This window comes from Citrus sinensis, chromosome 4 (assembly GCF_022201045.2).
Source record: "Citrus sinensis cultivar Valencia sweet orange chromosome 4, DVS_A1.0, whole genome shotgun sequence".
NCBI lineage: Eukaryota > Viridiplantae > Streptophyta > Magnoliopsida > Sapindales > Rutaceae > Citrus > Citrus sinensis.
The window spans coordinates 13,730,831-13,802,919 of NC_068559.1; the positions used below are offsets into that span (position 1 = coordinate 13,730,831).

Sequence of the window (72,089 nt, forward strand, 5' to 3'; positions counted from 1 at the left end):
CATACACAACTGTGACCCACTGTCACCAAGACTCTTAAATGTGATTTTTTTTTACAAGCACTCACAAATTAGTTTTTGAGAAGTATCACAATGGCAGCTACTCTAAATAGACAATTCAAGAACATTTGTGTGATTTCTGGATTTACCTATGGCAAACATAAAGAGTTCGTTGAGGCAGCCATCGATCTTGGTCGAAGTATAGCAGAGAGAAAATTACACTTGGTGTATGGAGGAGGTAACCGAGGGTTATCAAAAATGGTCTCTGAAGCAGCTTTTGTCAGAGGAAGTCAAGTGTTAGGCATCATCTCAAGAGTCCTAAAACCATTGGATAGTTCGTCTGACTCATCAACTGGAGAAGAGTTAGTCGTCTCAGGTATGCAAGAAAGAATAAATGAAATGCTTAATCATGCTGATGCTTTTATTTTCCTTCCAGGAGATCTTGCTACACTAGAGGCACTTATCACACTAGCATCTTAGGCCCATCTGCACATTCACCAGAAACCTATCAATTTGTTAAATGTCAATAATTTTTATGATGACTTTATCGCATTTCTTAACCATGCAATAAAAAAACTATTTCGTTCCTTCCAATGCCAAAAAGCTTTTTATTTGTGCTCACACTGCTAATGAGCTACTTGATATGTTACAAGCTTATAGACCGGAGCCAGACCCTTGGACCTTTGTGTTGAAGCGTCCAAATAATGACGGTAACAGTAGCCCCAGTAAGAAGTACAAATTAGATTTAACTCTCCGCTTGTAAATATTTTCTTTTGTGTTACACCACCCAGGTAATGTCTTCTAAACTCTACTTCTTTCCTTTCAAATATTGAGGACAATGTTTCATTCTGGTTGGGGGGAGGGAATAGTCGACAATTATGGAATCTTGGTTAAGTTTTTACTGATTTTTTGTTGTAGAAACTAACTGTTGCTAATTTTTTGTGTTGAAGATGGATGAATATGGAGTGTAGTTACTCTAGAAACGCATCTTCATCGTTTGAAAAAAAAATTCAAAAAAGAAATCAAAAAAAAATTTAGGCATTTTCTTTTTCTTTATTAAGTTTTGATGTTCATTTTTCTTCTTCTTTTTAATTTCTCCTTTATAAATATATTCAAATATTTGAGTCAAAGATGGTCGAATATAGAGTGTAGTGCCTCTAGAAATGCATCTTCTTTGTTAAAAATAAATATTTCTTTTTCTAATTAATTTTTCTACATCATTTTCACATTTCTGCATGTATATTTTCCTTTCATGTTTAGAATAGGTTGGGGGGTAGAATGTTGTTTAAAAAAAATTGTGTTATTTGTTTTAACATTGGATGACATGATTAATTTCAAATTTTAGTATTTGTATTATCTTTGGCCTTAAGTGATATTACGCTATGTTTGCTACTTTACATGTTGATGTCGGAGACAAATATGAGTTGCTTGAAGGAATGAACATGTCATAAATAAATGTCAAGTGAGTTTTTGAGCCTATCATTTTTCTTAGAGAGTAACCATTTTGCCCATTCTTTATACAGCTTAGCAGTTTATTATTTTATATACAACCTCTAGATTTCTTTTGAGTTAACCCTTAAAAAAAATTGTAAAATAAAAAAAAAGAAAAAGAAAAAAATGTGTGTTGCTACATTGGGAGGCCCATCTAACTAGTAGATATGGATGATTATTTAGAGCCCTAAAAGATGATGGAAAGGCTATCTTTGATCTGTTTGAGTCTTTCTAGCCATCCCTTTTATTAAATATCCATAGTTACCCATTTTCAGCCTTTTAAAAAAAAAACATTTTCTTTGTCAACTTATCATCTTGACCCACTCGGATTTAGAGTATTACTCGATGTTTTATAAGTTCCATCACCTATTTATGTTTGAGAAAATGTAAATAATTATTTTGTTCAGTGAAGTTATGCCAAATAAAAGCAAAAAAAAAAAACAAAACAAAAGTTGTTGTTTCAAAAGAATAAAAATAACAACAATAGGTGAAATACACCTTGCAACTTCAAAAAAAAAAAAATCTCTACATTTTTCTCAAACATACATTTTGTTTTTCTTATTTCCCTTTTATATTAGCCATGTCCCTAGCCTACGTTACGTCCTAATAAAAGTCCTTCTTGATTTTAGGGAGCTATAGTTTGAAGTAGAAGCTAGTTATATGGGCTAAAAAGATGTAGTGGTGCATAATAATAAAAGAAAAAGAGATAAATAAAATGGGTTGACTAGCATTTTTGTTTGACTTGAGATCGTATTATTTCTAAGCTGAGGGCATATTTCTTTCATCTTGGTGAGAGCATGTGATATCACTTCTTTATTATTTTCTCTCAATTACCATTCATTGGAGTGACTATTTTTATTGGATTTAATTTCTTTGTGAGAGTGTCACTACTTTCAGTGAGATTTTGGGGTTTGACATGTCATTCTTGAAAGTAGCTATAACAAAGTCTACTGGGCTGATTCATGTGGATGGTTGACGTGGGTGATGTTTCTTTAGACTGGAGATAATGCTTATACTTTTATTTGATTTCTATCATTAATCTGATTGAATAAACAAGAGTGTTTCTATTAACAAAAAAATCATTTTGGATTTGAATTTCGTTTTCGCTTTATTTGCTAGGGACTAGCAATAAGCTGGTTGGGAGGTGTGTTGAGTGTTAGAAAATGTATATTTATAAAGGAGAAAATCATCATTTTATATTTCAAGTTTTACTAACAACCCTTACTTTTATGTATTTAAGCTTCTTGCATTTTAATTATGTGTGTTTGATTTTAATTAAGTATTTTATGTATTTTAGGGCATCATGGTCGTTTCACAATAAACAAGAGATCAGACGGCAAAACGGACATTACTTTTGAACTCAGGACGGTCGAAAACCTTAGGAGGAGCATAAAAGGAAAAATGGCACTATTCACATGTATGATACTATTCACGTGTACAGTACTGTCTACGTTACTGTTCATAACACTGTTCACATAGACGGATCGATGATGTGGCATTGACTGATGAGGTGTCACAATCCTGTTGGGCTAAAATTCTTATGTACTGTTGATGGTGACATGGCAGCATATCAGTGGACGAAAAATCTCGCGTACGGTACATGCATCACACAGGATTATTTTTAACCAAACCGCGTCACTGTTCAACCCGGGTCAAACCGTGTTACTGTTCATCCGCGTGGTCAAACCGCGTACTGTTGACTGATGACGTGGCGCAATCCTGAGCGTCCAAACTGTTTTTAATCCGATGGCCATGATTTACTCCATGTATCTATAAAAAGGGGGTCTCTCCCCCCTAATTTGATATCTCTGAATCTATTTTTGGGATCCATTTTCTATAATTCCTTCTCCATCTTGTATTTTCTACGTATTTTAATAAATTTTCATTTTACCCCTAGTTAAATTATGAGTAACTAATTTTTTTTCAAGCTTGGGTTGAAGGTGAAGTCTCAACATGTGTCATGGGCTTAATTTGGTAAATTTATTTTCTCTTCCCCTCTAGTTTTTGTGGATGTTTTGACTTCTCGTCGACAAATAATAATAATCTTGTTTAGTACCGCCTTGGTTTCACCGGCTCCCTAATACAAGGTATTATTATTTGGCACGGTAAGCCCTTAGCACCATATTGATTAAAGCGTGGTTCATGAGATGTGGATTCCCCCCTCATGATTTAATTGACATTAATAAAGATTATTTAGCCCATGATGCATGTTGATACGGATCCAGATACCCAAGTACGTCATCTCAATAGATTTCTCTTCAATTTATTCTCGCCATTTCAATTCCAATTTTAAAATTTATTCTCGCCATTTCAATTCCAATTTTAAGATAATCTAAGTCACTTTCACCACAAATCCAACCACCCTCATACAAAATTAATTCTACATATAATTAAAATCCACCTCCTCATGGGATCGACACTCGTCTCCATTAATCTATTCTACAATAGATTCGTGCACTTGCGAGTTCAATAAAATTTGCACAACAGTAAGCACAAACTATATTGCACTCTGAGCACTGTGTAACTAAGCATGAACTATACTGTCTTCTGACCAATTTGCAAGTAAGTAAGAATTATATTGTCTTCTAAACAATGTGCAAGTAAGCACGATTTATATTATCCTTTGAATAATGTGCAAGTTAGCACAAACTATACTATCCTTTGAGCACTATGCAAGTAAGAACGAACTATACTGTCATCTGAACAGTGTGCAAGTAAGCACGAACTATATACTGCCCTCTGAATAGTGAACAAGTAAGCACGATCTATACTGTCCTTTGAACAGTATGCAAGTGTGCACGAATTATACTACCCTCTAAGCAATATGCAAGTATGCACAAACTATATCGTCCTTTGAGTGATTCATGGATAATTACAAGTTATTGCCATTTGAGCATAAATGTGGGTAATCACGAGTTACTATTGTCTAGCCAATGTGCAAATAATCGTGAATTATTGTCATCTAAGCAAAAATACAAATAATCACAAATTATTGTCATCTGAGCAGATGTGCAAATGAACGCTTCTAATCACATCTAAACAATAGTGCAAGTAAGCAAGAATTATTGTCATCAAAGTAATGTGCCAATTAGGCACGAATTATCACCATCCGAATAAAATATCAAGTATGAATTATCACTATCAGAATAACATGCCAATTTGGCATGAGTTATCGCTATCTGAATAATGTGCAAATTAAGCACGAATTATCCCCATAAAATAATATGCTGACAAGGCGCAAATTATTGCAATAAAAAAAGTGTTGATTAATCATTATCATCATCATCATAATAACTTGCAGATTAAGCTCAAATTCTCACCTTCAAAAAAATGTGTCAACTAGGCACGAATTATTGCAATTAAAATAACATGCTAATTAAGCACAAGTTATCACCATTAAAATGATGTGCATATTATGAATGAATTTTCATCATTAGAATAATGTGTGGATTAATCATGAATTATCATTATTAGAATAATGTCACAACTAAGGATAAATTATCACCATCAAAATAACTTGCCGACTAAGTATAAAATATTGCCATCAAAATAACATGCAAATGAAGCACAAATTATCACCATCAGAACAAAGTGTAGATAACATGAATTATCACCATCGAAACAAAGTGTATTCAAGCATCAATGGCTACCAGTTGCAAAAAAGTACATTCAAGTATGTATAATTACTATATATGCAAATGTACATTCTAGCATGAAAGATTGCCACTTATGCAGTTTTAGGCGGATGATTTCCACCTCTCTAGAAAAGATGCATATATAAGCTACCTCAAGTGGTCATACAATGATGCTATGTAGAAAGTATGATTTGGTACATATTACCATATGTTGTAACCATTTAATTGTGCCACCAGACAGGCAAAAATTATCTAGGGAATTTAACTTGTCTCAAACATGACCGGTGCAAGTATAATAGAAGAGGTAGGTACGACGAATGTCATCTTAAATTATTGCCATTTGAGCAATAGTGCAAGTAAGTAAGAATTATCACCATCTAAACAATGGTATGAGTAAATATAAATTATCACCAGCTGAACAAAAGTGCACGTAAGCATGAATTATTACCATATGCATAACAATGCAAATAAGCATGAATTAGTAACATCTGAGCGAAATGTGTGTAACAAGACAACAAAAGATGTTGTGGGTGAGTTCAAATTATCTCTTATTTGCAGGGAGTTATTTGCCGTATAGGACCACCCATTGTAGGAATGTTGCAACAATATGCAGCTAATTAAGGCAAATACCAATGGTGCCAATAGATATGAATAATTGCCCCAAAGATGAAAAGCATATAGTTAGTGTTTTTGAAAATCAATGGATTTTTGCTCGCATGAAGAAATGGATCAAGCAAATATGATTATGGATACCAGTAAAGCAAACTTAAGCCTAAATTTTTTTTTTTGCTAAAATAGCAAATCACTAAGTTTGAAATAAGATATAGTGTAAGTTGAGTGTAGGAAACATCATATATAGAAGATGAAAAACAAAACCAATGTCATGCAGAAAGTTAATACCCCACAACAAAAGTCAATATAGAAGAACATTAATATTAGAAGTTCAAAACATCGTTATCATAAGCTTGAGACATCAACAAACAAAGAATGATTTGTCCTAATCATTCTTTAGGATATCATTAGGATGAATAGCGGCCAATGGAGGAATATTCAAAGAAAACTCATCTCTCTCCTCAATCGTTCTTCCACCAGCACATTCACGAACAAAGCAAACAAAAGAATAATGCAAACTGGCTCCTCTTATTGTCCTGCCAGCTTTTCATAACCAATTCTAATTATTTCGTCAATTGAAGGCAAGTCAAAATAGTCAATTTGAGGAGCTTCAAAGTAATAATCATCTACAAATTTCAAATTCCACTTAGGATAATGATTTTTCATCACCTTTTTACAATCATTAACCCTAGAAAAAAAACTCTTTTTATTTCACTTATCTAAATTTGCTAGTATGGAGATAAGTCTTTATATACGTTTGATAGCTGACTGTAAGTTGTTTCCTTAAATGAGAAAGCTCCTCATCTTTATTTTTAATCACTTCATTGTTGATTTTATGCTCCAAGTTCATATTTTAACTAGGACACCTCACTCGTAACTTTTCTCTATTTGGCTTTGGCTTTAGAATATTCACCCCCTAAACCACAATATAAGTTGTATACTTGAATCATGTTCATTGTAGCCTGTAACATACAAATGGAAAGCCTCACTAACATGAAGTATTAAGAAGGATGACAAGAGGGCTTAAATATAAATTGTGAAGACTAACCTTATATGCATTACTTATAAAGGCAGTGAATAGAGCATCAAGATCAAATTTTCTCAAACAAAAACACTCTTGATGTGAAAATGATCTTTTTAAAGAAAAGAATTAGCTAGATCATGCTCAATTTCGCTATGTTGAAGACTCTAGTTGGCCAAGTCCTTGAACAAAAGCATGGAAGTGCACTTAGGAGAGCCAAGGCTAGTAGGCAAATGCATTTTCTCCCAGTTTGTTGACCATTATGAGGGGTAGATTGTGTGAAGGGTGCTTTAGAAGATTAAGATAGAGCTGAGGAAGAATAGCCATGCGCTTTCAAAGAGTAGAATCATTAGGAGGGAAGAATGCTAGCCTCTTCTTTTTCTTAGTATCCATCTGAGATCTAGCAACAGCACACCCAATAATGGCAATTAGATATGAAAATTGCCATGAAAATGAGAGGGTAAAATGTAAAAGGAAAAACAAACTCACCGAAAAGGATAGGGCCAAATTCTTAAAAGGAAGTTCTACTGAATAAGGAAACTACATCCAATTGTGAGATACGCATATGAGTACGCTCGATCTTGATGAGCAATTCGAGACAACATAGTAACAGAAGACAAGGAAGGCAGACAAACATCCTAGAGTTTAAAATGAAATGTGAACAAGATCATCATCAGTGGGGTCATTAGAACACCAATTTTCAGAAGTGAAAAACCAAGAATTCTTTCAGCCCTTAATTTAACTAAGGAAGTCATGGGGAATAATTGAGCAATGCAAGCCCAATCAACCAAGTAATACAAAATACTTCTTTACCCCTCTAATTTAATTTGGTATAACCTTTCAAACTTATTGAAAAAAAAAATCGAATTCAATTCCCAAACGTTCTACAATACGTAGTGACCAAAGAAGGCCTTATAAATCATGGGTTTAAGCTAAGCAAAAGCAATATTAAGGGACCTTAGCAAAGAATGAACAAAGAGACACAAGGGTAACCTAACTCCCATTTTGAACATGGATAAGTACAAAACCACTGAGCTATCAGGAGGATCTATCATACTCTTGTTAGGGTGTGGTATTCTAAGCCATACGGAGTCGGGAATATGAAAAAGCTTTCCTCAATTTGTTAATTATATACAAAGTTTCCTTGATTCACAGTGAGCAATTGAAAATCTGTCTGAAGGGACATCTTGTTTGTCATCATCAACAATTTTGATTTTAGCCGCAGAAAAGAGAGAAACAGAAGAAGAACGACATGTGAAGCTTATGGTGACCTGTTTATAGGACCTTTGCTTTTACTAGATTCACCATGCCTAACTCCAGATGGATCCATAAAGAACGCAATGCATATTCAAGAGATAAAGAAATGAAAGAAGAGAAGCATACCTAAGTAAAGGCAAAGACTTAAGCCTAGTGCTGTAAGGAAAAGAGATAATAAAGCTTAAATTTAAGCACATATCTCGAGCATAGGGTTTAAATTTTGAATTTTATACCTAGACAGGTATGCATTTATTCCTTAGTTCATAACATGAGATTTTTAAATTTTAAGAGCTCATTTCATGAACTGGAGGATGTGTTGATAGAGAAATTTATTAACACACAACCTCAAAGGGTAAAGTCATATGGGAAATAAGCATACTTTGAAGGTAGAAATAAAGACCACTAGATGAGCAGTGAGGATTCTTTGAGGGAGGAAATAAGGAATCTTAGATCGAGATTATGAATTAGTCAAAACCACTAGACCAACAAGGTAAAAATATTGGGATAAGGCTTAATAATGGAAGAACAATTGAAGAAACCGGCTACAAAACTACCAAGCACACAAAAGAGAGGCACAACCCCACTTTTAAAACTACCAACCTCTTAACATACATGAGATAGAGTCATAACCGCCACACATCACACCATTCCCATGAAAGAAGAAGTCTCCTACAAGTCAACAATTCCCTACATTCACCAAAGTAAGGGGATCCACTCACCTAAATAAGTGGTACAATATAAATACTCAATTACTCTCTCAAAGAGAGGTAAATCCACTAAAATTTCAATGTTTTATAATTCAACATGAATTCTCCAATCACTGACTCAAGCATAAGAGTGGGATTACAGGAAAATCCCTTTTTAGGTAGAGATGGGCAAATAATCTGATTTAATTCGACCTAACCCAACCAGATCTAAAAAGATTTAGGTTTAGATCAGATCAATTACTTGCCTAATCCAATCCGATTAAGCTTAATCAACTAATTTATTTATATTATGACTACTACTCTCTTACACCACTCAGCACTAAACTCACACAACACACACACAGAGTATAAACACTAACCAAACATAGATTGAAGATGTCAGACGCAGACGACAGCATGACAACACAGACGACACAACAACTAGCAGTCACTGATACAACTATGCAATGCCAAGTCATCACAATTCCACAATGCGCCAACACGATCTGCTTCCTCTATTGGCCACCGTGACCACTGTGCAGGTTTGCTCCATCTCTACCAACAACCATGATCGCCAACCCTCACTTCTTATTATGCCTTTTTCTTAAGATCTTAGATTCTCTCACTATCCCATCTAGGTTTTCTCTCTTTGGTAATTTTTCTCCTCAAAATCTTTGATTTTTCATGTTTCTTCATTAAAAAGTGATTTTTTTTAATTCATTTGATACCAAGTTTATTAACTTTTTTTTTGCTTTGTTTTTAAGAATCTTGGGTTCTAGGTTAACTAATATTTTATCGATGAAAGAATTATGTTATTGGATTAGATCTAGAATTGCCCCTTTGTTCTTTTATATTGATAATAATATCTAAGCTTTGCTCTTTTTTTTCTTTATATGTTCACAAGGTACTCTCTTTGTTTTATCTGCACTATGAGTTTTTATATTGGACGATCATTTTTTTATCACTCTATTGAGTTCTATGTTATTTGAAATTCAAGGAAAGTCAATATTGAATTGTATTAGTTAAATCCACTACACAGTTTGATTTCTAAATAATAAGACTTTGATTTTTCTTTTTATATGATAAGATGATCATGTGGATGTTTGCATTTATGCCTTTTTTATTAGTGGAATGTTTGTACCTATATATGTGATTTTGTATCTAACCCTAACCCAAACGATCAAAATTCAATTTGAATTTTTAATCTGATCCAATTTAATCTAAATACATTCGGGATAGATCCAATCTGATCCAGTCCAAAAGTCAGGTTGTGTTCAAGGGACCTTTTTCTTAACTTGATTAACCTGAAATATGACCGGGTTGATCCGTATATGATTTTGCCCACCCCTATTTTCTAGACCAAGTTCACTATTTTTTAATTTGTTATTGTGTGTACAGATATACCTCCATTTGTTACACTTAGTTTGACCTAGGCAGAAAAAACATTAGGTATCAATAAGATTTCTCCTTCTCGTCAATCATCTAATGTCTGGATAGAGTGTGACTCTATACTCACCATTCTTCATCACAATGGTCCTATTTCTCCTCATTGACCTTTGATAAATCGTTGGAAGTAGGGCAGGGTATTCAGTTCAGATCAGTTCGGTTGTATAGGTAAAAACGAAATGGTTTAGGTTTACATGCACTGAACGATTAGTGTTTAGTTCAGCTCTAAAACTGACTGAAAGCACAAATCGGTCGATTCATGCAATTAAAAAGACAGAGAGAGAGAGAATCTTCCTTAATTATTAAATCCCTGAAATTCTAATTTCTAAACACTAAATCCCTAACTCTCTAAGCACAACCCCTCTTTCTTAGCAACACGAAGCCCACAAAACAACAGCCGAGCACGGCAGCGCCAGGCCACCAGTAGCCCCTCTGTCTTTCTCACACTCACTATCACTCTCTTTGTCTTTGGTCATCATCTCACCCTCCAGTCTTAGTTGTTGCCGTCGCTGCCTCGTTTAGCTATTACTATCACGCTGACCGCTGGAGAAAGTGAGTTGGATTTCATTTCTTTTATTTTTCATTAATTTTAGCTAGAATTAAATTAGTCAAATTAATTGAAATGTGATTAATATTGTAATTATTTAATTTAATTAATTTAGCAACAAACATTTTAGTTTTTTTCTTCCATTAAGCACTCACAGTATTTATTTGATTTGATTTCTGTCATGGTGTATTATTGGTGTTGTTGCAATGTTGAAGATGAAATTGGATGTGGATAATTCTTGATGCTAACAAATTTTGCATAGATAATGAAATTTTGTTTGTTAGTTTAAAACAATGCTGGATTGGTAATTAATGTTAAATTTGTTGCATTTTGCCAATTTGCTTGGGAGTTTTATTTTTTACAGAGTTGTTAATTGTTGTTTTTTTTTTGGAGGCTTTTTTGTTATGTTCTTAGTAGCTTAAAAACAACTAGTTTGATGATTTTTTGACACCCACCTAGAGCTCAAAAACACTTCTACGGTAAAGATGTGATTGTGCAAACTATAAATGTTGTTCACATATCCAGAAAAGTTTTTTTTTTCTTTTGCGGATTCAATTGGAAATTAATAACAACAACTTTAGTATTCCATGCACAAAATGTGATGTTGATGCATAATAACTCAGTAATCATTCATGAACTGACATAATAGATAATTTTGTTGTTGCTGATGAAATTTTATCAATTGGATAATTGTTGCTAACAAATTTTGTAATGTTGCTGATGAAATTTTGTTTGTTAGTTTAAAACAGTATTGGATTGGAAATTAGTGTTAAATTTGTTGCATTTTGCCAATTTTCTTGGGAGTTTTAGTTTTTATAGAGTTGTAATTGGGTTCTTTTTTTTTTGTTATTTTCTTAGGGTCAGTTTGGGAATGCTGTGACTTTTAAAATAATTGTTGTTAACTGTGCTGTAGAAATAATCAGTTGTGAAGAGAATCAGTTAAATGTTTGATAAATTTTATTTTCAGAAATACTGTGAATTTTGAAAGCAATTATAGACGTTTGGTAAATTTTACTATTAAATAGTTGAGAGAAAACAAATGATTAAATGTACATATAATATTTTTAATTGTGTATTATAATAATTTTGACTAAAATAAAATTTATAATAAATTGATTTCATTTTTATTTTATCTTAAAACAATTGATAATTAAATTCATAATATAGTGAAATAGATTTAATAATAATTCGACCAACAAATTGATATTAATAAATTTATATTGATGAATTATAATAAAAATTTATTAAACATTGATTTTGTTTCTAATTTGAATAAGGATAATTTTGGGTTTACGTAATAATTTTAAGAATATTTATGAAATTTTATTAAGGGATAAAATTGATTCTCAAAATTAAAATCTAAAAGCTACTCCTTCCCTACTTTTCAAAATCAGCCGTAAGAGTGATTGATTTTGACAAAAGTAATTTTGATTTTTTTTTATCAAACACTAAAATTAACTTTTAAATTTTCAAAATCACTTTTAAAACTCCCAAAAACAATCCCAAACGGACCCTTAATAGCTTAAAAATCACTAGTTTGATGATTTTTTGACACCCACCCACGAAAACATTTCGACAATAAACATGTGAATGTGCAAACTATAATGTTGTTCACATATCCAGAAAGTCTTTTTTCTTTTGCGGATTCGATTGGAAATTAATAACAACTTTAGTATTCCATGTGCAAAATGTGACTTATGACTTTTATATACTAACAGGTCCAAACTGAAATTAAATTGAATCGAACAAAAATTTAGACCGAAATATACTAGTAGTTCCAAACCAAAATTGAATTGAACCAAAAGTTAGGTTCTAAATTTCATTCGGCTTCGATTCACATTATTTAGACTAGAACAAAACCGAACCAGGAACGCCCACTCCTAATTGGAAGAAGTGTCTGATTTGACTTTGATGAAGCACATGAAAGTGCGATTTACCAACATTCTCAGAGAAGATAATGGTGCTGCGGATAAATTGGCTAACGTGGGAGTTGTGGAATCTGAGTTAGTTGATGGCCTGATCCTCCTGCTAGTATTTCACCTTTCATTTTTTAAGATGCTGATTGCTCAAGGTCTTCCTAGCCATAGGTTCACGAGTGTGTTGTTGTATTTGTATTGTTACATGCACATTTTATTTCCTTAGTAATTATTGATTAGGTTGCTCTTTTTTTTTTTTGGTTATATATTTTATTTTTTTTAGTTTTTTAAGGGGGTAAGGGTTCATTACATTCCTCATTTAGGTGCCATCTTCTTCTTTTTTTTATTAACAAAATTTCTCTTTTACCGAAACTGAATGACACAAAATTGGTGAGACTTAAATTAGGATTCAATTATAAGAATCTCTAATGTTAAGTCATATTTTTAAATTTTATAATTGAACATACTTTGACACTCGCAAAAAAAAAAAAAAGTATTGTACGATTATTTTTATTTTCTAAATTCACCATCGTGATCGGATTCTGTTTCCAATTTTTAGAGCCCTAGGAACAGGTTTTATAAATTGAGTAATTTTGGATCTAAAATTTTGATGATGCACATGGAAATTTTATTTATAATGATAATTATCATTACGTAGATTCGGGATGATGATTTCAATGATATAAAATTTTAGTTCAAACAGTAAGATTATGGCGGCTACCAACAAATTGTTAACGGCAGTTTCTCATCTACAGTTGGAGCATTTCTAGCTAACTAATATTAATAATATATCATTATAAATCTGCTTAATATTTTAACTTATAATAAAAAGTAACGAAACATAAATTAATGCAAACTCGCGAAAACCATTGGACTTAATGTAGCAAATGCCGCATTCATTTTGAAAATAAAGAGCCATTTTAAAGCAGGCACATAATAAGCCAAACATGAGACTGCATTATTTTATTCTATCCAGGCTCAAGTTCTATAGTGTGTCAATTGTCAAGGACACCCTAGAAGCCTAGCAATTGTTAAGTTATTAACCAACGAATGTTCTAAAAAAAAAATAAATATAATAACTTTAATGGTGAGTTTGACATACCGTATTATTTGCATTATATTTTATTAACTATGTTGTATTATGGTGCATTACATTAGGGTATATTGCATTAAGTTACAACACAATACCATATTTGGATTAGCACTATTTTATCTTAAAATTAAAATTAAGTTAATTTCATTTAAACTTATTAATATTTTAATGTTATATTATGAATTTTTTAAATTACTTATTAAATAATTATATATATATATATATTAATTTTTATATTATAAAAATAATTTAATAATATACTGTCATCAAATAACAATACTATTACCTAATGTTATAATATAATATAATTTATTTTTATATACTATTTATAATAATATAAATGATAATGTAATATAAATTATATTATATTATTATAAAATATAATACATTATAAATTATGTTATATTATAATACAATATAATATTAATTTTTAAATTTAATTGTGAACTAATTTGTATTTATCAATTTTGAATATAATTTTTAATTTAAATTTATTTTTAGATTTATTATTTTAGTAAATAATAAATAATTAAATAATTAAAATAATTTTTACCTATGTAAAGTAAAAGAAGTAAAATGAATATATGTAATAAAAGTAAAATAATGTATTATCATATATTTATTAAATATTTAGGTTTATTAATGTAATATGTTTTATATAATTATTTGATTAAATTTTATTTAAATATAAATATAAATTAATATTCAATAAATATAACTTTATTACATATTATTAGATAATAAAAGTAAAATGATTAAAATATAAAATATAAATAATATTTTAATGCAATACAGTCTAAGCCCTACCTCTCACAGAATTATTTTAAGCACCTTTCAAGACGTTATCCACCTTTTTAATGCAGTGTAATACAACTAAAAATTGCAGCTGAACATGCGTTAGTATAAGAATAATGTTTTAACAAAATATAATGCAGTTTAATACAAGCTACCAAACACATCCCAAATGCCTATTACATAATTGGTTATAGTTTCAAATCATTAAAAAAAAAAAAAAAACACGGGATCTTACCTGTTTTAATCCAATCCGTGTTTGGCTATGTTAGGATAAAACTAAGAGTGGAGATATTAGCTCTTCAAAATCCTTATAAAACCCCTCTATTAAATATACCCATTAAAATTATACAAATATATATATATATATTTTTTATAAGAAAATTATACAAATATTACAATACTTCTAAGGTAGTGTTTACTTTCTGGAGTGAGAGTGTGGAGTGTGGATTCCTTCCACTCCAGTGTTTACTTACCTTAAGAAAGGAGGGAGTGGGAGTGGGAGTGGGAATCCGTGAGTCCCACTCAAATTTGGAGTGGGGAGTGGGATTCCCACTCCCATGGGGGGAGGTGGGAGTGGGAATCCACTCCCCCCTCTTCCCATTTTATCCTTATAAAAATAAATAAATAATATTTAATAAAATAAATAATATCATATTTAATAAAATAAATAATATCATATTTATTAAAAATAATAATTATATCATATTTATTTTATTAAATTTAATAAAATAAAAATAAATAAATATTATATTTAAATTAATAATATTAAACATTAATTTTAATAAATATTAATTATTTATTTAATTAATAATAATAAATATTTTATTCTAAAAAATATTAATTTTGTACTATATTATCAATAATAATATTTCATTTGTGTTGCTATTCTTAATAATTTTTATTCACATAATTTAAATTAACATTAATAAAAAATTATGATTTACATAATTAAGAATATTAGTAATTATTGTTAATTTATAAATATAATAAAATATTTATTTTATTTTTCAAATATATTTTTTATTAATTTTTTAATTACAAATTATAATTCTGTACATAAGGATAAAATTATAATTTAAAACAATTTACTCCCAATCCAAGACAAAGTAAACAAATAATTAGGATTTTGATTGACAATCCATACTTTCATTTAGTCTAAGTAAACACCCTACTCCCACTCCCACTCCACACTCCTAATCCAAGGATTCTCACTCCTCAGAATTCCCACTCCAATCCAAAAAGTAAACGCAGTATAAATGCACTCTTTTTTAATGCCAAACCTTCATTTTTATTTCTTATCAGGGATTCTTTTATGATACCATAATTTTTTTATAACATCAATATTGTTTTAATTGTGTACCATTATATTTAATAAATGGTATATAATATTTTTATTTAAAAGAAAAATAAATAATATAAAATTCATTTTAACCGGTTTGTTAACTATTTAAGGGGGTGAACTTCTGTAAAACAATTGTGACCACCCTTAGAGTTAGAAATAATTTCCCTTGAATATCATATTTTATTTAAAAATCATTTTCAATCCTCCTTTAAATTTGTAATGTCATAATCTTTTTTGAATAAAAGTTTCAAAATCTAGTATTATTACCTATAAGATATAATACCGAGTAGGTTATCTGACACAGGTCAAATTAATAAGTAGCATTTGTAAAATTTATTATGATATAACACCAGTAAATGACATAACAAAGTACTTATATTTAAGTGAATATCATAATTACATCAATAAACTCATGAATGAGATTGCTTGTTACCTAAAAAATACTTGATCGTATGCATGTTTTAATAAATTTTAATATCGCATATCAAAATACTCGTTATTTTATATAATTGATAAATAAGTATATATTATTTTTAATACCCATTTAGGATATCTATTCCATGAATTTATTGTTTATCTTACGATTAATATTCTTACATGATAGGAAATTTAAGTTTTACAAGCCTATATATTTTAATTTTATTTTTGAATATCACTTCGTTAATTTCATAAAAGTTAAATCTACCATATGTTCCTAATTAGTGTGAATCATGAAAGATTATTTTATTGATATCTTTTGATTATAATTACAAAATTTTATGTTACTAAGAATCATTACTTTTATTATGGTAATTAATACTGACAATAAATGAAATATTACTCTAATAATATTTACATGTAAATAAAAATATTTTTATAGTTTTATTTACATGGTAAGAAATTATCCAGACCTTATAAAATTTAAGTTTCACAAGACTGTTTTCATTTATTTTTTAATATCACTTTGTTAATTTCATAAAAGTTAAATATAAGATATATTCCTAATTAGTTTTTGTTTATGAATCATTAAAGATTATTTTATTGTTATCCTTTGATTGTAAAATCGTAAAATTTTTATGTTACTAAGAATCATTACTCTTATTACAATAATTAATGGTGACAATAAATAAAATATTATGTCCAATAATATTTAATAGATAAAATGAGAAAAAAATCATTGTATGCTTTTGTACTTCCATTATAAAAACATGCTTTGGGATATTTTAACATAAAATTTTGACACAAAATTTCACCCATCAATCTCTCACAGTCCAATGGTCAATATTGAAAGTTAAACCAACATTTCATAATATTATATCCTCCACCATTGAATTGTATGAAATTGATAGTTTAATTTTGTGTTAAAAACCTAAATCAAAATATTTCTCATTATGTAGTTATATATACATACATTTTTTTCAATAATAATTATCGAATAAAATATTTATCATTTCTTGTAACTCATATAGTATCATTAAAAAAATATAAAAAATATTTTTTAACAATGCCTTCTATTTTCATTATTGTTTAAATATTAATGGTTTTGTTGTTAAATTCATAAAATATAAATTATTATAAGACTTTATGTGGTATCTTTATAAAAAGTATTATTGAAATAACATCACTTGTTAATCACATTTATTTTAATGCTATTATTTATATTTTTAATACTAAATGTAAAATTAAAAAAATATAAAATTGTAAGTGATATAATTAATGCATAATAATTTTAATTCCAAAATTATTTTTATTTTTTTTCTTTTTTTGGTGACTTAAAATATTTATCAATTGATTAGATAAAAAATTATTTAAAGTATGAAGAAATATCACAACTTGCAAATTACTTGTAACATAATTATCTATCCATTAAAATAAAATTAAGGGTGAAGATTCTAATATTAAATCCAATGATCCCATTATTGAATGAGGGATATTTATCCAACATAATATACAATCTCTTTTATCGATTAATTAAAAATAAAAAAAATCTACATTTACTTACAACCTGAATAATACCTATTATTATTTAAATAATTAACTTTTTATGGACTATATCAAATGAGTTGCATATATTAAAAGATTAAAATCCAAGAGTTCATAACAATTCCATTTTCAAATCTGTAAAAACGCATACAACATTGTAGAGAAATTCTTCTTATTAAACATACGAATGTGTCTCTTTTTTTAAAAATTCAGGAGTAACTACAAATAATTCTCACATATTTGAATAGTATTCTCCAAATAGTAATGGAATTTAACTAATTAATTCTCTTAATTTTAAATCCTCTCTTTTTTTATCATTAATAAACTTTTCATTGTACTATAAAATATCTTTCTTTTTAAAAATCAAAACTTATCGTTCCTTAAAGAATCTTGAAGCTAATTCATTAGAGTTCTTAATAAAACTTGGTAGTGTCGTTAAGGTGCACCAAATTTAAAACCTTACCACTAATATAAATAATTAGTACAGAGTGAGTAAGGATCGATCCCACAGAGACTATGCTAGTTATATTTATTATTAACTCCAAAGCAAGATTTAAAATAAAATAATAGTAATAATAATAATAATATAAATTAATCTAACTAAAGAAAATGCCAATTAAAAATAAAAAGGGGGGTTTATGAATTTTTAACTAAATAGTAAGAAATAAAGAAATTAAAATTACGAACAAGAAAAAAAACTCTAATTAAAGGAGAAAGAAATAATAATGACGAAAACTTTGGTTAAAGGATCATTCGCCACCACCAAACATGCACATAATATATCAATTCTATTATCAATTTATATTGAAATTATCAACCGTAGACAACAATAAGCTCTGTTAGTCTCAATTTTTCCTTAGTGTGTTGTTAGACAAAACAAGCTCTTCACCTAATCTCTAACCATTAAATAATTTAAAACAAGCTCTTTAAATTTAAGATAATGGAAGCATTAAACAAAGAAAGATATTAGGTTGATCTAGGCAATAAACACACAAGCTCGGATTATTTAACCTAGGTTATGTTCTTCAATTGAAATCACTAATTCCAACTTGCTACTAATGATTAAAATATCAAAACAATTACGGATCAAGAATTTTAATCTAGCAATAATATTTATTCAAGTCCTATTTAATTGGCCACTTAAATAAAACAAGAATAAACCATGAACATTAATTATAGAAGAACATAAACAATCTCAATTAAATAAATTGAATGATAGAATTTAAATTTAATTGCATATCATGTTTAGGGTTTTGAATTCACCCTTAACCAAATAAAAATCTAGCCTAACATAATTGAATTGACAAAACCAATCATGGAGATTAATTCAAACGGCTGCCTTTTTTCTTTAATTGAATTCCTTCTGGCGTCTTCCTTGTTTTTTTTCCTTCTTGCGGCTGCAATCTCAAATTCTCTTGCTCCAATTGCGTCTGCCCTCCTCTGTTTCCATCCAGGGGCTGTTGGCTTTTTCTTTTTTCTTTTCCTTGCCTCTGCCCTCTTTTATATTGTGCCTTAAATCCTCACATGAAAAGGATTAAAGACAAAAGTCAAGCCCCCACTTTTCTTTGGATTCACGTGCAAGGCAATTTTCCCTTTTTGTTTCACTTTGCTTTCCATAATTCAATGCAATGCACGTGACTTATTTAATTAATAAGCCAATAAAAATTTGGCCAAAGCCCATCACAAGAAGTGTTTGCCTTATTAATTAAATTATTTCCAATGCTAATTCTTCTCATCTTCACGTATGAACTTCAATTAGGCATTGGCTGCTTTGATTTTCTTCCATTTTAACTCCCATTACTTTCTTTAAATTTCTAATTAGTTTCTTCTTTAAGCTCTCCTTACTTGAATATTCTGATTTAATTCCTCTTTATTCCCAAAATGCACATAAAATAACAAAATATAAAAATTAACATAATAAAATATAATTTAATAAATTAAAAATTAACTAAAATAACTAGAATATTTAAGACCAAAACAAAAAAAAGATAGAGAAATTAATAGCAAAATATATGGAAAATATGCACTTATCAAAACTAAATGTGATATTCTAGTTTTTAACTTCGTTTACAATGTGATGGTTTTAATTAAAGAACTCTTGTAAGGATTTTGTTAATAATATCCCTCTTGCACTGTCCATTTCTCTCTCTAACCTACTGTTCTGTATTTTTATTCTTTCTAAATTTCACTTTAACTTCTACTTTATACTAAGGTGGTGTTTGTTTTTTTGTCTGAAATCTGAATAAATATAAATTAGTCTAAATTCTAAATAGAGCTGAATGTCTTAATCTGAATAATATGTTTGTTTTTGTCTAAATTTCTAAAAATAAATATTATTTTTTTTAACTTAAAAAATCTAAAAACTAATATTTTTACATTTATGCCCTTACAAATTATAAATGTTAAACAAATAATAAACATCCCAAAGAATATAAATAAGATAATAAATTATCATAACATAAATTATATTCAATTGAATACAACTCTTTAATATTCTATGTTATATATGTTAATCAATGTTATTATAGTTTATGATGTTTTTATATAAAAAATTATGAAGATAAATAATGCTAATTTGAAGAAAATAAAAAGATAAAAATAATAATAGTCTACCTCTATATATTATCACTAGTTATATAAAGATGGGTGATAATGCTAGTTATTAATTTTATTTAGGTAAGGAAGGAAGTTAATTAATTAGATCGAGATATTTTGGAGAATATCTTTTAATGATATCATTCAGACTTTTTAAATTAAGCAAAAGTCTAAACAAATTAGCTTAATAAAATAATGACTTAATAACTGAAAATGTTTATTAAGTTGAAAAAACAAACAAACTTAATGATTTAACTGATTAAAATTAAGTCAATTAAATCATTAAGTTAAAAAAAAAAATGGCCATCCAAAAATTTTGGCTCTTTCGATTTTGGAGTGGCTCTTTAAAACTGAAATTTTGTTTGTTCTACAGCTTCAATGGATACTTTTCTTTAAAAAAAAAAGATGATTGTATCAAAAAAAAAAACGATGATAAAGGCAGAATGTTCCTTCATGTGTGTAATTGAATAATAAGGGTATTATTGTATATTTATAGTTATTTATAGTTATAAATGAGGGGTTTTATTATGATGGATCTCTCTCTTTAAACTCACTATTTAGTACCCAAATAAGGGCTAAACTTATTTAGCCACCTTTTAAAGGAAGGTAATTTCAAGTTTGGATCAACCTAATCGAATTTTAAATGACTCAAGAGTTACTAAATATTTTATTGAAACAAAATTTTAACTTTTGATTGGATCTGAATTCAAAATATTTGAAATCAAAAAGCTAGTAATAGTTGATTGAGCAAAATAGTAATTTTTAGGGAAGTGTCTTCCTACTACTATTATATACCCCAATTACTTAATTTCACTCCTTATTAACAATTAGTAAACTAGTGGGTCTTAACCTAGTTCCTCACAAGTGTGAGGGAAGTGGTTTGAATCCGCACATAAATATTGTGAGAATTTAATTTAAATTTCCTTCTCATCTCCTAAGTGAAGGTTGAAGTCCCTCGAATATTAAAGAGGATTAAAATTTAGATTGTGCTATATAAAAATTGATATAAACTAATTCCAGTTATTATGTGATTATAAATATCCGTTATAATATCATATAATATGTTATATCTTGAGCAATAATCTCATGAATAATAAAAAAAAAACACACAGTGAGGTTATGAGTTTAAGTCCCTTAGGAGACTCTTACAAGTAGTGCACCAGAGATGAGAGGGAAGGTTGATTTGACTCGAATCCTGGACTGAATCTTTCATCCTACACCATTTAATGAAGTAACATGAGACGTTTTGATTTGCAAAAGTTAGGACTCATATTCCTTCAATATTTGCGAGAATAGAGATCTGAACTGTGCTAGAATAAAATTAGACCTAGGTGATGTTAATAGATGTCTCATGTAAACATGAATAGACTTCTAATTGAGTAATACATATCAGTTCTTAAAGAAAAAGAAAAAAAAACAATTTTTTGTTCGTGGTCTTGTCGCAGCCAAATAGTTAGTATCTCTTCCCGAGTAATGGAAGCTTTATTTTCCTCTCAAAAAAAAAATTAATGATAATACAACAATCTTTGAATGTTGAATGTTGTAGTAGTAGTAGTACTAGTAGTAATAACAATAATAATAATAACAATAATAATAATTATGATTATTAATCCAAATTGTATGAACTCCAGTTAAAAAAATCGCCATTAACAATTTGTAAAGCTGGAAACTCAGCTCATTAAAATAGCACTAGCACATTTCAAATTACAGAGTCAATCTTCTAACTGGGAGATGATACTGACGAAAACTTGATAGCCTTGGCACATATCAGAAAGAAGACAGTACTCGTTGTCAGCATGGTACGTCGCCATTAAACCTGCATTTATAAGTACAAAATTGAAAAAAAAAAAAGGAAAAAAGGAATAAGATATTCATGATTGAATTTGTCATAAATATTTTATCTTCCAAGAAGCAGTCACTTGAACCCCCTAAGTCAGCAAGTCTGTTGATTAATATTCTATGCATATATATGGTTAATAAGATTTCAGTTGCCCAAAATCTTGGATACTACAATCAAGGAGACCCTAAACTATATTGCCGCCGCCACCGCCCATTTAATCTTCTGAACAGCCTGCAGAGTCTGGAGGGAGTTAATTGTATCCACAAGTCCAAAATAGAAAAGGATTTTCAGTTGCTATTCAACATTATACGAAGGAACAGAATTAAATGATTGCTAGGAAGAAATACTTACCAAAGCAAACTGATTCCAATTACTTTTGTTTACTTTTGACTAGTTCATTTCTTGTTAATTATCCAGAAAGCACTAAATTTGTTCAGAAATAATAATGTAGCTGCCATGCTAACTGTAAATAAGCAATTTCATTTTGTGCAAGTAACTCGTTGTAATCATATATGGCCATCCAGAATCCTTTTGAGTGCTCCAAACGATTAGTTTCTCACTATATCATTGATACTCCCTGACTAACAATACAAGTCACCTCATTTGTTGTCAAGCTCTAAATTCTGATAACATGTCTTAAGTTTCGAAGGATAAAATTAGAGCGAAGCAAGATGAAAGAACATGACTATCCAGAATAGCGTAGCCACTATGACTCCAATTCTATTAGCTGAGGTGAAAATCATATTACCATAACAAAACTATGATCAACCAGGTTTTCTGAATTAAGGTCTTATAAACAGAATGAAAACTTGTAAATTGTAGTGGTGGCATACCATAGCCTGCAGTTTGCACATCAAAACCTTCATCCTGCCACCAAATACAAGAAGTAAAAGTTAAGAGATATCAGCTAAACAAATGCAGATCTAGGAACGTCAGACATAGAAAATAACATATATCTCACTTGAAGCTCTCGAATGAGAGGCAACGTCCCTGTGATTGAGTAAGGATTTACATGCCCAACTACCTCTTCAGTTGCCTTACACAAGACATGAAAGCCACGAGAATCAAGATTACAAGCAACTCCATTAGTCGCCTCATCAAAAGTCAATGTAAGGCTGCCCAAAGAAGACCATAAAACTGCTTCAAGTATCATAGCAGAAGACAAACAATGGAGATATATAACTAAGCATAACTAGTATACCAAAAGTGTAACTTCTATAACATGGTCATCTGAAGTCTGGATATAACCGCAGCTAAACTCTTATTTAATACAGAAAACAGGTTAGAGATAAATTTATATATGCTCAAATAGAATATACATTTCAATCTCCCAAATTTTATTTTATGTCTTTGCCACCTTAAAGGAAATATCCTAAAATCATCCCTGCCTAAGGTGAGGTAATGAAGAGAGAGGACATGCCTTCCCCTGATGTTTTCATCAGGTAGAACATATTTTGAAACTGGACCTCGTGTATCCAGCTTCTCTATGTTCTCGTTTATGTCATCCACATATTCTTGTAGTTTCTTCATCACATCAGTCACACTGCAACAGAGCATCAAAACATTGAATGTGAGAAACAACCAACTGGTTAATTGTGTACAAACAAAATTTTTTAGGTTTTTCAGAAGTAAATAACTTGAAAAACAAAATACAAAAATGCAAGAACAGGAGGGTACTGACTCACTTGTAGAACGGAGTTAACCTGCACGAAGAGAGAAGAATAGAAAAGATTCAAAGTGAGACATAATTTACATCATTTTGTTTTGGACTATAAGAAATCTGACAGAAAAATTATGACCTGACATCCCCTGAAACTGTACATTCACCAGGAATCTGATTGATCCCACCTCCAGGATCTGAGACAAAGAAGCTTATTCAGAAATAAAAGCATAGCTTCTTTTTCAAAATAATTTAGAACATTAGATCAAAACTTACAACTCCATTGGGTTGGTTTCATTGTTGATGGTGTTTCAAATCCATAGACCTGCTCCTTTGGATGAGGTGGAAAGTCTTTGTAAAACCGTGTCTGGATTACTTTAAGTGCTTCCATGGCTAGCTCCAAAGGATTTATTGCCTGGTGATATTCAATGACAACATAAGGTTAGCATATAAACTTCAGCTTGTGTCATTTCAGATTTTATATTGTGATACAAATTTTCTTAGACATTTTCTTAGCATATAATATCTCCTCCTATGAATTAACTTTATTTATATATTACACAACTATAACACATGTTAACACTATGCCTCGTATTAATGTGACTGAACCAGCTAAACAGTATCATGTTCTGTATGATGCTTATGAAGTGTTACACCTTTATCTTGAAACATAACAGTCCATAAGAATCTAGCAAACGATGAGAGCACAAGCCAAGAACTGTCCTCAAACTTGAGCAAAAAACTCTAAATTAATACTTCTAAAAAAATATAAACCAAACCCCACAACATACCTGATGCAATTGGGGTCCTCAATTCTTCACAAATTGAACCAACTAGTACGTATTAATATGTTTCAAGATAAATTCTTCCCAAATGTCTTTGCAGTCAATTTTATGTACACAACCCCCCAGACTGAGAAGGAAAGTGCTTCCCAACTACTGTAATAGTTATTTGTTTTTGTCATGCCTATTCGTCATAAGCAACATCCCACAGTTCATGAACACTTATTCAGGCATTTGGGAAGAAAATGAAATACACTTGAGAAATGTTAGTAGCACTTGTAGTGCTTATTAAGGAAAGTTGCATTGCATTTCATAAAGCACATTGAGTGCTTTCTAGTGTAGAACAGAGCAGCACTTGAAAATATAAAAATTAAAATATGTAAATGCTTTCTAAAATACTTCTAAAAAAATATAAATTGTAATTTCTGTAAATTAATAATTTATAATTCTTATATTTTCTATTTTCTTTACGTTCTATTTTAGAAATTGAAAGTTTTACCAGGACAGTCAACTACTGTCAGAAGCCATTGACCAAAGTTGACTAGCATTTACCACCATTGACCGCATTGACCAGTGTTCACAACATATAATGATGGTCAACGCTGTCAATGGTGCTGTTGGGATTTGCACTTACAATTTTTTGTACTAACTAAAATATATGATTATGGAAAATTTAGCAAAAAATAAAAGAATTACAAAGAAAACCACCATACATTGTATTAAAAGCAAATTAAAAAGCTTTTCACAATTGATTGCCAAAACACTTGTGCTTTATTTAAAACCACTAATAACATAAGCACTACAGGGTGAAGCGCTCTATGAAAATAACTCACAAGCTGATGCTTACAACAAAAACCAAAACCACCAAGCAAGTCTAATGAAATGATTTATAATTTTGTGGAACAAATTATTGAACTTCCTCTAATAGAAACCTGTGAGAAGAAAATCTGAAAAGAGGATTTAAGATTATACCTTATGAGGTAAACCACTGTGAAAAAGCTTTCCAGTCACATGAAGTTTCCAAGGTATCATACCACCAGTACCAATGCAAGGTTGTTTATCTGCTGTGTCAATCCAGTAACTGGGGACAGAAAATTACATGAAACAATCAAGCTTTGGTTTCTTATCCTAACAAGAAAACAACAAATTTATCAAACTCCAAAACCGATCAAAGATATACATCATGTATATTACTTTTTCTACTATATCAAAAAGGCCAACTACTTACAGAGGACCTCCCTTCAGCTTATTAAGTAGCCCATCTTTCACAAGTGCATCCACGCCAACCCCTGTTATGGCAGAGTTCTCTTCACTAGCTATGAAGACCGCAATCACAGTTGACTTCAATTTGAGTTTTGTCTCCCCCAACTTCCTCATTAGTTCAGTCACAAGGGCAACATGTCCCAAACAATCAGTTGTGCCACGGCCACGAAGTTTTTCCCCGTCAATGCTCAATGAAAAAGGATCAAATTCCTGCAAATGCAATACCATACAACACATTACAATCATGATCATACTTCATCCCATTATATATCATGATTATGTGACAACATTACAGTTCCCATAATGAAGTTCAAACTATCCAAAAGAAATTAATATGTTTAAATTGAGAACAATTTAAAAATATAAATGAAGACAAGAAAAGCATAGTGATCCACCCCATTGCACTGACATATAACTAACTAACACTAACTCAGAAAAAATCCACTGAATATTACACAAAGTCAAAAACTCTAGATTGCAACCACACAAACTTACCAATTGCCAGTTATTGAAACCAATTCAATAACTGAGAAAAAATGTAAAGACAAAACCAAATGAACTCAGAGAAAAAATCATTGCCAGAAATAAAAAAATGCCTACGAGAACTTACATAGAGTTTAAGCAACTTAAGCAGGTGATTAATTTAATTCAATCCAATTTTCTTCTTCAGCAACAAAAGTGAATATTTAAGCAGGTGTTTCCATTATAAAGATGTGCAAATACAACTCTGCTTCCACAATCAACAGACCTTAAAAGAATAGTCACTATCATACTGACATCACTGGGAATGACAAGTACGATTGACGTTGTGGCCCAACACAAACTTAGCATTTCAAAGTTTTAAAATCTGTCATCACCAAGTATTGTGCATTAAGTCTAATAATCGGCAACTGCTACAGAAACTACAAATTAACAAAATTGAGGCAGTCATCCCTAATCTCCACCATTCTCTTTCTGTGTACACTCTTTTTAGTAGTAGTATGAATGGGAAATCCCACTGATAAAACATCAAACCTGAAAGGACCCATAGTTGCATTAATCACAAATTCACTCAAGGGTACAAAGACGCACCTAGGAGTCAAAAGTTACACACTTCCCATCACATTTCTCACAAAGCCTTCCAATGAAAATAGCCGGCAGCCATGATTTCAACAAGAAGCTTCTAGTATCTATAGGTGCACATGACCTGCACCTGGAACTAATTGCTAAGATGTTAACGTGTACTGCTTTGATGAAGTTAATGTAAAAGTGCTTGGAATCAGCACAGCAGGAAGAGAATTCAATTCAAAATAGTACAACAAAAGGTAAATCCTAATCCCATGTTCCTAACTAAATTCATGTCTGGCAACATACTGTGAGTAACTTCAGACGACATATTATTTTAATTTCAACTTTAAGTTAATCCAGATCAAACCCACAAAAGATAAATGCTAGAGGAATTCATTTATGAGACATATAGATAAGAGTAAAACCATCATAGTGCCAAAATCTGAACTTATAAACCCAATTCAATTCAAACAAAAGCATCAAGAAAGACAAGCAAACCCATTCATTAGGATTAGCGGTGACAACATCCATATGCATGCCAACAAATGACAAGATCTTTCCAGGCTCAGTTCCAGGATACTCCACAATAATATTTCCTCTGCCCGTAAAGTATGTGACATGATTAATAACCAAAGGTCCTCCTCCAGTTTTGGTGCTCAAGGGAAGGAGAGCATCCAATACATGCTTGACCACCCTATCCTCCTGAGGGATCAACTCAGGTGGGTTATTTTGCACATATCTGGACTCTCCAATTAGCTTTGAAAGAAGATTAACATAGGCGTCCTTGTTAAGAGTGCCCAGAGTTTCCTTCACCACTGAAGAAGCCATTGCCGAACACGAGAAGCGAGGAAGCCTTGCGAATGTCGTGTCGCGTTTTGAGGGGTTTTCGTTTTGGTTTGGTATGGATAAGTAGTTACTTCTAATGTCCAGCTGCCTTGCAACAGTTAGAAGGTACTCCAACTTTGTCCTTTTCTGATTCAACCAATGGATTTAATGACTAAATTGTTCAACGGCTGAGATGTGTTTAATTCCTTATTTAACTCTGCAGTTGTTATTGCTTATTAAAAAACCATAAAAGTTTATAAACATTTACTTATGTAAATTCATATTATTTAATTTTTTTAATTTTGATTCATTGATCTAGTTTGACCACAAAAATGACTAGCGGTGCAGGAACAATAATATAATCTCACAACAAATTTTTAAACACATAAAAAGTCCGCAAGTGTGAAAGATATATTTTCGTGATATAATATGCATTTAATACGTAATAAATAAATTGAATATGTATTTAAACTATGACTTATTAATATTTTAATTCTTTAGAAAATTGAATATGTATTTGTACATACAATATAGTAATTTACCTATTAAATACCAACATTATCTTTTAAATTTAAGGGATTCATTTTAGTTTTTAAAATTTGTAAATGCAGCTTCTAGCAACATATTCATTAATTGAAACAGACCAATTGTTATTTTTAATCAACAAAAGCTGTAAGCCACTAATTCAAGGAAGCAAGCTGTATTTCAAAGACTAACATCTTTTACGATCCAATTCCAGTAGCGACAGACACTGGCCGTCGGCAATGCTCACTTCGTGGAAGCTTTGGACCACCGCACGATGTCATCTCGTGCATTAGATGAAAACAGATCAGTGATTGCTTCTTCTCCAACGATGAAAATGAAATTGGGTTTTGTTGTGTAAGGCAGTAAGCTCTCCAACGATTTGTGTAAGCTGTGTCTTTGAAGTGAAGTACATTTTCTGAAAAAATTCATTTTCATTTGTCTGTTGGGTAACGATAGTCACTGGGTAATAGGGAGTTCATGTCTTTAGTTCTTAGACATCCAAGCAAGTTTCGTTTGAATTTTGTTTTTGTTTAAATTTTAAATGCATTTTTATGTATTTGCCCTTTATGATAACGTTATACGTATTTTTGTATTAACGTCAGGGGAGGTCCCTGTAATTACATGCATATTTTCTATCCAACTGTAAATACACTAAACCTCAGGGAGGTCCCTGAAAATAACCCTAAAAAATAATTATTTTACCCTTAAATAGATTAAGGCCGTGTTCGGTTGACAGCAAACCACACGGGAGAGGAGAGCATTTGGATTCCTTCTATGATTTCCACTATTTGGTTGGCAACATTGGATGGGAAGTCAAATTCTGATGGAAATCCAGTTTCTGTAAGCTAGAGGAATTCGGTCTTCTCTCGCAAGAGTGAGGAAATCTAAATTCCACACAACCAAAAGACTTAAATTCTCAATTTTACCCTTGATTATATTTTTTTATTCCCAATTCTACTCTTTCACAAATAACCCTAATTTGCAAATTATTCTATGATTTCACAACTCTCATAACTCAAAATCAAATCAAATCATCTCAGAAACAAAAATTAAAATCTCTTTGAACTTCCGATAGTGAGCCTCATCTGTTAGCCGGTGAGCTATGACAGCGGGTCTGTTTGCCAGAGCTATCTTAGCAAGTATCAACGCTTTAGCTTCATGGTTTCTCACCCTAGGTACGATTTTTCATCTCTTTTCATATGTTTTAGTGTTGTCACTTTTATCGTTTTGATGGTATTGTTAATTTGTTATTGTTAGTTGTTGTAATTATTCTTGTGTGGCTATTGTGGTTATTTAATGAGTTTAGCTCATGAGATGATGGAGAATGAGTTTGAAGAGGGCTATTTTAGATTTTGTTGCTTTAATTTGAACAAATTTTGAAATTTCAGATGTTGCATTTTGTTTGATTAAGTTATTATGAGGCTTTGATTAAGATTTTGTTACTTTATATTGTGAATGGATGAATTTATAGATATATGCCTACCAAGTGTTTGATGAACTGTCTAAGAAAAAAAATGTTAATTTTGCCCCAGAAATTATGATTGCATCTAGAAGCATATTTCCAATCCGTAGTTGACTTTACATTAAGAAAAAATTATCCTAATTATTCGGCTAAGGTATTTTTGTGGGTGGATTTTTAGCAAATATAGCTTCCACCTTCATGTGTAAACCACAAAAAAAAAAATATATATCTTATTGGATTGTACTTTATTAATGCGATAACAAGGCACAAGATGAAGTGTGACTAGTGATTTTTTGAAGGAAATGGATGGCTAGTAAAATTTACAATTATTCTTAGGAGCTAGTCCTTTCGATTTTGGACTTGCTGCAAATTAATAGAAATAAACATCATGTAATGGTTGAGAAATTGCAATTATTCCTTTGTTTGTGTTCAAAAAATTTTATATAGAGCTTTCCAAGTTAATTTCAATTTTCATTAGATAGTTTGCTGCTTTGTAACCTGTTACTTTGCTGTTGTTGTTATTTAATTAATTAATTGCTACAAGAAACATTTTGTGAGATGTTTTTATTTTGTATATGCTGAAGTTAATGAAGAAGGTTCAGTAAATTGTTTGAAGTTTCAAAATAACATGAATTTAATGTTCTGATAAATTATCTTCTCCACAATACTTATTATTAATGTGTTTTTCTAATCTATCTGCTGTTGTTTGGTTTTACTGTTTGATGTTGTTATACTTGCTGGTTACTGCTGTTTTTGCTATTATTCTTGCTAGTTTTTACTTTTTTTGCTGTTTTTACTGTTATACCTGTTGGTTACTACTTTTTTGTTGTTTTCATTGTTTTACTTGTTGTTTTTATTATTATACCTGTTGATTACTACTCTTCTTTGCTGTTTTTGCTATTCTACTTGTTGTTTTTTATCGTTATACTTGCTTATTACTACTTTTTTTATTCTTTTTACTATTTTACTTGCTATTTTTACTGTTATACTTGCTTATTGTTTTGGTGTTTTACTTGCTATTTTTACCGTTAAACTTGTTGGTTACTACTTTTGTTATTGTTTTACTTGCTGTCTTTACCATTATACTTGCCAGTTATAACTTTTTTTTCTATTTTTTTACTGTTTTAGCTGCTGTTTTACTTGCTATTTTTGGTATTTCAGCCATCGTTTCACTTGTCATTTGCTGTTTTTACTGTTTGCTGCTGTTATGCTTGCTATTTTTCTTGCTGGTTACTATTGTTTTTACTATTTTACTCGTTGTTCTTGCTTTTTTACAGCTGTTGTACTTAATTGAATGCAATTAAGCTTGCTTAATTGAGTGAAGAGTTGAAGAAGATTAGTGGTCTTACAACGGTAGAACAACTTAAAGCCACCACCCAAATTGCTTGTGATAGTGTAGCGCTTAATGTTTTCTATAGTCTTTGTGATGAGGATCGAGAAACATGGGTTAAATTTTTCCTTAATAGGGAAATTTAACTCATGCTTGGATTAAGCTAAAAAATGCAATCTGTTTTGCTACATGATTTCTTATTAATCGTAAAATGGCCAAAATACTCTTGAAATACATAAAATACTCAGATTATAACAAACACACAAAATCAAAGTTTAAAAGGCTTAAATACATAAAAATAGAAATGTTAGTGAGACTTGGAGCGCAAAATAACAATTTTATCCTTTACAAATATGCAGCACTCAACACCTTGCCAATAAGATCTCTTTGCTTTAGTCTAACTATAAATGTAATTAACAATTCAAATTAATTCCTTATATTAGTTCAATCTTGAGATTTAAGCCTTAAGATTTATAAATCAATTTCAAATTAATAGAATAATCAACCATTCAAATGAACCTCCAATTAATTTAAGATTTAATAATTAAAACCTAACACTAACCTGTTGCTTGATGATGAGGCGATGAAGGCAGCACAGTTGTGGTGAAGTTGTGCTTGTGGTGTCGCATGATGCAGACAAGGGGGATCAGTGGCTATGGATTGTGGTGTTGCACAACAATGTTAAGGCGTAACAATGATGGACTTGGTGTGGTTTTGAGCAATTATGATAAGCTAGGTAATGGCGTCGTGATGGAGGAAGGGAAGATTAAGTATTTTTTTTGGTGGTTGGATCTTGCATTTGATGAAAAGAAATAAAAGATTTAATTTAATTTTAACTTTTATATTTTGATCATGCGTAAACTCGAGCCCCTCACAAGTTTGTTAATGTGTGATTTGTAGCATTACAACCGTAATATTATAGTTTCATTTTTTCACCAACCATATTATCGTATTAGTCCAATGCTATACAGTGTAAAAGTGGACATTGGGTCATTTTTGGAAAAATTTCAGTTCAGTGTCCATTGTTAAAGAACTAAAAAAAAAGTACTGAATCGAAGTCAATGTATTTAATTTATCGATTCAGTTTTCAATTCTGAACCTTATCCCTTTCAGATTTCATTATGCTTTTCATAATTTTGCTATAGCAAGTCAGGAACAATAAAAATCAAATATCAAAGCAAATTTTTACAACACCAAAGCTTAACAGCAAGTCAATATAAACCAAAAAGGAAACGCAAAGAAAGGTGGACGAGGAAATCATGAAGCAACAATGAACGAAGAGCACAATTGCAAACATGATGGCAGAGGCAGGGGCTGGTGTGGTGTTCGCTGATGATATATTATAGTTAGTGGGTTAAACTTTTGAGATTGAGATTTGTTAGGCTTTAGAGTTTGTAATAGAAAAGTGAATATGAGGATTTGATTTTGGGAACTAGGGGTTTATATAAGAGAAGTGATTTGTGAGGATTTTGATTTTGGGGGCTATGGTTGGTGATTTCATTTGTAAGGGTGTAAAGGATTTGACTTGGGGCTACAATTTGTGTGTAGAGAAAATGAAAAATGAAAAGTTTTCATTATTGTTATGGTGTGTGCATGTTTATGGTAGTAACATGTTGTCACATGTTAAAAAATGTCATATGACATTTCTAAAAAAAGTTGATTTATCCGGATTTTCAGTTTAGTTTTAGGATTTAAAATTTAGAACAAAAAATGAAACCAAAACATTCAGTTATAATTTGAATTGAACCTTCCAATTTTTTTTTAATAGTAAGAAAAAGTACTAAATTAGAACCAAGAAAACTAAGCTGACCAATGATTTTTTTCAGTTCTGCTTTAGTTTTCCTTAGCCTCAATGTAGGGTCCCAATGCTGAGTAATGATGTGTCAAACTCACTCTAAATACATAAAATTTATGCATGAGATTGGAGAATGGCCATTAGAGGATCCCAATAGTAGCAAAAAGCAATTTTTCTAATAGTGTAACTTTTTGGATGAAGATTTGTGAGGCTAAGGATATGATGGTGCTAATAATATGCAAGTAGCATGGAGTTGATTTTAATGGTGCATTTACTAAACGAAATTGAAATGGGTAGGAATCAAAATGAGGAATGAGAATCAGAATAAATTGTTTATTTTAACTGTAGGAATCAGAATCGAAATGAGTTGTATTGTCATTGATGTGTTTAATTTGTCTTGGAATTGGAATAATAATGAGTTAGATTGATATAGATTGCTAAAAGGTCCTTAATTAACTACTGTCCTAATAATTATTATTAACATTAAAATGAATTAATTAATTATCACTAATAATAATAATAATAATAATAATAATAATAATAATAATAATAATAATAATCATCATCATCATCATCAAAATGAACATAATCATCATAAACAATATCATCATTGGCATCATCATCATCGTTGCAGAGTCATGATCATTGCAACATCATCATCATCAGATCAGAACGTGATAACTACTGCTGTGGTGGTTCAACTTCTACGACGCGACGACTATTGCCTGTGACTACTGTTGCCCACGACTCGACGATTGTCGACTACCTGCTACTCCTTAGGCAAAGACTAGCGACGACGAGGGAGCTGTTGGCAATGATGAGTTTTAATTTTTTTCTATTTATAATTTTTTAATTTATATGAGGACATTTTCAGAATATCATAAATTTTATGGGGGCAAAACCATCATTCATGGAAACGAGAAACTAATTTCCAACCCCCTTGGGTATCAATCTCTCATTTCCCATTCCCAAATTGGAGTGGGCCCCATTATTCTGATTCTAATTACCGCTCTTATTTTGTAAAGTAAATATTGTTAATGATTTCAATTCTGAATTCCAATTCCCCAATTTAGGAAGTAAACACACGATAACTATTATTTCATGCAAATTGTCAATACGCATATTATGTTCACTATTTTGCTTATAAATTACATCTTACATTAGTTAAAGTATCTTATGTTGCCAATAATTTTTTATTCCTCTCCCAATCGTGATTCAGATTTTAAATTTATTTCAAAGGCTGAAATTATTAATTTGATAGCTTCTAGAAAGCTTTAGAACTTTTTTTTAAAATAAACATTCATACATTAAAAAGAAAAATCTACATACACTGTTTGGATTCTTGCATAATAATATTACAAATTTTGTCAGGAGTATCTTCCATCCAAACTTACTTATTTGGACCTTAATGGCAAATTTTGCCAAAAGATGAGACCGCCTTGTTGCACTCATGGGGAGCATACTCAACTGGAGAACAATGCCATCCAGTAACACAATAATTTCATTGATAACCCACTCTATCTTACATCTGCTAGTTATATTTCTATTAGTAAGCTTCATAACATTCAGAGCATCTAATTTAAGAACTATTAACACTAACAATGTGTCAATGGTAAGTTCAATTCTCTTCTTGCTTCCAAAAATTTAACATCATTAGGAAACTTGATTCTATGAGCATATTCTGCCCTTACTTCACCTCTGGCAGTCCTGACCAGCACTCAAACTCCAACAAATCCTTGAAACTAGTGGCAACATCAACATTCATTTTGTACACAAATTGAGATGGAGTTTCCATTTGATACATGCTTGATTCCTTAAAAGATGATCTTGCTTTTACTGAACGGTAAGTGCTCTGAATGAGATAAAAAAACATCTGCTTTATTACCATTTCTTGAGGACTAAAAGGGGATCTATAGTGATAAAGGTTGTTTTTGGTAAACCAGATGGACTAGCAGAGGACCACTTACCTCTCAAACTCTTCCTTCGTACAATTGATGCTATAAAATTGAAAAGGCCATAAAAGTTTAAGAAAGTTATATTGCTAAAACTAAAGGGGGCTTGAGAGAACTTAAATTAGCATACTTACAAAAAACCAAGGTGTTGACGTAGATTTCCGGTCAACCAGAAAATTAATTTAGGTGGGGGCAATATAATAAAAAAACACAAAGAACTAACGTAGTTTGGCCTTCGGCCTATGTCCACGAGCAGAGAAAATAAATCTTTTATAAGATCGTCAATACAATTTAGCTATCCCTCTCTTCGCTACTTTTTCAGTGCATGTCCCTATACTAAGAGAGACCTTTGCTTTTATAGCCTTCTCAAGATAAAATCATTTTCTCACTTAAATTCATCCTAGTTCTTCTCTATCCTTTAGGATTTAAATTATAAAATATTCTTTATCTTCTATTGGTCTTATCTGAGTCAAATTTTATCTAATTTACTTCTGGACCAAGCAATTTTCTTCCATTGTAGACTTTTATTTAGTTGGGTTTGATTCAACAATAGCCCTTTTATTTAGACTCGGCCTTTCTATGTGATCCCTGATCTAAAATTAGGTCAGTGGTCCCCATGGGCTTATGATTCATAACTCATTTTGCTATCCCAAGAGTATGGTTCCTGCTCTCTAGGAAGCATGGTTCTTGCTCCTTGGGAGCATAGCCCCTGCTCTCCACACTTGGGGAGCATGACTACTGCTCCCATTCTCAGGAGTGTGGTTGCTGCTCCCTACTCTTGGGGAGCATGTTTTCTGCTCCTTAAGGAGCTTGGCTCTTGCTCGCCACTTCTAGGGAGCATGGTTCCTACTCCCTAGGGGGCATGGCTCTTGCTCTCATTCTTGGGAGCATGGCTACTGCTCCCCACTCTTGGGGAGCATGGTTTCTGCTCCCTAGGGAGCATGATTTTTCAACTTCTCTACATGCCTTTGTTAATTTGTTTTTTTAATTTTCTACAACAACTGCTTCCCAACTCTTAACTCTTCATTCACTCTATATAAACCACCCTTTACACCATTCTTCGATGTCGTGGAGCATCCATCTTTTTGGCATTCACTTTCTTTGGTGAGTGCTTTTTTTTTTTTTGAAATTTCAATGTCTTCAAATTTTGAGAATAGTTATAACTTCTATTACCACGACTACTTTGAAGATGATGATGATTATTATCCTATATCAACCAACCAACTACCCTCTATTGCAAATTTACCAACTACCCTTTATAAATTTTACTCCCGCATTATTTAACCCTAATAACCAAACCAACTTCCAATCCAGCATTGGTTGGTCCACCGATGAGGTAGGGAATAAGATATCTGAAAAATCTATCTCATCTCTTACACTCAAATATGAGATCCCAAATTCAGTTGAACTAAGAAAAGCTTAAACTGGTGAGCTCTCCAGTCAGCCTCCTTCTAGGGCCGTCGTTTTTTACCATGATTTTTTTTATATGACGTTAGGTTACCATCACACCCCTTCTTGAGGTATATGCTAATCTACCTTAATTGTGCCCCGGCACAACTTTGCCCCAATGTTTTGTGTATTATGATTGGTATGTATGTCTTATGAAAATTGACGGGCTTTCTTGATCCACATTTAACTAATTTCAGTGAGTTTACCAATTAATGAGCCTTTCATATGATAAAGACTCCTCTCTCAAAGGTTAGTATTATGTCCGTACTTGGGCTAAGTCTCCTCCTCTAATTGTCCAAGGTAAATCACATTATGGTCCTTGGAAAAATTCTTGACTTTTTGCCCTGGGGATTAGGAGCTAGGGTATTCTTTTAACGTGTACCCTGGGTATGGAGTTCAAACTCACTTTTCTACTCCAAGTAGCTTTATAGGAAATCTCTAAAGAAAGTGTTTTTCTTTATTAATGTGCTTATTCCTTTTTTTTAAACAGTGACATGGAGCTGCACCCCCATTGATTTTGCTAAGAAAGATCAAATCGACGAAGTTTTTAAAGATCATAGAAACTTGTAGTCCTAGAAGTACCTTTCTCAAACAGGCTCTCTAACTGCTTTTGGCTTGATCCTTTCTGCCTCTACCAATATTCCACCACCAATGACCTTCTGCTTAAGAATAATGATTTTTATGCTACAGAAAGGTCGAAACATTTTTCTTTTCTTTTCTTTATCCTCCTTTCTAGTTATGGATCTTGGAGACAACATTACTCGAAAAAAAGAAGAAAATAGAAAAATGCTTGTGTTCAAAGATAATTAGGAAACTTAAGGATAAGCCAATGTTTTAAGTCATAACCTTAGATACCATAGTTTGGTTTTCTCAATGCCATTAATAGATGACACTTCAGCTTCACCATTAACTACATCCTTATCTAAGATGAACACCTCATTTTTTCTGCTACCTTTCTTAACAACCTGTGAGTCCTTGACAATTTTCAATTCTCTTAATTCAATCTTAACACTACACCTCATTCGATCAAGCATTCCTAAAGAAATCAAATTTCTTTTCAACTCAAGCACATACCGGACTTGTTTCAGCTCTCTAATGTTCCATCGTGTAGCTTAAGATTAACATTGCCAATTCCCATGATTTTACATACAACATTATATCCCATCATCACTCTATCACCATTATAATCATGATATTCAGTAAAGTAACCTTATATGGGCTCATGTGAAAGGTACATTTTGAGTCAAGAACCCATTTACTTTTGACTTTATTGGTTGTTGCAATGCATACTCCAGCAGACTCATAGTCTTCATCTTCAGTAATAGTTGCACTTTCATTCTGACCTTTCTGTGGAATCAAATTAGTTATATTCAGTTATACAAGCTGAGGTAAAAAGCTGAGTCAGCAAGGGTGAGTCCCCATGTGGTTTAATTAGTTGTTATAACTAGCTGTACTAACTGATAACTATATATAGAAGCCTCAGAAAGAGAGCTAGTCAGCGTGAGGTTAACGAGATCATTAGTGTGAGTTTGTTGTGAGAGAAGAAGCTCTCTGTGTGTGAGTGTAATCAAGTTCTTGCTCTTTGTGAGATTCCATTGTAACCTTCTTTGTTCATCTTTTAAGAAAAGCTCTAGCTCTGTTGTTCCTGATCGTGGATGTAGGTACCTTGGTACCGAACCACGTTACTTTTGTCTTGAGTCTTTAAGGTTCTTTATCTTGTTCTGTAATGTTTGGTGGTGGTCTCTGGTTCTCCTGGTTTCTTGCTTTGGTTGTATTTAGTTATTGAATCAGTAGGGTTGCAAGGTTGATCTGAAGGTCCAACAAACTGGTATCAGAGCTCGGTCCATCTATCTTGCTCTGAGAAATTCTCAAAAATAGGATCTACAAGATTCGATCTTGAAAAGTTTAATGGAGAAAATGACTTCTATTTGTGGAGTCTTAAAATGAGGGCAATCCTCATTCAACAAGGGCTGGATACTGCACTCGAAGAAGATGAATATTCAAAAGCCCAGAAAGGGAAGGAAGAAGGATCGTCTAGTTCTGGTGCAGATAAAAGAGTAATAAATAACAAAGCTCACAACACTATCATCTTACACCTATCAGATGAAGTGCTGAGAGAGGTGGCTAAAGAAAAGATTACTTCTAGTTTGTAGGCTAAGCTGGAAGAATTATTCTTGAAGAAGTCACTAGCCAAGAGACTGTACATGAAAAGAAAGTTGTACACGTTTTCAATGAAGGATGGAACAACTTTGAAGGACCATTTGGATGAGTTCAACAAATTGATTCTGGATCTTGAAAATGTAAATATAGATCTTGAGGATGAAGACAGAGCCTTAATCCTATTAAGCTCACTTCCAGATTCCTATGAGCATTTTGTTAATACATTACTTTATGGGAGACAGACACTCACATTAAAGGATGTAAAGAATGCCCTGGAATCGAAAGACTTAAAGAGAAGAACAAATGGAAATGATCTAAACCTTACTGAAAGCTTAATTGCCAGAGCTAAACCTGATAAGAAATTCAACAAAGATAAGAAGAACAACAACCAGAAAGACTAAGGAGACAAGAAGAAAAAGAAAAGAAAGTGTTATTTTTACCACAAAGAAGGACATTACATCAAAGACTGTTTTGAGAAGAAGAGGCTGCTGTAGCATCAGAAGATGAAAGAATATCATATGATGCAGATGTCCTCATTGCTACTGAAAAGCAACCTTCAGGTGAGTGGATACTCGACTCAGGCTGCTCTTTCCATATGTGTCCAAATATATATTTCTTTAAGACCTTTGAACAAGTTGATGGTAGGAAGGTCTTGCTTGGTAATAATCTTGCATGTAAAGTAGCTGGTATTGGAACCATTAACATTAGGATGTTTAATGGGATTGAAAGAGATCTAAAACAGGTCAAATATGTCCCAGAATTAAAAAGGAATCTAATATCCTTAGGAGTAATGGATCAGGCAGGCTGTAGTATAAAAGCAGCAAATGGTAACCTTCAGATTAAAGAAAATGGTCTGGTCATAATTAAGGGCATAAGGAGAAATGGTTTGTATGTACTTACTGGCTCAATAGCTAAACCAATAATCACAGCTAGTGTAAGCAGTGATATAACCAAACTATGGCACATGAGGTTAGCACACATGAGTGAGAAGGGACTGAAAGAACTGAGCAAGCAAGGGCTGCTGGGAAATGATCAGATCACCTCTTTACAGTTTTGTGAAAAATGTGTGTTTGGTAAAGCAACAAGGCATAGGTTTAACCCTAAAAAAAAAGGAAACTGAACATACCTTAGACTATGTTCATTCAGACCTTTGGGGTCCATCACAAGTCCCTTCTCATGGTGGAGCCAGATACTTCATAACCTTCATAGATGACTACTCCAGAAGAGTGTGGGTCTATGTGCTGAAACATAAGAATGAAGCCTTTGAAAGATTTAAAGAGTGGACTGCACTCATGGAAAATCAAACAGAAAAAAGGCTTAAGAGATTAAGAACAGACAATGGTTTAGAATACTGTAACAAGGACTTTGAAAATTTCTGTAAGTCAAAGGGCATTGTTAGACACAGGACAGTTAGAAACACTCCCTAGCAAAATGGGTTGGCTGAAAGAATAAATAGGACCTTAATTGAAAAGGTCAGATGCATGATGTTAAATGCAAATCTGTCTAAACACTTCTGGGCTGAGGCTGTAAATACAGCTGCATATCTGATAAACAAGAGCCCATCATCAGCCTTGGACTTTAAAATACCTTAAGAAGTATGGTCAGGGAAGCCACAAAACCTTGTAATCTTAGGGTATTTGGCTGCCCAGCTTATGCACATATAAGTCAGGGCAAGCTAGAACTAAGGGCTGTGAAAGGATACTTCATAAGGTATCCAAAAGGCATAAAGGGATACAAGATTTGGTGCTTGAATGGCAATCCCTCAAGAACTCTGATCAGCAGAGATGTAGTGTTTGATGAAGAGGCTATATTGCAGTAAAAAGGTTGGAACAGAAATTAAATTTTCTGAACCTTTAAATAAATTTAAGTTGAAGGTGGAGTCCAAAGACATTTTGAAAGAAAGTGAAAAGATTACAGAGTCTCATCATGGAGTTAACAAAGCTTTAGAACTTGATAACTACCAGCTTGCAAGAGATAGAGAAAGAAAGGTAGTTAAAATGCCAAAAAGATATTGGATAGCTGACCTGATATCTTATGCACTGATGGTTGCTGATGAGATGATTGGAGAAGAACCTGAAAATTTCAAACAGGCTATGGATAGCAAAGACAAGTGGAAATGGTTGAGTGCTATGGAAGATGAAATGACATCACTCAAGAAAAACAATACTTGGGTTCTGGTTCAGAGACCTGCTGGAAAAAGGTTAGTGGGATGCAAATGGATCTTCAAGCTCAAGGATGGAGTTTCTAGAGATGAATCAGTAAGGTACAAGGCTAGACTTGTGGCAAAGGGCTTCAAACAAAAGGAAGAGATAGACTTTAATGAAGTCTTCTCACCTGTAGTTAAACACTCCTCTATAAGGATCCTATTAGCCGTCACAACTTTCTTTGATTTAGAACTAGACCAGATGGATGTGAAGACTGCCTTCTTACATGGAAACTTAGAAGAAGAAATTCTAATGGCACAACCAGAGGGTTTTATTGAAGAAGAAATTGAAGACATGGTTTGCTTACTTAAGAAAAGCTTGTATGGGTTGAAGTAATCTCCTCGGCAATGGTACTTGAGATTTGATGAGTTTATGTTAAGCCATGACTTCAACAGAAGTGAATATGACAACTGTGTGTACTTTAGAAAACTGAACTTAGGAGATCAAATCAGTCTACTTCTCTATGTTGATGACATGCTCATAGCATGTAAACATAAAGAAGAAATTAAGAAGCTCAAGGTTGAGTTAATGGCAGTGTTCGAAATGAAAGATTTAGGTCATGCTGCTAAGATAAAGAGGGACAGACATGCCAAGACTTTATTTCTCACTCAAACAGGATATCTGAAAATGGTTGTCAATAGATTTGGGATGGTGAACTCAAAACCTGTCACTATTCCAGTAGCAGCACACTTCAAACTCTCTAAGCAACATGCTCCACAAGAAGAAGCAGACATTGATCATATGAGGAAAATTCCATACTCTAGTGCAGTTGGTAGCATTATGTATGCTATGGTCTGCACTAGACCAGATGTTGCATATGGGATTGGCCTTGTTAGCATGTTCATGGGGAATCCAGGCAAAGAGCATTGGGAGGCTGTTAAGTGGCTACTAAGGTATCTTAGAGGTACAAAAGGACATGGAGTGATGTTTGGACAGGTCAACAATGCCTCAAGTAAGGTTTTGGGGTATGTTGATTCTAACTTTGCAGGAGACTTAGACAAGAGAAGATCAGTCACTGGTCTTGTATTTACCCTCTGTGGTGGAGTTGTGAGCTGGAAGTCAACACTACAATCAGTAGTTGCCCTTTCAACAACAAAGGCAGAGTATATTGCTTTAACAGAGGTTGTGAAAGAAGCATTATGGTTAAAGGGGTTAGTTACAGAACTGGGTTTGGAACAAGAATCAGTCACTGTCAATTGTGATAGCTCAAGTGCTATACAGTTGAGCAAAAACCCTAAATATCATGAAAGAACTAAGCATGTGGATGTGAGGATGCACTTTATTAGGGATAAAATTTGAAGTGGTGTGATTAATGTCATTAAATTTCTACTGAAGTAAATCCAACAGACATGTTAACAAAGCCTTTACCAACAGTTAAGTTCAGGAACTCCTTGGACTTGATTGGAGTTATTAACTTGTAAGTCAAGTTAACTGATAATCTGGAGCAGTGATGAGTAGAGCTATAACCGAGTAAACTAAGGTGGAGATTTGTGGAATCAAATTAGTTATATTCGGTTATACAAGCTGAGGTGGAAAGCTGAGTCAGCAAGGATGGGTCCCCAGGTGGTTTAATTAGTTGTTATAACCAGCTGTACTAACTGATAGCTATATATAGAAAGGTTAACGAGATTATTAATGTGAGTTTATTGTGAGAGAAGAAGCTCTCTGTGTGTGAGTGTAATCAAGTTCTTGCTCTCTGTGAGACTCCATTGTAACCTTCTTTGTTCATCTTCTAATAAAAGCTCTAGCTATGCTGTTCCTGATAGTGGATGTAGGTACCTTGGTACCGAACCACGTTACCTTTGTCTTAAGTCTTTAAGGTTCTTTATCTTGCTCTGTAATGTTTAGTGGTGGTCTCTGGTTCTCCTGGTTTCTTGCTTTGGTTGTATTTAGTTATTGAATTAGTAGGGTTGCAAGGTTGATCTAAAGGTCCAACACTTTCTTTTCGAGCTTCTTTTCTGGACAATTTTTCTTAAAGTGTCATTCCTTGTGACACAGAAAATACTTCAGATTCTTAGACTTTTCTTTGTTCTTCCATTGCTTCTTTTTCTTCCCCTCTAGTCTTGCTTTTGATGTTAATCCTTCGCTTGATCCATTTCCCAGATAATCTTATTTAACCTGCAATTCTTTTGTATTGAGAGCTGATTTAACTTCATCCAGAGACTGTATCTGCCTTCCATACATCGAGGTATCAACAAAATGCTCATAGGATTTTGATAGAGACCTTAATAACAGAAGAGCTTTATCCTCATCATAAAGAGCTGCATCAATGGTTTCCAAAGTGCCATGCACTTTGTTGTACTCATCAAGATGGTCATGAAGAGATGAGCCCTCCACCATTTTTAACGTAAACATCTTCTTCTTTATATACAACCTATTTGTAAGGGATTTTTTTTCATGTAGATACTCTTTAATTTGGCCCATAAATTAGCAATAGTTGGTTCTTTTGACACTTCCCGTATAACAGAATCTACAAAACTCAAGATTATAGTTCCTCTGGCCTTTCTATCAATCTCAGCAACATGTTCAGGAGTCTTTTGATGAAGAGACCTATTTACCCTCCTTCTTGGTCACTGGTTGAATTGCATTACCGAGGCCTTGTGTAACCAGCAAAGCCTCTATTTTCACTTTCCACATATTAAAGTCATTTTTTCCGTTAAACTTCTCTAGGTCGATCTTTGATGTAGCAATACTTGGATCTTGATTTGTTAACCTTGTTCTAATACCAAGTGTAGTGATTAGAGTGCTTTAAGAATGCTTAGCAACTCAATCATTGCCCAATATCACAATCAAGATCAGTACAAGATGCTCTAAACCCAACGAACAACCTTTAGCGTTAAGAATGCTTTGAATTGAAAATGGTTATGAACAAAACACAAACAAAATGAAAAGAAAGAACCAATCAAGCACAAAACAGAGAAAGATTTACGTGGTTCGATTGTACAAGTGTGCACAATCTACATCCACGGGAGAAGCTACCAGAATGAGTTTTATTGATGATTCTTGTGAATGTTACAGAGCAAAACACGAGTTGATTACTAACAACAAGATGACTCTTTCTCTCTCTTATAACTCTCTCTAGAATGCTCCACGATTCGATCAGAAACTGCTCTTCTGATAAACTTATATACAAGCTGATATGAAACCCATAATGCATAGATTTTTGCCATCTGGATAACAGCTTCTTTAGCTAACTTGATTCCATCCTCACGTGCTCGCTCACATGCTTCACTTAAACCACAACCAAAACGTCACCATCTCTTGCCGTTTTGATCTTTAGTTAGCCACATGTTAAACCGTGATACCCTGAGCTAATTAAACATACTTCAGACGCTGTCGTTTAATAAACCCATGTTTTGGATTCATCATTTTAGTCCACAGACGTCATGAAGAAGAAAAGGGAAAGTAAAAATAAACAATAAATTTTTTTATATTGAGTGGTAGTTTTATAATATATGTGTTGTGGTGGTTTTGTAAATTTCAATAAAAGTGTTAATATTTTTTTTTTCTGATGTATATCAAACTATAGCCCAACATAGTCCACTAATAATAGGTCTACCCTTGAAAGCACCTTGAGGCACAACACCAATTATATTTAATGGTATTTAAATTACTTCTTTGAATTATCCATTTTCTTATGTATTATGAAACTTTCTTTATAATTTGTTAAAAATAATTGTCTTTGAGATAAGTTCTATATTTGAAAGGAAATTTAATATTGCCCTCCATATACAAATTTCTTATTATGGCATCGCCCTTTCTCTTTTTATACAGTTTTTTAGTAAGCCCTCCAGGCTAACGAATTGCTGACTTGGATCCCTATCTATAAGAATAAGATTGCCAGAATTCTCTAGTGCTATAAGGTAAGGATATGACCTACAATTGTGATGCTTCTCTATAATGTATAAGAACATCACATTCCTTCATAGGTAAGATTTATGTCCTTGTAAAGGTTGAATTATCTTTTTTATTCGTCAAGTCATATACATCAATTTATAGGTGTAGGTTGAGTGCTAGGACGAAATTAAGGTTTGCATGGGAATCTTTCTATAAGGTTTCCTTTCCTAGCAAATGATTGTTGCGGTATTAGGCAATACTATGGCAAATATGATACATGGGGCTTAGGTATTGCATATGTTTTTACGGTGTTTCTACTGATCTATTCACAAAGCATTTTTTTTATGGGCCAAAGTTGCTCAATTCAGCTTAACTAAGGATTTTGAGTTAATTTTTTTTAATGGAAAGTGTTGGACCAATACCACCAAGAAACCGATTATGATCCCCCAAGATCCACTCAATTGATCTTTAATCTAAGAATGGCTAATAACCAACTCGAGCTTGATGTTGATACTGATATGATAATCAAGAAACAATAGAAACCAAGTCAACGAACTGAATCAATCACACACAAACACAAAAGGATTATAGTGGTTCAGCTACAATATGGCCTACATCCACTATGAAAAGGAGAACAAGATTTCACTAATTTTGCTTTTCAAGATACAAGTGTTATAGAGAAACTATCACATTCTTAGTCTAGCCATGTAACAGACCACAAGACCTTTTATACAACAAAAGATTGCTCTTGAAACAACAGCTAGAGGCCAGCACAATGATACTGGGTTTGTTAGAAACAAACATAGAATTTTCCGCTCTTTTTAATAGTTTCACCAGCCGTTTAAAATAGCCACTAGACACTTGTTACAATCTCGTCAAAAACGCTGCTTTCATCTGCAATTTTGAGTTAAGCATGTGTTTCATCACGTGCCCAACTTATTCAACCAACTGACTAAGCAGACTTGTCATTAGCTCCCTAACTTGAGACAACTAACATGTCATCTATTTCTGGATTGAAAAACTGACACATCGTACATGGCTACAAACCCAGATTTGTGGTTCATTTCTCAACAGAAAGTGTACCTTTCATTCATTTAAATCATAAAATAAAAACATAAGTTAAGTTGGATACTGGCCCAGCTATTCATCAGGCTCTAATTTGTCTAGAGCTAAATTAGCTATCGAATGAATTGAAGAATTACCAGGTCTATTTGTATGCTAAATCTTAACATTTGCTAATCTATTCCTAACCTGTTGAATCTAAAAAATCATCCAAAAAAAATCTTTTTTTATGCCTTTTTTCTTAAGTCATAAATTAGCCACCTTTTGTGAATCGGTTTCCATTATCGTTGAATTTCGCCCAATGGACTCTGCAACTTCTATTCCCCAAAGGGCTGTTTCAGCCTCTACAAAAAAAAAAAAAAAAAAAAAATTCACAATTCCTAGTCCAACGATCTGTTGTTCTACTCTCACTATTACATCTATATTGATTTTTATCCATCCTTCTTCAGGGGCTCCATTTCACTAGATTTGTTGCTTTATATCTTGGTCTTTGCTACAAAGGAAACATTTTAGTTCCTCTATATGACTCCACAATGGCTCTGGTGTAGCGACTGACAGTTGGGAATTTTCACTCTTATTTTTAAAAAACTGAAGATTCCCTTGCATACCAAGTTGTCCAACATAATGCAACTACCAATTCCATTTAAGCCTTGCTTCCTTTCTTTGCTAACTATTATAATCCACTTAGCAAATCCTGTGAGGCTAGGGTATAGGCATCCTTGCCGAATGGTGTACGCCTCCATATCTTGTTTGATTTCTTACAACTAAAAAGTGCATGATTAACTGATTCTTCTTGTCTTCTACATCTCTGACACTACGAATCTGGGAGATTTTTTTTTTCTTTCATAACTTTACAACTGTAAGCAGGAAATTTTTTGATGCTCTCCACATGAAGAACTTCAATGTTTTTGGTAAGTCAAGCTTTCATATCACATTTCATAATTTTTGGGAACCACTTTTTACTAAGTAGTTTTCCAATTTATCATAGTGCCATATAATCTGATCAACTCGTGGGGTTCTTGGAAGTGGAACTTTTAGGATCATCTTTGGATCTTCTAGCCTGAAATGCTGCCTTATCTTCTCATCTTTCCATCTGTTGTCCTTTTCAATCAAAGAAGACACTATAGAATCAACTGGCAATGTTGGTGTGGATATTATCTTAAAAGTTTCATGCCTGTGAATCCAACTGCTCTTGTATATTTGAGTGAATTGGATATTAGTTAAGCATATATGTGCCTTTCAAACCATAATTGACAATGACCTTTTCAATATAATGAGTTGGGTCTACCATGAGAAATTTTCCCTATAGATTAGACAAAACCTTTGGGCCAATTGATGATTTTTAGGTTGCAAAACATATTTATGGAACTATTTGATAAATATTTTTACAATAAGAATATTTTTTTTAATTTTTTTTCTTTAAAGATAGTGAGAGTGTGCAAAGCCCAAATCAATTTTTTACCCCATTACCCTTTTTCAGGATTCAAACTCAGGTGGTCAGTCGAATGAAATTACTTTAAAACCACTAAGGTAGGTCTTTAGGGGGTTTTTTAAAGGTAGAAGTTAAGTACACACAACTAAATTGTTAATTATTGTAATTGATGATATCTTAAAAGAAAATAAGTACATGTGCTTCAAGATTGTGTTGTCGCGAAAAAGGTCTGGAATAGCATAATTCTTACGAGTTTTTGTCCCTGGTTTTACAAGCTTGATCTGAAGGACTGGATATGTCAAAAATTACTAAGAAAATGGTGGATGGACTCGGTTATTGGCTGGAATATTTTCTTTAGAGTTGCTATTTGGCATCTATGGTTCTGGAGGAATCAATTTCTATTCCATCAACGGTCTATGGACATTGTTAGCATATTTCAGGATATAAAAGTCAGAGCTGAGGAAATTCAGAACCTTAATAGCTCGTCTTTGGTTGTAGAGACCAAGAAAATTGAGAGATGGATCACCTGGAAGTTACCTATCTGGCCCTGGTGTAAGCTGAACACAGATGAAGCAAGAAAGGAAATGGGTGCATCAAGTGCTAAAGTCCTTATTCGCAACCACCATGGCATGTGGCTCACTGGTTTTGACTTCAACATAGGTTTATGTTCAGTTATTGTAGCATAACTTTGGGGCCTTTACCAAGGGTTAGTTTTAGCATGGCAACATGTTGTTCGGTATTTGCACATGAAAGTGGATAGCCACTGTGTTGTTCAGATGGTAAACAGCCAGACAGATTGCATCAATGAGTATACCCACCTAATCTATTCCATTTGAAATCTCATCAAGCGAAATTGGGTTATAACCATCAACCAAGTATATTGTGAGGCTAATTGTGCAGTGGACATCCTAGCAAATTATGCCTTGGAGTTGCCCTTGGGTTTGCATCTTGTTTCTAATCCCCCTCCAAGGGTTGTTAATCGTATTGCAAATGATTTGAATGGGATTGTTTACTCCAGATATGTTTTGCCTTAGCTCTTTGTAGAGCCCCTCACTTATTAACAAAATAAAATAAAATAAGTACATTATCACTTAACAAAGAATTTTAATTGTAATGAGACTTTTCGGCCTAAATTTTTAGTACGGCCCAACTATTTATTTGTTGAATCATAGAATAAATTGTTTGTACCTAATGTTATTAAATGACAATACACAAATGACTAATAGCTAATTTATACCCAAACACAATTCTTACAAAACATTAGTTCTAGTGTAATGGCTGCATTAAAAAGTTTAATTTACAAATAAAGCAATGTCAAATTGAATAGAAACTAATATAATTAAATTATTTCAATTCAAAAAATACAATAAATAGTGGATATCAAAAGAGAAGAGCTGATTACATTAATAACTAATAGTAATTCTGAAACAACAAATCAAATAAAACCAACAAAATCTATTATATTTTAAAATTATTTCATAGCTTAAGATATTTATAACTTTTATATATTCATGTAAAATTTATAATTAACAAATGAGTTCTCTTGACAGTAACCTTAAAAAATTAAAGTGAAAAAATAAAAAATGTAAACAAAATTCTAATTATAAGTGATTATAACAACAAAGATGCATGTATTATATACGTAAGAACAACTAATTTTACAATAAAAAATTGAATTTCAAAAAGAATAAAATTTAAAATTAAAATTCAGCGATTAAAGATTAACTGAATCAAAATAATAAAAAAATTTAACTTGTGTTTGTGGTCAATTCTAAAACTACTTGATGATTTCCTCCTAATTCTGTGCAAATCAATCCAGGATTCGTCTAAGTACTCCTTATTCTCTTCGAATTAGCATCAAGAATTAATTTCAAAAGTTGCAAGTCAAAAGTCGAAACTTAAAAAATCAAAGTCAAAGTTTCAAAAATGACACAAACAAACGGGCTTGGGATGCTAGTTTCTGTCATTGGGCTTCTAACATGTTCTTTCTTAGATCTGTTTATCCCGTCCTAAAATAGTGCCCGCAGGTCAAGGAACTAAAGGCCCCAAGAGCACCGAGACGGGTGTGCCATAACTTTGGTGGTGGGTGGGGGATGTGGCCTCCACGGGACTCAAAATGGGCCAAAGCTTTGCGGGAAGCCTCGCGGTGCCCGGGGGAGCCGCGTGCAGAGGCCCGCCCTAAAATATTTCCTACATTTTTTTTTCAGAAAACCAAATTTTTAATGACACCTCCTTTACTTTTAAGAAATAACGATTTCTTAAAAGAAACTTTATCTTCTATTTCTTAACTCCTGTACATGTAAAAGTAGGTTATGATTAAGATTAGAATCCAACAGAAGTACCAATCCATCCCAAATTTTTAAATCAATATTTAAAATAAACTATGTATAAGAAATAACACAATGGGCAACTCCAATTCTCAGCACAATGTGCAGCTTGTTAACCAAAAGAAAGAAGCCCAGCACTGTGCTATTGTCTCTTTAATTGAAGAGACTTGTCAAGTGAGCTATAATAGTCTTGTTGTTGAAGGTAATGTGGACAGCTAGTTATATGAAGACAAAATACATAGTACAGCGCACGGAGAAATATTGTTAGCCGTTTGATGCTAGGGCTACACAAACCTATGGCCAGATTAACAGTTTAGGTTACTAGGGGAGCTCAAAACCCTTATGTATGAATTCATGTTTATGTAATGATATCAATGCAATGAATATTCATAAGCAACGGCCTGTCTTTATCTCAACATTCAAAACTCTAACTTTTCGAATCCCAATTGATATTCAATCAATCTTAAAAATATGGATCAAATTTTGTATTATTCAATATGGAATCTAAAATCCCAAGTTAGGATTCAATGATTACTAATAAACTTAAAAAATGTATATTCAATCAACTAATTAACTTTGAAGCATCTAGACACAGAAAATAGGTAAGTAAGTCGACTATTCTAAAACCACTTAAACAGGAAATAACAAACATAAAGACTACATAACTACACTTCTAATGAAAAATTTACTTACTCAACTTATCACATTAGTAAAATCTTAGTTAATTAACTTAATAAGTTTAGAAAAATGGTATGCACCCTATAGATGAATCCCATCTTAATTCACTAACCAATTAATCACTACTACAAAAATGCAAAATAATTACCTATATGTTATGATGGTTTTTTTTAACAACTGTCATTAAAAGTATTTGATAACCGTTATTATGTGAACCGTCATAATATCTAATATTTACAATGACAGTTCTATCATATAATAGTCATTAAATGTCAAGTTAAAATACAACCTTATTTGTAACGATAGTTTTGTATAAAAATGGTCATTAAAAGTATAACATTTACAATGATGGTTCTATCATATAACAATCAATAAATGTCAAGTTAAAATACAACTTTATTTTTAATGACGGTTCTGTATAAAAATGGTCAGTAAAAGTAAAACATTTACGATGACGGTTCTATTATAACAACGCTCATTAAATGTCACTTACGGTTATGGATAAAAACGGTTATTAAAAGTATAATATTTATAATAACGGTTCTATTATATAATAGTCATTAAATGTCAATCTAAAATATAATTTTACTTTCAATGACGGTTGTGCATAAAAATGATCATTAAAAGTATAACATTTACAATCACAGTTCTATTATAACAACAATAATTAAATATCACTTACTTTTAATGGTGGTTTTATATAAAAATAGTCATTATACATCACATTTTAATTTTTAATTCATACAATGACAATTATTAATAAGAACAATCATGTTGCATTACTAATTTATTTATTTATTATTTAATAATTTAAATGACGGTTTATTATACACCACCATAGTATTACATAAAAGTCAATATATATATATATATATATATATATGTGTGTGTGTGTGTGTATGTATGTGTAAATTGAAATAAATTAAAGTAATCCCTAGCTAATTCCTCTTTTGCCCATCGTGCGAGAGAGAGAGAGTGAAATGTTTCACACACACGCACGGTACACACTCCCATGCCACTGCCGTTGTCACCTCAGTTCAGGTGCGCCGGTGTTGGAGTTGGTGCCACCTTCTCTCACGCGCGGCCACAGTGGCGGATTCGAGATTCCACAATCGTGAAACCTTAATGAATGTTCGGCGGCAAAACGGTGGCTTCTAGTGGCTGTTGATAGTCGGATTTTGAATTGATTGCCGCGAGGGACAAAACCTAGGTGGTGCTGGTCAGAAATTCGGTGAAATCACGCCAATCTAATGCAGCAATTTCCATCACTGATCATGGCTTTGTACGGCAGTTTCTGGCCTTTTTCCGGCAATGGTGATAACAGGGAAGTGACCAGCAGCTCCTGGGGATCGGGTGGCTGCCTTCCGTTGCTGGTGAGGTGGCTGGAATCGTGAACGGTGGCCAGGTTGAAGTTCGGGTTGACTCGACCCATTTCTTTTTCCTTTCCCCATCTCAATCCATGAGTTGCGTCTTCTCTCTTGTTAATATGCTTCTAAAGTTGATTACTTATAACCCCTTTCATTGTTTTCATTACCTTTTTATTTTGTTTTTATGAAATTTTATTGTTATTCATGTGAAATTATCATATAGACTGTGTTATGAAAAAAAATCTATGTTTTCAACACAAATACAGCAGGTAGAAAGCAATCAAAAAATTTTATTGTTATAACAGCAACTGGAAGTTCCAGGTGCTGTTTTAACACAAATGCAGCAGCTGGGTGCTGTCATGCTACAGCTTTGCTATGAAAACAGCACTTTGAACTTCCAGGTGCTGTTTTAGCTACAAATCAATAGATAGATAGCACCCAAAAATACTTTCAGGTGCTGTTTAGCTACAAATCAGCAGCTAGACAGTACCCAAAAAGTTGTCATACTGTAGTTTGCAATTATACAGTACCTAAAATTTTTTTGTGGGCGCTGTCATGTTGTAGATTTGCTATTTTTAGTGGGATTTGCAGTTGCTTATTTTGCTGTGCCTATAATCTGTGATATAGAATTTGAGTTATAGTTTAATTCTAAGATATATTTGCAGGGTTTGATCTGGGTGGGAGTGATAGGAAGAAGATGATTGTGTACTTTGCTTTTTCAATGCTGATAATATAATTTTTATGCATCCAAATTGATAGCCATTTTTATTTATAGGCATATCTCTACTCTATTAGCTGGTGACATGGAAAAGGGTCTTAAGCATTCGCTAAATAATACTTCTTACTTCTTGCTCTCTTTTCTTGTTTCAATAGCAAGTATTTTTTATATGAATTTATATATCAAATTGGAGCCATAAGAGGGGGCGTGAGTGGAAGAGCTCAACCGAGAACCCACAGTCAATTAACCCAGGGAGGAAGCTCACCATGAGCCAATGCAAGGTAATCAACGGCCCAAACGAAACAAGAAACTTCCAGACTGGCTAAGAGACTACGTCGTTTAGGATGATTCGTCGAAGTATTGTGATTGGCTGCATTTGTTTTGGATTCCTTTTTTTGTCATTTTCTGTTGCGTTGTCAAAATTGGTTATTTACGATTGTCTGTTATATATTGCTGGATTTTGTCATTTTGGAAGACAGGAAATGAATGGATCACTTTTCTTTCTCTCTCTGACTCTTCTTCTTTTCTTCTTTCTCATTTTTCAACTTCAAGTTCTTTCCTCTGGAGCAAGCACTCGCTCGAAGTAGTGATAATTTTGATATTGCTCGGTTTCACGAATTAAGAGCGTATCACTGGTGCTTTCATTGAGCATGGCAAACTTTGAAATTCTTTCTGCTTTACAGACCCTTCAAGCAACTTTTCACGCCAAACTTGATGGGCAGCAATTGTCCATCCATCAAACAATTCAACAATTCATGATATCAGTTGACTCTCGTTTTGAGGAGTTATGTACAGAAATTCATGGGTCTTCCAACAAACCCGTTGGTACCTCCAACCCTTCACACCCTTCATCTTTTAAATATGAGGGCGTTCTTACTGGTTCTGAAGTTTCTCCAGTACTTCGTTCCATGAAAATGGATGTACCCAAATTCGATGGGTCTGACCCCAATGGATGGATTTTTCGAATAGAAGAATTTTTTGACTTCTATGACACACCTGAGATCCTCCGCCTACGGATTGTCTCTTTTCATATGGAGGGTCGCGATGCCGCGTGGTATCAATGGATGAAGAACAATCACTTGCTCACTACTTGGCAAGAATTTCTAGCTAACTTTTGCTATCGTTTTAGTGCTTCTTTATATGAAGATCCCCAAGGTGATTTGTCCAAATTGAGCCAAACTACCACGTTACCGATTTCCAGTCAGCCTTTGAAGACTTAATGAACAAGGTCACTGGAATTTTTGAACCTCTTTTGATTAATTTTTTCATCATTGGTCTGAAACCCAACATTCGACGGGAATTGCTTTTCTCTCTACAGTCTTCACTGATGGAAACTTTTGCCTTAGCTCGTGCTTTTGAGGCCAAATATGACGAAGTGAAATAGAGCTCCCGCTCATGGCCTAAATGGCAGCAACCATATCCCCTTTCACCTGGTTTCCAAACACAACCCAAACCCATTTATCCATCCTCATCACCTGCAACTGTTACCACAGCCATCACCCCCGCATCATCTTCGACTCTTCCCTCACAAACCCACAATACCAATAAACCAAACACTTTACCTGCATTGTTGCCGACACCAATATTACCAATTTACCGTTTGTCTCCAGCCGAACTTCGCGAAAAACGCGAGAAGGGTTTATGTTACAATTGTGACCAAAAATACAGCAGCAATCATCGCTGTCGCAGTAAATTTTTACTTCTCATGGGCACTGATGATGAGGAATTGGAACCCAAAGATAACGAGGAACCATTAGAATTGGTTGATGATGGTATTACCGGTGACATCTCTAGCTTAAATGCTCTAGCAGGGCAGGCCAATCCTCGCTCTCTTCGTTTAATTGGAGAAATTGATTTGCACACCTTTCAAGTGCTGATTGATAGTGGCAGCACTCACAATTTCATAAAACCGGCATTAGCGGAACGATTGGGGTTAGCCATTCATCCTACTACCAATTTTCGAGTGTATATTGGCAACGGTGACTTCCTGGTGTGTACACAATTCTATCCTCAAGTGAACTTAACAATGCAAGGCACGACTTTTATGGTGGACCTCTTCATTTTGCCAATTGAAGGCACAGATGTGGTCCTTGGCATTTAATGGCTATAGAAATTAGGCAAAGTGTCCCATGACTACTCTGCCTTTACCATGGAGTTCTCTTTAAATGGGCAACCAGTGCTGCTTCGTGGTGACTTGTCTTCTAATACTTTGATCACTTATAATCAATTGCAGGCATTGGTTCAAAGTGATACAGTGACCAGCCTTTGTGCCTTACAACTAGTGCCTGTCATCGACGCTTCCTCAATTGAATTTCCTTCTTCCCTTCCTGATCAATTTATCAACCTTTAACAGCAATACAAACACCTATTTCTCCAACCTTCTAGCTTACCACCACACAGAACTATTGACCACAAAATCCATTTATTACCTAACACAGCCCCCATCAATGTTCGTCCATACAGCTACCCACACTTTCAGAAATCTGAAATGGAAAAATTGATCAGGGAAATGTCAGAGCAGGGCATAATCCGACCGAGCCAAAGCCCTTTTTCTTCCCCGGTTCTCTTGGTAAAAAAAAAAGATGGCACCTATCGGTTTTGTGTTGACTATCGTGCATTAAATGCGGTAACCATCAAAGACAAGTTTCCTATACCAACAATCGATGAGCTGTTTGATAAACTTGGGGGCGCCACCATTTTTAGCAGATTGGATTTGCGCGCGGGATACCATCAAATTCGTGTCCACAACCGAGACATATACAAAACAACATTTCGAACACATGAGGGCCACTATGAATTTCTAGTCATGCCGTTTGGGTTGACAAATGCCCCCTCCACTTTTCAAGCCACAATGAATCAGATTTTTGCAGCTCATCTCCAGAAATTTGTGATCGTTTTTTTTTATGATATCTTGGTTTATAGCTCCTCCATGGCCGAGCATTTGCTTCATCTTGAGAAAGTATTAGCTTGTTTACATCTTCATCAATTTTTTATTAAATTATCCAAATGTTTGTTTTGTCAGGCCACTATTGAGTATCTAGGCCATATTGTTTCTGCATCGGGAGTACAAGCCGACCCCCAAAAGATTGATGCCATGCTTAACTGGCCAATTCCACGTTCTATCAAACAATTGAGGGGTTTTCTTGGTCTCACTGGATATTATAGGCGATTCATCCGTGGTTATGCTTCCTTGGCAGCCCCACTCACTGATTTGCTGCACAAGGATGCCTTTCAATGGAATTTGACAGCCATGGCTGCCTTTGAAGCTCTTAAACAAGCAATGGTGCAAGCTCCAGTCCTTAAGTTGCCGAATTTTGCTTCTGAATTCGTCATTGAGACCGATACTTCTAATGTGGGTATAGGAGTAGTACTTACACAACATGGGCACCCGATTGCATATTTCAGCAAGAAGTTGGGTCCCAAATTGCGAGCTTCTTCCACTTACATCAAGGAGTTGCATGCAATTGTGGAAGCTGTGTATAAGTGGCGGCAGTATTTGTTGGGTCGATTCTTTGTTATCTGCACGGATCATAAGAGTATCAAAGAACTCCTTCAACAAGTGATTCAAACACTAGATCAACAAGTTTATCTCCGTAAATTATTAGGTTTCCAATTCCGAATTGAGTACAGACCAGGCCGTACCAATAGCGCTACTGATGCCCAATCCTGTGTCCATGAAACAACTCATGAGGACAACATTAATATCTCCCCTACTTGCCTTTCTTTCAACAGTCACCCTTCATTTGAATTGATGTAGTCATTACTTACTGAGAATACCACATTACCTGATTTAATATCACTTCACCAGCAACTTTTACAAGGAAAACTGTCAGCTGACTTCTCAGTTTAAAACGGATTTCTTCTCCACCATCAGCGTTATTACATCAGTCCTACCTCTTCTTTAAAGGTCGTATTGTTGTAAGAATTTCATTCTACACCACTGGCAGGTCATGTGGGTGTCACTAGAACCTTAATCAGATTATCTTCAAATTCTATTAGCCCAAGATGCGTCATGATGTAGAAAAGTTTATCCGAGAGTGTTTAATATGCCAGCAAACTAAGTATTCAACTCAAGCCCCTACTGGTCTTCTTCAACCATTGCCGATACCTAATATGGTTTAGGATGAGGTCACAATGGATTTCGTTACAGGTCTTCCGTTATCACAAGGTTTCTCGGTCATATTGGTTGTTGTCGATCGCCTTACAAAATTTACCCATTTTAGTCTGTTACCCTGCCAATTTACTGCCCTCAAGACAACTGAACTCTTTGTGGACATGGTCATTAAAATACATGGTTTTCCAAGTTCAATTATATCCGATCGAGACCCAGTGTTCTTGAGCAATTTTTGGAAACAATTATTCCTCTTAAGTGGCACAACTCTTCGTCATAGCACGGCATACCACCCTCAAACGGATGGTCAAATGGAAGTGATGAATCGAGGATTGGAGCAATATTTACGAGCTTTCACTCAAGGCAAACTAAAAAAGTGGGTTTCCTTACTGAGTTGGGTAGAATTTAGTTATAATTCTCATTTCCATAGTGGCTTGAAGATGTCTCCCTATCAAGCTTTATTTGGCCAATTGCCTTCAACTATCCCTCATTATGCTAAGGGCTCTACTTCAATCCAAGCTTTGGAGGACATTCTCCTTGAACGTAATACTCTTCTCCAATCTTTAAAAGCTAATTTAAGGCAAGCCCAACATCGAATGGCTCAGAAAGCTAATGCCCATCACCGAGAAGCTCACTTTGAAGTAGGGGATAAAGTGCTTAAATTACAGCCATATCGACAAACCACTATAGCTTCTCGCGCCTGTCAAGAGTTGGCCAAGCGATACTATGGGCCATTTACTGTACTTGCTAGAGTGGGTTCTGTAGCTTACAAATTAGAGCTACCCAGTACTTCAAAAATCCACTCGATGTTTCACATCTCTGTCCTTAAGCCTTATCATGGCAACGACCCTGCTATTTCACATCCTTTACCAGAGTTGAGTGTGGATAACCATCCTCTTTTGCTATCGGCTGCCATTTGTGCTACCCGAATAGTGTTGCCACAGGGGAAGCCAACGCCTCAAGTGTTAGTTCAATGGACCGATAGTTCACAGGAGAATTCGTCTTGGGAAAACTTTGATGTCTTTTGTAAGCTCTATCCAGCATTTCACCTTGAGGACAAGGTGTGTTTTCGAGATAGAGGGAATGATACGAATTTATATATCAAATTGGAGCCATCAGAGGGGGTGCGAGTGGAAGAGCTCAACCGAGAACCCACAGTCAATCAACCTAGGGAGGAAGCTCACCATGAGCCAGTGCAAGGTAATCAACGGCCCAAACGAAACAAGAAACTTCTAGACTGGCTAAGAGATCATGTCGTTTGATGATCCGTCGAAGTATTGTGATTGGCTGCATTTGTTTTGGATTCCTTTTTTTGTCATTTTCTGTTGCGTTGTCAAAATTAGTTATTTACGATTGTCTATTATATATTGCTGGATTTTTTCATTTTGGAAGGCAGGAAATGAATGGATCACTTTTCTTTCTCTCTCTAACTCTTCTTCTTTTCTTCTTTCTCATTTCTCAACTTCAAGTTCTTTCCTCTGGAGCAAGCACTCGCTCGAAGTAGTGATAATTTTGATATTGCTCGGTTTCACGAATTAAGAGCGTATCAATTTTTTTCCCCCTTAGCATAAAGTTAGTTCTCTTTCTACTTTTGATGCTATATGTTTTGTGTTTTTGATTTCTAAATATTAAGTTCCTAGAGATGCTCCAATTCCATGTTGTATTAGAAGGGAAATGTCGACTAGCTCATAAAGACTATAGACTATAACTTATTTAAGTCGAGGTAATAATTCTATACTGCTGTGTTTAATTTATTGTCTGTTTTCTTTTTTTGGATAGACCTTATTGGTTAACTTGAAATAATTTGGCATCAAATCCAGATAATTGTTTTTGTGTCCTGTTTCTTTTTTCTTTTTTCCTACGCTTTTTCTTCATCAAGTTGAACTCGTTGATTTTGAAACAAATAATTTGGCTAGATAATTGTAAAGATTGCACTTTATATTTTGATAATCAGATTATATAGATTCTTTTGAAAAGAATGCTTTGGCATGTCCATTTCTTTCGTTATGCAGTTTTATTGTTGTTTTTGTTATTGTTAAGCAATCAAAAAAATCAAAATTTTACAATAAGACTACTTGATTTTGCTGCTATTTTTTTTTTTACATAATAACCATTAAAATGAAGGAAAATTGCACTGTCTTTGCCACTCTTATGTCCATTCCTTTTTTTTTGTTTTTTTTGGGGGGGGGGGGTTTGGTAATAAGCAGTTACAATTTTTGCAAGGCAATATCTAAGGATGCTTTTCTTTCTTTGGTTAAGAGTTTGTAAAATTAACTTGAAGACTCGTTCTTTTATTTTCGATAGGTGTTGGATGTCATAATGATGATGCGCTTAAAAGCTTTTTCATTCTCTATTTTGGAAAATGTATTGTCATTTATTATCAAATACTTATTTTTATAGTTTGGAACCACATGATTAATATATTTCTCATTTATTTTTTTTACATAACTAAAATTTACACTCAAGAAGAGATCGATAAAGTTAAATGCAAGTGGCCTACATGTATAACACAGCAACTTGTTACCACATAAATACATTATTGATAAATTTGAGGTAAGTCTGTCAATTAACAGGGATTTGGTACTTTTAAGTTTTATTTTACAACTTAATTATTAAAATTATTTAACTTTTATGACTTATAATATATGGTGTTAAGTAAATACAAGCACCAGGTCGGTCATGCTATTATTTCCACCCCGGCGTGGATCACCTCAGCCTATGGTACGAGCCGAACACAGGGACAAGCATAAACCGACCAGAGGGGAACCCCCGACAAGCATAAACCGACCAGAGGGGAACCCCTGCTAGGGGAATGTACCGACCAGAGGTATACACCGAGCCGATACCTGTCCCCCAGAAAGCGGGAACACGATCCCACAGAACCGCGGCCGTTACGCTGTTCCCAGAACACAGAACCGCGGCCATTACGCTGTTCCCAGAACACAGAATCACGGCCGTTACGCTTTTCCCAGAACACAGAATCGCGGCCGTTATGCTTTTCACAGAACACAGAATTGCGACCGTTACGCTTTTCCCAGAACCGTTGAAGGACACGTAAGTCCCCACGTTTGCGACAATGCAACGGTTAGAGTCCCGTGAGGGGCTGCCACTACCCGAAAAAGGGGGGGATGAAGGGCAAACGGAAAGGTGGGGACAGCGGCTATAAAAGAAAAGGAACTCAACGGAGAAAGGGACAGAAAAACTGAGAGAGGGAAAACGCTGCCAAATTGCAACCAGACCATTTTCCTACGAATTTCAGATAAACTTCTTGAACCCAAATCACATTGTTTTCCCGTAAACACCTTGAGCTAACTGAGGCATCGGAGGGTTTACGCCGGCAAAACCACCGGCGTCTCTGATCCGTTTTTAGTGAGCGCAGGTCTATTGAGAGGAAGGGGGACGATTCCAGTTCCAGTGAACGAGCAACAACAGATAACACAAACGTTGGTGAAAGAATCTGGTCGGTCAAAGGGCGAGCAGATTTCAGCATCAACATATGGATTTATCTTAATTTCTCTTTATTCTTTGTAAGAATGATGTAGATTGCTGATGATGGTGGGATTCCTTTGTAATTGAAGACTTGATGAGAAATTAGATGTAATCACACATGCCAATTTTGTTGGTTTCTAGTAGATTCATTAGTAGATATTAAAGAGTTGTGAGAATTTTGATGAAAAATCTTATTGGTATTTTGTTGAAGTTTAATGATTGTTAGACCTTTTGTAGAGCCATCTTTTTGTATATGAAACATCTGTGAGAAAAAATATAAAGAATTTAATAGGAAATTAGAATTAAAATAGGGGCTTGAAATTGTTTTATGACAGTTATTTTAAGTACATTTAATGACAGTTATATGAAATAACGGTCATCAAAATATACATAATTAGTACAAATAATAAAAGTTTTAAAAAATAACCGTTATTAAAAATATACATTTAATGACAGTTATCGTCATAAAAAATGTATTTTTTTAATGTTATTATTTAAGATGACGGTTTTAAAACCATCATCTTATGTCGTTTAAAACCATCATTATTGATCAATTTTGTGGTAGTAAATTATTATTGACCAATTTTGTGGTAGTAAATTTGCCTTTTCAACTTTTGTTTCAATTGTCAAGTTCCCTTTCTTTAATCTAGATTTTTTACACACAATAATTTAGCTAGGATTTCTATCATCACTTTCCAAACAGTACAAATATTTGTGACTGTATTGGTAGGGAAAGGTCATCTACAGGACATACGAAAGAAAAAACAATAGACAAATATATTCATTTAAGGTTAAAACAAAACAAGACAAAACCTTTTAGAAAGTAGTCATTGAGGTTGGAAGAAGTGTCGCTATTAGTAACAGAGATTTTTAAGAGAGACGCAGCTGCTGTTGCAGCTGAAGATAAGAGAAAGGCATGCAATGATTGCCGATCTAAGCTTCTGCTGTTGCTGGGTGTGTCTGTGCTTCGGTATATGAGCCGCACCATGCACTGACCACGACTATTCCTCAAAACCCACGTTACCATAGCTTTTAAGATATTCGTATCTTGGTCGTCGATATTATTACTGATATCACTATTCATCTCTTTGTCAGGCCGGGTAAATGAAAATGATATAATTTACTGAAAATAAATTTACTGAAAATAAAAGACTTGCGAATAATCTTTAGGGAGCATAATAAACTTTACCCTTGAGAATAGATAAAACAAAAATTTTGAAAACCAATTAAATAATGTGACAACTGCTGAAGTTAAGACACAGAACAACGCTAAAAGAATTAGGTGAATTTTAACGTCGGGAAACCATTTTGTCTCTACCAATAACACTTAGAACACAAGCGGCGGATGCAGTATGCCACCAACTAAGCAACGGGTAACTGGTGCCTAAATTAACAAGAGTAACTGCTCTTACAGTCTCAATAGGTATGACTATGGGTGCTTAAAATTTATGCTGTGACAGAGAAGAAGACAATTTGCCCAACGAATAGAAGGATTTTGATCAGTTGGTTAAGAATATAAACTTGAGGCAAGTTTCAACTATTTAGCTAATTTTTGAGAATAAACAAGGTCTATAACCTAATATATATGTATATATATAGCCGAATTCATGTATCATATGGCCCACACAATTTTAACATCGTCCAAGACTAGTAAAAAAAATTAATCACGTCAGGAGGACGATTGGAAAAATATCTCACCTCGGTTGAGATTGATTAATAAAACTCAAATAACTCTCAACTCTTTAGCTAATTTTAATTATGAGTTATCCCAATGAAATTTCTATATAATAAGCTTTAGAATTTTGTTTCTTTTAAGCGCTTGAGACTTTTCCACCCAAAAACACTGATTATACATACATGCATGCATGCGAGACCATGCATAATTGAAGAAGAAAAATGGGCACATTTTAAATGGTTTATTGTGACGTTTCTTATTTTCTTTGCTTAATTTAGTCTTTTTTCACAGCTGAAAGAGAGAGCGGATTCAGAGGTGAGGAGGGGACCAAGCCAAGCAGGCACGCAAGTAGTTAAAATGATTTTTGCAGGCCCTATAAATATGAGAATTTAGCCTTAGCTGGCTTTTCTTTTGTTGGGGGTCCACGACATAGTAAGGTTAAAACGGATTGACATATAGAAACATTTATTAAGGGCTATGTATAAGAAACAAAAGTGTCACGTAGTTTCTGATGACAGTAAGTATCTTTTCAAATAGAAGCGGCCCTGCCGGCCACTAGACAATCTTCATTGTGGATGAGCATTTCTTGGAGAACCTAGTTTGTTTCTTTATCATATGGCTAATTCATAAAAATTGGAATGTTAATTGATGATGAAATTTATGTGAGATTATGAATTTTCAAAAGCCAGAATGACGCTTGCTCCTCATATTTTTCAGTTTTTGTCATTTTTCCTTACACTTTTCAGTGTAGTCCATCATGCTTTCGATATAAGGGAATAATTTAACATTTACTAAAAATTAATCTAGGAACAATAATATAAATTTCATGTAACTTAAGGAATTATAATATAAGTTTCAGTAATCTTCAACTGTTGTGTTAACTTTTAAATATATATAACTTTGTCCCATGTACGTGATAAAATTCAAAAGCTTCTTTTTAAAATTTCCTCACAGTACAACACACTGTGTGTATTTTGGATTTTGTTCTACATTTTTTTGTCTTGTTACATACGTTTCAAATGAAAGACACTTGCCTATAACTAAAAATGAAACCCGTGAGGGTGAAGCTTCACTTCACATGGGCCCGAGTGAAATGTATGAATCATATTTGTTTAAGTTGGAGGTTGGGACCAGGGATATATACATATATAGTGAATAGTATTGAGCAACAATTTATAAGAGATATGTAAGAGATAATATTTAGGGTATGGTATTTCTCTTAGGAAATGGGAACCGAGATTTGATATATGACATTCCTTGATCTCGAAAACCAATGCGTCCTGCTTGGGAGGGAAAGCTTCAGTGGTCCCCCAGTAATTCCTTATCCCATTGACAAAAAATTGATCAGTAATGGGGCGCCTTTAACTTTATGGTACATGTATAAAGCTTTTTCTCTCCTTTTATGGAGTGTTGTTAGAGTCATTTTCCAGTTAAAACTTAAAAGTACATATGCCACAAAGATTTCTTCTCTTGGGGTTTTACAGCAATATTAAAGCAATATTTAATCTGATGCATGGACCACAAAATTACGCCAGATTTAAAGGATTCAATACTTGAATTAGTCTACACACACAGACACAGGCATATGTACATTTATGGCATGCTTGACACACATACATATATGTGGTGCATTGTTTTATTGACTGCAAAACTCATATGCACGTATCCGAATATGATGAAAAAAATGCACTAGCCACATTCAGAAATTGACCTGGGGAAAAAGAGTTTACTGTTGTAACTTGCGGAATTTTTGCGGAATCAAATATAAATCAAGAGACATTCATATTATGTACAAGAATCATAGCCATTATGAAAATAGTCCGAAAATAGCAAGATGATGGAATTATATATGAAATGTAAAATACGGTCGAATCTCCAAATTATTGAATTTGATTATATTCCTCATATAGGTCGTCATTCAATTGTTTGTATAAATTCTGCCTTTGAGTCATACTAAATAATAAGGGTTTAGTTTGTCTGTTTCTCTAAATTCAGGAGTCGGTACCTAGTGGTGGTGCTTGCTGAATGGTGGCTAGCAAAATAAATTAGGTTGAAAATCATTTAGTCAAGTCCCTGCAGGCTAATGTTGAATTCATTAGATGTAGTAACGAATTAGCTAAAGCTGAAAATGATGCACGGCTGCTATCAAGCAAGTGTTGCAGTGATTTATGGCCAAATTAAATAGCAGAAAAGAGAATTATAAATTCTTTGGCCTGTTTGTCTTTACAGGCTGCAGAATTTCAGAACCCTAGATAAAAATCAATTGAAAGACTCGTTAAGCTTGTTGATTATAATTGTTGACGCTAATTTTTTGTTAACCGAAAAATTGAATAAAGGGGACGATATAAAGAGCAAAACACTAAGGATTTATGTGATTCAACGCTTGGTCTACGTACACGGGAGTTAAGAGCAAATTCCACAATTGAATAATGATTACAACGGAGTTTTTCTTTCTTGCTACTCGCCTTTTGAATTTTTTTTTTTCGCTTGTCCTCTGTACCTCTAGAGCTCTCTATTTATAATATAATTTTTGAGTATCCTAAGTCTTCACTAATTCCTTATTTCGGTTGACTTTTCCTACTTAATTAAAATTTCATTTGAAGTCTATTTTGGTCTCCTTCTCGAAGTGGATTCGAAGCTTCTAGATTAATTAGAATTTTATCACACTTTACTTCCGTTGTGTCCTACAGGCCATGTTTCCTTGTATTCTTTGCTTTCTTGGTTCTTAGTTCTTGTGACTTTTGTCTTTTCATACTTTCATCTTTTCACTTTTGACTTTTCTTGGTTCTTGGTTCTAGTAACTTTTGTCTTTTTCATTTTTTTTCACTTTTTACTTTTGACTTTTCTTGGTTCCTAGTTCTTGTGATTTTTATCTTTTTCATGCTTTCCACTTTTCACTTTTGACTTTTATTGGTTCTGGGTGACTTTTGTCTTTTCATGCTCTTATGCTCCATGCACCATGCTCTACTTTAATTAATACTTTTTTATGCTCCCATGTTTCATGCTCTATGGATTTGCATGCTTCACTTTTCTCTTTGACATCAGTTGCCCCCTAGCTCTTTTGGAGCTTTATTGTTCAAGCTCAAAAGAGCTATTTCCTCGCCCATTTATGTATTGGTTGTCGCCTCTTCTACCTGACAACTAACCCAACTCTTACTTATAGAATTGGTCTTCTCTCTCTGGTTCAACAATCAACTTTTTTTTTTCTCAACTCTTGTTTATCCTTTTTTTTGTGAGTATTTGCTATTGTTTTTCCCTTCTCCTCTTTTTATTTTTGTTTGATTGACAATGTCGTCGGATTCTCAAGACTATTCTAAATCTGAGCTTTATGAATATCCTCTAGAGGAGGATGATTATCAGCTTGTAACCAGTCAACTATTCACTGTAAACTTTACCCCTGCTTCTTTTTTTCCCCTTTCTATCTCTATCGATCCCTCTTCTGTCTTTACCGAGTGAAGCATAGATGAAGAGATTAACCACATGGGTGAAATGTCGAATCCCTTCGTGTTTTTTACGGCATAGCTTGTTCCATTTCCTTAAAAAGGGCTGGAGGAAACAATAAACCTAGCCATCCTCCTCCTGGCATTGTCACCATGCACGCTAACTTTTTAACCCACTGTGTGAGACTCCCTTTCCATCATTTTCTCAGGTACATGCTTAGCAACTTTAAATATGTTCCTGCTCAATTAAGTATGATCATATGGCATGCTATGATAGGCATATACATCCTTTGGAAATTGAGAAACCTTTCTGACCCCACCTTCCAACAATTTCAATTTTGTTACCAACTAATGGCCAACCCCAATCCTAATCGAGGCCCTCTTATTAAGGGTTAGTATTATGTGTGCACCTGACCGAAGCTTCCTCCCTTAATTGTCCAAAAGAGATCTTTTGGAGGATCTTGGAAAAAGTCATGGTTTTTTGCCAGTGGAGACTAGGAGTTTGGGGAATTTAGTGATATAAACCCTCAATGCCGAGTTCAAGCCCATTTTTGTATCCCAGGTAACTGTTTGGGCATTATTTTAATATGTTATTCTGCGGCTTCACTAGCTTAAATATTTTTTTCAACAACTTGGAATACACATCCCCCTTCCATTGTTATCTCTGATAATGAGAGAGAGTTGCTGTTGAGTGTCCTCAATATTCCATCAGAATATAGATCTTGGACATATTTGTCCCAACTTGGTTTTTTTTTATTTTATCTCCCCTGCACACCTTATAGATTCTCCTAGAGGTGAGTTTTTGCTTTTTTTCATATTTTTTATCACACAGAAACTCGTAAGCTTCTCTTTCTCCTTTTTTTTTTTTTTGTTCTTTTTCTTTTTAGCCATGTCTTTCGAGAACAACGGAGCTCACAAAAAGAAGAAGCTTGAAAAGCTTCCTCTTGCTAAGATTAGTAAAAAGCTAAATGATAAGCCTACCTTTCATGTTAGAGGGTCATATTCCCAAGCTGTTATTCCCAATCATCCTCAATAAGAGACCTTGCCACTACCAACTGTTAATATGGTTGTGTGTCCACCATCTGTTAGCTCTTTTGTCACTACCAACATATCAGCGTCTGCTCATTTTCCATCAAATTCTAGCTAAAGGATCTTATCTACAATGGAGGGCTTACCCAACCTTGCTTGGGAGGACTCTACTCAAATGTATCTCAATTCCTTCAACCAACTTTGGCCTTAGTACATTTCTTCCAACGACATGAGGCATATTGAAAATTGTGATCCAACCAACATTATGCTAAGCAACATCTGTTAAGTACTTAATGCTTCCTTACTCTTGGTGTTTCAATAAGATATCTATCTATTAAAATTTCTTATTCATTTCACTGCAACTTTACCATCCAAGTATCCAGAAAAAGAATTAAAAGTTTGATGTTAGAAAAGAATACACTACTTGAATTTGGGTGAACTTCTGAAAGGTAGATTGCTGAGCTAAAGGAAAACTTGGCTAAAGAAAAAGCTCGTGTGGCGCAGCTAAAGACAAACTATGATAACCTAAAAACTAATTACGACAATCTGAGGGCTTAGTCTCAATCTAAGAACCAAGATTTTTCTAACTCATTTAATCAACTTAATTTTCAAATGGCTTCAACTATGGAGGAGTACAAGACTTCTGCTGATTTTCCTAATATTATTGATGAGGAATTTTTTTAACGGTGCTGCCAAGGTGAAAGCAATAATGGAAAGTCATTATCCCCACCTTGACTATAGCTTTTGAGAAAATGATGAAGACGAGGACTGATCATGGCATGATGCCCCCCCCCCCCCCTTTTTTTCTTTTGTACCAAGCTAGTGGGATTATATGATGCCTCTATTTCCCACTCCTCTTGTTATGGACTTATGAAGTTGTCTTTTTTTTTTTTTTTTACTTTTGTTGTTACCTAAATTTCTTTAATGTTTTTGTACACTAAACCTTTCCTAAACTAGGAATTTGCTTGACTTTTTATACTTAATTTTTCCTACACTAGGAAGTCGCTTAGAATTTGGTTAACTTTTATGAAATTTTCTTGACTTTTCCTGCATCAGGAAATTTGCTTAGGATTTGCTTAATTTTTCCGTGCTAGAATTTTCTTAATTTTTCCACCATGAAATTTGCTTTAACTTTTCCTGCACCAGGAATTTGCTTTAACTTGTCCTGAGGAAATTGCTTTAACTTTTCCTACACCAGGAATTCACTTTAACTTTTCTAAGAAATTGCTTAGAATTTGCTCTTAGCTTTTCCTACTTCTTTCTTGTTAGAAGAAGAACTAAAAAAAAAACAACATATATTGAGAAAAAAACTTTTATTAATAAATAACTATAAGTTTGACTGTGAACAGTTTTTTGATAACAATTAACTCTTTACAAATATGTAACTTGTTTTGCATTAATAAGAAAAGTTATGGTTTTATTTCTTAAGAGGATGTAGGCCATCACGGCTGAACTTTTATAATTATATTGTTTTGTTTTCATCTTTCTTTTCACACTTGGTTCATGCACTACTAGAAAAATGAGCTACTATGACAGAATTTTTGTGATAGATATTCAAAAATTAGTCATTTATCACAAAAATATGATAGATTCGTGATAGAATTTTGATATATCATAAAGGCATGATAAGTTTGTGATAGTTTATTTATCTATCACATACACATGATAGCATATTAATATTTAATAAAACGATGAGTTTTGAATGGGTTAATTTAGTCATAGAACGACACCGTATCTTGAAAAAAAAAATCGTAAGTGGTAGACTCTCCTTTGACTTCAAATGGAAAACCCTAATTTCCAAATCACACATAAAACAAAATCACACTGCGGACAAAAAAATTGGTCCTCTGCTGCGCTGCTTGCCGACAACAAATTTCTACTCTTCGTCTTCGTCCTTACTCTTCGGTCTGCTGCTGCTACTACTTGCCGATGAACAACACACTCAAGTTTAGCTAAGTCTTTACTTCCTTTTTTTCTTATATTATATTCTTTTGATTTGATTTGATTTTTCTGTGATCTAAATGCCATTCTTGTTCATATTGGTGATTAACAGTCCTTGTCACAATTTTGATCGATCTGATTACTATTCATATAAGTGATTATTCTGCTATTATATAACATGCACTGGGTTACTCAATATGCAAGCCTTTCCGTTTTATCTTCAGAATATCCAAAGGTTCCTTGGTTTGATTCAGTTCTTGCTGATATTAGTGATGAGCAGTCCTTGTTACAATCTTTATCTACCTTCTCTAGCCACTTGAAACAAATAGGTGTAAGGATATTAACCTTTCAAAAGCAGTTAATCAAGTTTGTTTGGAACAAATGCCCCTTTTTCAACGCTATTCTTCCTCATTTTTGTATTATGTCAACAATCTTTATAAACTGCTTTGATTCTTTGTAGATAATTTTTTTTCTTATAAATTATTAAGACATTTAACAAGAAAAGGCACAAGCTCTTGTTGGGATGTACTTAATACGATTTGCAACTTGTGTCAGCGATGGATCTCATGAACTCCTAAGCTTAGTTACTATATTGTCAGTCCTGAATCACTTATGATAATGTTGATTTTATTTATTTATTTAGTTATTTTTAGGATATTACTAGTTTGTATTATAATACATTCATAGTACTGTTGTAGTTTTATGATTCCAATTTAAGTTGACTGAAGCCAAATTGCTCCTTTGGCAGTAACTACTTCTTCGAGAATGCTTGTATGGAGTTCGATAAAGTTAAATTAAAGCCAACTTACAAGATTCTTTGGGGGTACCAGGTTACATAATTATAATTTCTATCTATTTGATGTCTAAAGTGTTAATGAGTTTATTAATTTGGTTTTTTCAAGCCTTAATGATTATAGCTGTAACTATAAGTTGGCTTCTCCTATAAATTACTTCTTGTAGATATTATATGAATTGCTAAGAACTTACTTATGCAAGCTCTAGGTACGTAGATATTTGTTTACTTTTCTCCAGATAAATGCCAACTGAAACAACTATTAAATGCCTAGACTGAACATTAAATGTTACTTAAACAATTGAAAATTTTTATTCTCTTGTAAATTTCACTTTAGAAGTATTTTATATTCCCTCTTTGAGCTAATAATACTAGTTGGTAGTCGTACTCTGAACTTTTGGAAACTAATATTTTTCTCCGAGGAACTAGTGATAGCCGGCTTTCTTTGATGGTATCAAAATGATTTATTTTTTGTTTATTTATTTATTTATTCTTTTGTTTGGGGCAGCAACTTCATGTAAAATGACTTAAGAGTGTGGCACTGATTGCAGGTTGTTCAAAATGCAACTCTACGGTGTTGCTAGTGCTGAGATAATATGCCTTAGAGGTAATGCATGTGTAAAGACTTAGCATCTTTTTTAGCTAATAAAAAGTTTACATGTTATTTTTCCTTTTGTAAACAGAAGCAAAATTTTAGTTTTAAGTCTCACATGTTGTGACTTAAGCAACAAACAACCAGTTTACCTGGTGGGCTAATTACCTTTGGGAATTATATGGGCAAAAGAAAATTCATGCATAAAACAAATGTGATCAGGTAACAGTCAGTACATGATGAGCTTACATGATGGAATTCTCCTACAATTTTAGGATTAACAAAGATGAATCATATGAAAAATCATAATAATGGAGGAAAATAAGATATGGAATTATGGGAATTCAATTTTGCCAGTATAGCAAAGGCCACAGATAACTTCTCAAGTTACAATAAACTGGGAGATATTATATTTGGGCCAGTGTCCAAGGTAATATTGTGGCATTCTGCTAAAATTAGATCATATTTTCTTTTAATACTAACTAATAGGCATATCTATGGTACATAAATAGAAAGGCAAGAAATTGCAGTTAAAAGGCTGTCAAAAGGTTCCAAACAAGGAATGGAAGAGTTCAAAAATGAAGTTACATTGATTTTGTTAGTAATTATAGGTTTTTGTTACACGTGTGAAATTCTTCATTATTCTTGATTATTGAACTGTGTGATGATGACACCTTATGAATTTGATTAACTATAAGTGGCCGATATGTTAATTTGCATTTTTTTGGTACTCATCTTAATGTAATCTGCTTTTCAGGTGATGTTGGTGGCTTTTGGGAATTTACCATCAATGTTTTTTTTATGGATTAATTATTTTCTAGGATGGGTTGGTGATTGGATATTTTAGGTGATTAGATATTGTAAATGATTTATGAGATATTATTGTGGATTTGATTCACCATGTATTTTGATGATGCTATTTGTTGGAAGTTTCCAGTGATTGAATATATGATGCCCAAAAAGCTAAGTGGTAGTGAATTTTGTATGCTGGTATTGTTCAAGATGATAGTGAATCTTGATAAAGTCTAAGTGGTAGTGAAATTTGTATGCTGATATTGTTTGATAAAGTCTTAAGCAGTAGTGAATCTTAATCAGCCTGGTAGTGTTTCAGATGATATATAGTGTTGTGATGTTTTTGTATGCTGGTAATGATCCAAATGGTAGTGTTGGGATGTAGATTTGTGATAATTGAATAGATGATGTTTTGACAATGTTATGGTTATTTCAAGTGATGATTTAGTGATGTTTCGATAATATTGTTGAGATAATTTGGATGTATTGATTTTATACATATTTTGATTTTTAAATTTCAATGGAATTTATAAAATTATAAAATTATAAAATAATAATATTAATAATATTATTATTTAAAATATTAAAAATTATTTTCTAATTTAAAAATATTAAAAAATTTTGATTTTAAAAAAATTAAAAATTCTTTTAGTAATATTATTATTTTAAAAAAATTCTCATTGTGACACCATATTAGCATCATAAAGCTGCAACACATAATTACGCGCCATAATTTAAAATTGAATTCATAATACCCGCCAAATGTTTTTTTCACAATAAAACAAATTTACCACTAAAATATTAAAACAATATTGTTTTTGTTGTGACACATTTGTGATAGCTATAAGCTGTCACATACACCTGTGATAGATAAATTATTGTCACGGGTTTATGAGAGGGGCTACAATGACAGATAGAAACTCTGTCATAAACAGGGTTGGATGATAGATATTCTCTGTCATGGTAGTCCATTTTTCTAGTAGTGATGATTGTTTGCCTTTAATTATCTTGGAATTGATTCTTGACTCATTTTTCAGTGTGAGTAATCATTCTTGGGGTACAAGAACATGTGAAATTCTAATCAAATCTCAAAATTATGCATCATTATAAAGTAGTTTTAGGTCAATTGATTAGTTAGGCGAAAAATAGCTTTACATTGGGAGTTTTGACCTTGGCTTCCTCTAGGCTATTATACATTATGTTGTTGGCTTTTAAAAACGGCAGTTACTATTTACTTATTATACATTGTGCCTCAAAATTTCTTATTTTGATGATTTAGTTTGGAGGATCAGAGATAGGATTATAGGATGGGGTACTGCTTGCTTTCCTTTAGTGGAAAGCTTGCGTTTTTTTCCTAATGTGTTGTCTTCCATGTCTCTATATTCTATGTCCACTTGTTATGGTTATTTAGTACATGTAGAGAATATTTACCCATTTTTTAAGGGGTGCTTCTGTTTGCTGCTATGGATTCTCATTGTTGTAGGTGATCTACTGGTTGTTTTTTGGTTCAAGAGGGAGGTTTCGGCATCAAGTCTTTTTATGACTTGGTTATTGGCTTTTAACTTAAGCTTTTGTGGCTTTTTTGGGATAAAAAATATTTGATGGTATTTTTGGGATCAACACTCTTTATGGGCTTATTTCATGAAGTCTAAGTATTACGGAGCAAAGCATGAAGGTATAGTTCAATTTTACGATTCAGTTTCTCCTCTTACGAGATGCCTTTTATTTATTCACTGTATTGTTGAGCCTAAGTGCTTTGGTTGTTAGATCTTGCTTTTTTATTCTTTTACATGACTGTCGGTTTAGTTCTAGCCTTTTATTTACATTTAATTCTCTTGTTGTTTCTTTAATGCATGTTTCTTTTTATTGGAAAGGTACTGTTTGAGATAGGGATAAGCTTTAAGATGTGTTGCCCTCCTCTATCATTGGGTAGATTCTGTTAGTTCTTATTTCTAGTGTAGGCATGAATTTACTTAAGTGGGATATGTCTATTGGCAGTGATTTTTCTTTGAAGATTGTCTGAGAACTTGTGCGTGGTTTTAGGCCTAGAGATGAGGTTCTTTCATTAATCTAGCGTAGGCATATTCCTTCTAGTGTTTCTTTTTTCCTATGGTGGC

The 72,089-nt window shown here is 33.2% G+C and overlaps 1 protein-coding gene and 1 long non-coding RNA gene across 2 annotated transcripts; one reads left to right on the plus strand and one right to left on the minus strand.

Moving 5' to 3' along the window:
* Window positions 1-21,974: 21,974 nt before the first annotated feature.
* Window positions 21,975-27,890, minus strand: LOC102630616 (acetylornithine deacetylase). Its single transcript, XM_006491686.4, has 10 exons — window positions 27,486-27,890; window positions 25,906-26,150; window positions 25,650-25,758; window positions 24,172-24,310; window positions 24,035-24,092; window positions 23,921-23,938; window positions 23,656-23,778; window positions 23,197-23,350; window positions 23,069-23,102; window positions 21,975-22,211 (listed from the first exon to the last, which is right to left on the minus strand). Exons 1-10 carry the CDS (start codon window positions 27,813-27,815, stop codon window positions 22,108-22,110), a joined length of 1,314 nt encoding a protein of 437 aa, XP_006491749.1. The 5' UTR covers window positions 27,816-27,890; the 3' UTR covers window positions 21,975-22,107.
* A 1,180-nt stretch (window positions 27,891-29,070) lies between these two features.
* Window positions 29,071-32,068, plus strand: LOC102630919 (uncharacterized). The gene is made up of 2 exons (XR_372139.3): window positions 29,071-29,512; window positions 31,077-32,068. It is a non-coding gene; the product is annotated as an uncharacterized LOC102630919 (long non-coding RNA).
* Window positions 32,069-72,089: the final 40,021 nt, after the last annotated feature.

Coding starts and splice junctions, on each gene's coding strand:
- LOC102630616 (XM_006491686.4), bottom strand. CDS start 27,815: ATGGCTTCTTCAGTGGTGAAGGAAACTCTGGGCACTCTTAACAAGGAC. Junction 25,759..25,905: donor AAGCTGAAGGGAGGTCCTCT/GTAAGTAGTTGG, acceptor TTCTGTCCCCAG/TTACTGGATTGACACAGCAG. Junction 23,103..23,196: donor CTCTCATTCGAGAGCTTCAA/GTGAGATATATG, acceptor ATTTGGTGGCAG/GATGAAGGTTTTGATGTGCA.